Raw genomic sequence first — 72,089 nt, forward strand, 5'->3', positions numbered from 1 at the left:
CTTAGCATGATGATACTCTTGGTTCATGCTTTGTGTAAGACAGATCGTTAATTTGCATCATGTAGTGCTAGGAGCTTAATTTCGGTGGGAAGTCATTATTTGGGATGCTATGAAACAGCGTTCTCGTTAGGCCTTTCTCTTTGATGAAGCTTTTCCAGTTACCCCGTCCTTAAAATCTAAAATTTGAGCTTTTTTTTATTTTTTAAACTTTTCTGAGTATTTTTGTTTACATGGTTCCACATGGTTGTGAAATTAAATATATATATAAGCTTTCAAATCGTGCCCCTAAAGTTACCATCTGAAGTAATGGAAAACAAACAATCTAGTTGGCATCATCATAATTAATTTGCCTGCCCTGATTAAAATATAGCCACCCCCTGTCCCAGTAATAGAAGTAGGGAGGCTACAATTCCTGTTTAAGGGGTCATGAAGGTGTTAAAGTGAACACCTGATGGCAGAGAATGCAGAGTCGCTGCAATTACATACTCTGCACGCTGGGTTGCTGATTCCAATAGCCTGCATTTATTTCAAATACATTTTATAGATATTTACAGAGGACTGGAAGAAAACAGTTTGTTTGTTTTTTGGTGTTCCTGTTAGCGATGAGAAGTACGGTATATTCTCTCCTGCTACAGATGCAGACCTCTCCTCAGTTTTAAGTTTAAGTTTTGAGCAGCAGGTTTCGGGTCAGAAAGGATATCTTTTTATTTAGGAGAGAAAAGATTTCGGCCTGTCTGGCCCGAGTGGGCAGATCCTGCAGTGTGCCACTGTCTGGCCACCATGCCAGATCACGGAGGGTTTGCACTCCCCCGTCAATAGAGCATGGACCAAAAGGCAGGGCAGGGATGCCAGAGCTCTCGTGAATGTGCTGGCCATTGGGATTACAGGCAACTTCTCCCGGTGCCGGTTCGGTTGGTCAGGGCTGCAGACTCCTCACAGTACCTTTTGAGTTCTCATAAAGCGCATCAGCGTATTCCCTCTGAACAGCGCTCTCTCTCTAGCAGTCTCCTGCAGCAATCTCTGGAAAACTCTCAGTGATCCTAGTACATCCCCTACTGGAGAAGATTACGTCTCACTCCATCCTAAGGGTGATGGCTGAGCCAGGGTAATGGATTGGCATCGCTATAAGGTAATAAAGAGGCCTTACAAGGATGTCATCGTGTGTGTGTGTGTGTGTGAGCGCGCATGTGTGTGTGTGCGCGTCTGTGTGTGTGCGCGTGTGTGTGAGACCACTCACTTCTTTGTCGTTGGCTGGGCTGGGGGCTAAGAAACTGCTCAAAGTCCAGCTACGAGTGGCTATGAAGCTTATCCCATTTCATTTTCTATCTGGTAACATAGAGCTTGGCTTATTCTACTAGAGGGAAATCAGGCTATCTTTCACCTTTCAGTGAACTGGAATTGTTTACTTCTTTAGCGCCGCTGCTGTATTTATAGTAGGCCTGTGCCTATGGCGGCAGAAATGTGGGAGTAGCCAGCTAGCTGAAGATTTTCCGCCTCCCAGCGGTGTTGAGTCTCACCCTCTGCACGCCGCTGCTTTTCTCCCTAACCCAGCCTTTCCTCTCATGTCCTGTTGCTTTTCTCCTTCCGGCCTGGATCAGCCCCAGGGACAGAGGTAGGAACTAGGGGTGAGAGAAGGATCGTGGGAGTGGGAGTGGAATCGGATGGGGAGGGGAGGGGAGGAGGAACTGAGAGGGAGATTATTGTGGTGAAGGGAAGAGGAGCTGAGAGAGATCCGTGGGGCTTGAGAAGGGAATCAGCTTGGGGGGTAAAAAGGGGCTGGAGAGCAAAGGGGTGTCATTTTGGAGAAGCTAGGATGGGCTGAGCGGAGAATTATTGAGGGGTAAGGAGAGATGTTGGGATACGTGTGTGCGTACATGCGTGCCAGATTGGATAGGAGGCTACAGAGACGGGGATGCAAGGAGTTGTAAGACTGGAGCAGGACAAGGGGCAATTCTCTCCTCTTTTCGCCCCCCGATTCTGTTCCCCAGATCCTGCAACCTCCCTACCTTTTTACCTTTCCATTCTCCCCAGATCCTGGAACCAAACCCCCAGCCTCTGATTCCCAGATCCTCCCTCCTCTCTCTGTCTCCTCCCCATCCCCCAGTCCTCCCTCTGTCTCACTTTCCTCCCTGCATCCCCTTCCCTGTGCTCCATTCCTGCCCCTCTCTCTGTGGTTCACAATCTCACATTTCTTGCTGTAGGATCTAACCCAGCTGTCTCAGGAAACCATGGGGCTGTGCATTAGATCTTCGGCTCCCTGAGGTCTGGCTTTCCCCGGGGAGGGGGGCAGCATGGGGTGCAACAGCACCAGCAGTGCCTAGGGGGAGCAAAATCCTAAATCCATCACCGGTTACAGGCAGCTTTATAGCATGCTTGCAAGGATTTTGGTTTGGTGAATTCATTCTAGGAGGTCTGTACCTTTAACAAGACAGCCTTTTCAACTGCCCTAAATAATTACAGATGCATCAAACTGGGCCAATTAGACTAAGTACAGAATGCAGCTATTTTCAGTACTGTTCCAAATATAACCAAATCTGGTTCTAAGCAGGCAGTATTTATTCTCTCTGAAGCACATCAAAAACACATTGCAGAAAACTATTCCACCAGTGCAGTAAAGAAGTAACCCTCGCAGTGTTTTGAATTAGAAAGTACCCTAGAACAAGATCACTTACTCAGCCTAACAAGCGCAATGGAAATATTTATGCCAAGATAATCTGAAGTGTATGGCTCTCTCTCTAAAAACACATTGACAAAAGAGCCTTATATCAGAGGCTGGGACAAAGAAGGTGCACTATAAAGAAGAACTTTTCTACAGCTAAATTCAACTAATTATAATTGCTATACAAAAACTAGTTCAGGAGAACAAGACTTTCATTTTTTTTTATTTATAACGAAGAATTGTTATAAAGGGGGTTATGTTAGAAATCAATTTATTTTGACATTTCCCTACCAGTGTTGCACAAAAAAAGCCCCAGATTCCCCAATCGGAAACCCATGTCAGCGTCCATATTAAAGTAGACCCTCTGCTATTGCAATATTACTCTTTCAATCTAAAATCATTTCAGCCTATGAAACTCTTAGGGCCTGATTCTAGTTTTTTTACCCACTCTGTGGTCTATGGGGAAAGGCGTGGATTAATTGGGTCCTCCTTAATCTCTGCTCCTTCCTAGTCTGAGCAGAGACTGTCTTTGCTTTTGGCACTTTGCAGCTGCCTTTTAAGGATGATTTCCACCAGATTCCTGTAAAAGTTGAGGCATGCATCTCTTTGACTAATCTCTTTGTAAAAGTAAAAAAATATATATTATATCTCGCATTACATTACTTGTATCAGGAATTCAGGATTTTTCATCTCTTTAGAAATAAAGTCATGTGCACGTCTGCTTCTATAGGACTTTGGCTCTTCAAACATTCAACAACAAGTCTGCCTATGCCAATGAAGTCAAAATAAAAGATTCTTGTCAAATCAAGTGGGGCACTGAGTCATGCGCATACACACCAAGATCCCCCATTGAGCTTGGTCTTAATTCCTTTACAAGAGGAAAAAGGGCAAGTTTTCCTCCAGTTGTGCCCTAATCTTAATAGAAAGGGGGAAAAAAAAAAAAAAAAGGACTCGGAATTGCATGGGTTAATGTTTCAGTAGTTTTAGGTTTGGAGAGACTGAACTCCACCACATTTGCAGAGGTATGGAGTGCACGGAGAGTATTATAAATCTGCTAGTACAGAAGGCCTTTTTCCTCATTTGTTAGTCAGCGATGTGTGAAAATGTTAATGAAGGGAGCCATAATCTATGAGAATTTCACTATTAAAATGTAGCCCACGTCTGAAGGCTCCTGCTTACGCACAGCCCATTGTACATCAATCCTTCCACTGTGCTACTAATACACGTAATTGCTTCACTTCGTCTAGCCGCCTTCACCCTTGCAGTTCTAAGATTTGCAAGAAGCGTTACTGTAGAAATTATTTTCATTCTATTAACTTCGTATTTTATTGTACATGTTCTTAAAAAGAAAATAAAAGCTGAAAGATTTTAAGGGCAAAATCTGCCTCCGTAGAAAAGAATTATCGAAAGGTAATATGGCAAAAAGCACTGATGTGGCATAATAGTAGCATCCCTTATTGAAATTCTGAATTATGTTTTACATTACAGCTTGCTGGATAAAGCAGTCCATTTTCTTTCACTAAGACAGGTTTTATTGTACCTACTTGTGTAGCCGGCGTACAAATCGCTTTATTGTTTGGGGAGACGGGAGGAGCAAGAAACACACACATTACTTCCCTGCCGTCCAGGCCACGTTTAACATTCCCACAAATGAACTTAAACTGTATTCCACTCAGATTTCAAATGCATTATTAGATCCCTTTGTGTTTGCATCTCAAGTAGAAAGTACTTGAAACTCATTTGCTAGTGCAGAGCTCTAGCAGACGTCTTGGTTTTGGAGAAGAATGGATCCTTCATGAGTTGCACTATCTCTTCACTGGGCCCACAGTCAAGATATGATGCGCTACATGACCTTCGCAGACCATACGCGTCCCTTCCTCAGACACACGGGCTAACGGCTTCATTTTGAAAGTGAATATGTAGATAGGAGAGCAAACTGCAACATCAACTACGGAGTCAAGAACAATCTCACATGTGCAAAATTCATCTCTCTTTTTAGGTGGCAAGGGAAAATGCAACAGAACGAAGAAATACTGTCTAGCAAATAGCCGCTATTACAGCCCTATGAGCTCTAATTTTCATCTAATTTCAAAACAGCATTACAGATATATAGTTACAAAAATCCTTGTGTTTTAGGAGGAATGGTAATGGGCCTACAGTAAAATAGCTCCTTCAATAACATCGTTTTAGTGCTGCTATCACAATGAAATAATGGCTCCTTACTACATTACACCTTTCAAATGACCTTCATTTGAATATAAACTGTCAACTGAAATTCCAAAAGCCACTTTCTCTTTCCAGGAGGCAACAAATTAAGAATGTTTACTGAGCTTGCTTTTTCCTTTAGATTTCTCAATATTACTGGGTGGCTTCCACTTATTTCCTTTTCTGATACAAAGTTCTATCATCCTGTGATTCCTGGAGAAAACGGGAATGTCGGTAAGCTGTGAAACAATTTAAAAAGGACTGACCACAAGAGCAACAAAATAAGATCCACGTTGCACTACTTGAGCTTTCATGACTTGTCTCCCATCATCATGTGAAGAGTAGACGTTTGTGATCTCGAAAGCTCACATAATCTTCCTGTACGTGCCAGTCGAGGTCATTGATAGATGGGATACCACATTTCAGATAATCCATACAGCTACCTATACATCAAGTGAATGTGAGATGAGCTTCAGCTGGAGGTAGGTAGGTATTAAAAAACTGGAAAACAGAAGTTCAATAGAATTTAGCTGCGTGAAGCTTTTCCAACCTTGGGCACATGCACATAATAGTTAGGGGGGGGGGGGGGGAGAGGGAGAGGAATCACTTCCCATGCACTTGGCGTCACAGCAAAAAGTAGTTAAGATAGCTAGGAAGATGATGAATAAAATTGCACATCTTTATTCTAAGCCATTTTCAAGTTTTCAGCATACGTTCTCCGTAAAATCATTTTGACTACTTTTAAAGCTGTTTGTCACACGGTTCTAGTCCTGAAATTATATGTTACCAATGGATAAAGTAGTGTGGCTGACAGGTAGTCAAACTGGATATGTAGAAATAAAAAAAAAAGTCAACATGCAAGTTGTAGGCAATGCCTTTTATTGGACTAACTGAAGCTAGTTACAAATGTACAGTATATTGGTATTTTGACATGTGTTCTTCCTTCACCAAGTCAGTGCAGCTCATTCTGTTCCATTTTGATAGTATGATATCCAGATTAACAGGCCGATACAGTACCCGCATTTGGACGCGCGATTTTGACGCGCTAGCTTTACCCCTTATTCAGTAAGTGGTAATAGCACATCGAAAACGTGGGTCCAACCCCCCCCCCAGACTAATAGCGCCCGCAACATGCAAATGCATGTTGCGGGAGCTATTAGTCATTCCCATGCAATACAGTAAGTAAAATGTGCAGCCAAGCCGCACATTTTACTTTAAGAAATTAGCGCCTACCTTAATTTCTGCCGGCGCCAGGGAAGTGCACAGAATAGTAAAAACTGCTTTTCTGTGCACCCTCCCAAAAGTCCCAAAGAGGTCCCAAAAGTTAAAAAAAAGTTAAAAATTAAAAAAAAAAAAAATTTTAAATGGGCCCGCAGCTCGGGGATTGAAAACCAGACACTCAATTTTGCCGGCGTCCGGTTTCCGAACCCGTGGCTGTCAGCGGGTTTGAGAACAGACGCCAGCAAAATTGAGCGTCGGCTGTCAAACTCGCTGATAGCCGCCGCTCCTGTCCAAAAAGAGGCGCTAGGGACACTAGCGCGTCCCTAGCGCCTCTTTTTACCGAGGGCCCTTATTTAAATAAATTAATTTACTGAATTGAGCGCACAGGAGAGTGGCCTGTGCGCACACCGGGAGAGCAGGCGCTCGCCCATGATTTTTATTGTATCGGCCCGTAAAGTAGCTTCCTTACTCACCAGTGAACTGCAATGTGGCAAAAGATGCCACTAATGACATCACATGTTCACTGGTCAGTAAATCCATCCAGATTGCACATGAAACCATAGATAGCACTTGCCAACATGGATGCTTTGGAATAAAAAATGAGAGAATGCAAATGAAAAAAAGATAATGACTTAATTGAAAATTTCTGTCTGGGCAATTTTTACTGCTCTTTGTGTTAACCTCTGGAAACACAAACCAATCATTCTAGCCAAATTTGTTTGTAATGACTTTACTGGAAGACTCCTCAAACATTGGTGAGCACTGGAAGATGCACAACCATAAAGCCCAATGTGTGCATTAATTAGGGAATGGGCGAATATGTCGGGCGGATTTTAAAAGCTGCCCGGATACCACGCAGATGCCCGCGGTGCGCACATCTCAGAAGTTTTCAAAAAAGGGGCGGGGTGAGGGTGTAGTCTGGGCAGGGCGTGGGCGTTCCAAGACGTGAAGCTGAGACGTGAGGGCAAATACTTATGTGATCTGGCATGCGTCAAGGGCCCCTGCCACGTAACTTTACTTCTGCTATGGATGCCGTGTAAGTTATAAAATAAATAGCAAATCCGCAGGGTTTTAAAGGCTGCGGATAACTGGAGGGAGTGAGGGCTATTAAACTAGGGGAGTTTGGAGGACCTCTGTCTTAACTGGGTGAATTGGGGACAAACTGGTGAAACTGCAAATGGTATTGGCACGCACCCCTTTTTAAAATCCCTAATTTAAGAGCACTCACGTACGCCCACTTAAAATTTGGCACACGTGTGCGCAGCCAGGCTATTGTATAACATGTGCGTATATATGCACGCAAGTTATGAAATAGCCACTTCCCTGGGCACGGGCCAATGAACGTGTGGCTGTGTGTCGGTTTGAAACTGAAAGTCACTGTCATATTAGATGAAACTGATGCCCGAGTTGCCAGTAATAACCAGAAATATTGTACAATTAACCATCTCTGCTAAGGTTCAATGCTATAGTTTTCCTGCAGTAATGGTACAGTGACCCTTGTATTCTGCTACTGCTTTAAGCATGCATAACATCATAATTGATACCAAGAAAGGACCAAAATGCCCATCCAGTCTGCCAGTTGGGATTGGTACACTTTGGTTAGATGTATATATGAATTCCCACAGGCAATCCAATACCAGGTCAGTCTCTCCGTGTCTTTCACCTCAACCCTTTTCCTACCACTGTCCTCCATATCTGTCCCCAGCATGTTCAAAATGTGCTATGGTGATAGCCTTCACTAGTAGGCCAGTTCAGACCTTGCCATCTTCATAACAACATAGTAGATGCTGGCAGAAAAAGACCCACGTGGTCCATCACTCTGCCCAGCAAGCTATTTTTTTTTTCTTTACTTCTTACCGGATCAATACTTTAGCCATCACCCAGGCCCCTCCTTCCATGTCAAAACCCAGTCTCCCGCTGCTCTTTGGATTTAAATCATGATCCTCCATGCAGGTCAGCCTTCTTGGAGGCCTGAGGCAATTATTCCACTACTAGTTAGGGTAGCAATTGCCTGTCCATGCAGACTACCCTAGTGCCTTCTTGGAAGCACAAGGCAGTCATGCCAATGCTCTCTTGGGCATTTTTTTGTTTGTTTATTTCTGGACACTTATGTAACCAATAAGCATCACTCTGCCTGTATTCCATTCCACATCAGGAATGTACATAAATAAATACTAGAATTGATTTTAGGAGTTTAAGAATCCCATTGCAACCATCGCACAGTGTTCAATGGTAGTGTCTACCTCTTAGGGCATCCCAGTTATGGAGGCCAAGATCGCTCTCAGTGCTAGAGAACTTGGTCCCTAGGACACTGGGCTGAAGTCACTAGTGGGAAACTTCATATTGCCACAGCTACTAAAAATGGAGAGAGTCCACTACAGTTAAACCTGACCAATGTAAAACTGGTAAAAAAAAGAAAAGAAAAAGATTTCTAATAATGTGCTCTGGAGCTCTACTTTCTATCTTGTTTGGTACTGCCAAGAACGTGGTGCCATGGTCCTGGTTTTACAACACCGCACTTGGTCCAGGATGCACAGCTAGCAAATTTCAGTGACATCACCCAAACCTCGCAATCAAATACTTGCCAGGTATCACGTGCCCGCCAGTCTTTGCCATGTACTAATCAACCATGCCTGTCCCTGCTGCGGCTGAAAGGTTCTCCGTGGACATTCTGGCATTTTCACTTTAGCCAGGGAATCGTAAGGTGTTAAAGTGCAATCCGGATTGGAGTCTTCTATTCACAATACAAGAAAATCAAATAAAGGTTGTGGTTCCAACTGTCTCCTTTTGTTACAGTATATAGGCTCAGGTTTTTAAGTTTGCTTCACCTGGAGGAACCTTTGCTTATATCAAGCCTGCTTGTCCTGTCGGCTCTAGAGTTTTCATAAACAGGTGCGACGACTGAGCTGCAAAAGGATGAAGAGAAATGAAAGGATTCTGGCACTGCTCATTTATTTTTTTGCTAGATGAAAAAAGGAGTGCATTATTTATTTCTTCCTTCTACTTCATGGCCATTCTTCCCTCCACCCCCAGGACACACCTGCAGATATTTCTCAAATATATCAATTCCTGTGCTTTGTATGGAGCTATACAACTGAGAGGAGTGAGAAAACAGAATCTATTAGGTTAGAATCCAGCTGTTTCTCAAAAGAAAACCCTGGGGAATGGTGTCCTCTATAGTCTGAGTGCTCGCAACCACTAAATGAGATGTTTTGTTTTCATTTAGGAAGGGCATGGTAGAACCCACCTTCCATGAAGATGAGGCTGCAGTTCTCGATGTGTGGTGGCATCCCATCCACAAAGCACCATGTGGCAGTCACAATGCAGAACCGAAAACATAAAAAGAAAAACGTTTCACGCATGTCCTCAATCAATTCAGCGGTCATGTAACGCTCCTGCCCGGCAGAGCTTCCTGAAGCATGATGCATCCTAGAGCCTGGCTGAAACCACCTGCCCTTCCTGTAGCCCTTTGATAGACCATGCAGCCAGCATTGCCCAGCGCCTCAGAAACAGGTCTCCTGCCTGCGGGCCTGGTCCCCTTTATGTTCCTGCCCTGCTGTGTTCCAGTTCTCCTGCCTTGTCATGTGCCAGTCTTCCTCTCCAATCCTGCCTTCCTGCCTCGTCCGTGCCTCCCTGGACTTGGCTCTCATCTTCTGTTGCAGACCTCGCTTTGCCCGCAGCCTGCCATGTGGCAGAGAGCCACCTTGTGGTGCTCCCTCTTCATAGTGGCTCAAACGTCCACTCCGTGCCACATTACAGGTCAGATAAAGAGAGTGAAGGCTTATCCATTCCATAGTATGCCTCCTATTTGTAAACATTTTAAATGATATAGGATGACCACTTTCTCCAGATCAAAAGAAACGGGTGAGTCAGTCCTGTTGTAGTGGCAGTCGTGATGGGTGGGTAAAGGGAGGAGTCAAATCATGCCTCTAAGCTTTCTAGAAGTTTCTCCAAACGAAAAAAACTCCATAACCAGGCCTGACTCCTTCTGAAGTGGAGCCAGGTGGTCACTCTAAAATGATGCTACTTAATATAGCCTGCTGAAGCAGAAAGCGATCCCACTGCTGAGCAGGGTTTGGAAATGGCACACATCTTGACCTTACCATTTTGAGATTCCTCAAGACGGCGTCTGCCATTAAATCAACACTGCCTGTAGCAATTTCAAACCCTTTCATAGGCGACAGTGCTTTCCAATATTCTCTTTTAGGAGATTAATTCTAAGTAAAATGTAGTCTGTAGAATCAAGCTTCTCCCTTGGATCTCTGAAGTTATTTTACAAATAAAACAGCTATTCTCCTGAGGATAAGCCTAAGCAGAATATGATTGCTGGTGCCCTACATGACAGAAAGCAAAAAAAAAAAATAAAAATCAGCAAAGAGCAAATTACATCAATGTACTGTTTTCTGTAACTACAGTACAATCCCAATTATTCAAAGTTCCTTGGGGTACACAAAAATGTTCAGATAATAGGGAGTTTGATTTTTAGCCATTATCTTGGGGCAGCCAGAGTACAGTATTCTAGGTATGATTTTCTGGATGAACAGGTTTCAGATAACTTGTGTTGCACTATGTTTTTTAATTACACATAGTGAGGTTCATTTGTTAAGCTTTGCAACATTTTTAACTTTTCACAGGTGCTCTGATTTTCAAAGCCCGATGTAATCTTACGGTTAATTTCTGTTGAGTGTAGAAGCTTAATAAATTGTGTCAGGTACTATGCCTTAGTCAAACTGGCATCTCATTTCCCGTCACTTTGTTGAGTTCGACTGAAATGCACAGAAAGCAGCTATACCGAGTCAGCCAACCACTGGGGGCCAAAGCAAAAATGTTGTTTCATTTTTATTTTAAATGGGGTTTTATGTTTTATTTGGGTCTTTTCTTTTTTTTTTCTTTTTGTTTTGATGTTTCATTTGCTCTTTAGTGCATACTATTTGGAAATGGCACATATTAAAACATAAGAAAAAATGTATTTTTGTGTTTAATTTTAGAAATGGTACAAAACATTGGCAACATAAGAGCTATCATTGGCCTTTCTTAGTTTTTGAAACAAATGCACATTCCTACCAATCACCAACCTTTTTTGCATTTGTTTTGCTTTCACATATACTAGTTGCAATCCATCTTTCCCATGATGTCCCCCTCTCACCAAGTTACCTTTAAAGACCAGTTCAAAGTCCACTGCTAGAAGTTGAAGACAATCCTCATTATTAGATTTAAAAAAAAAAGGCAGGAGGTGGTAATCTGAAAGTAAGAGCCCCGGGCTACGATGTAGGAGAATTCCTAGCCCTTGAGTTGAAGGCTGCTGTCACAGACACTTTCAGATCAATATTCAAAGGCATTTTATCTGGATAACTGCTCACTTTAGAATATCTCTGGAAATCTGGATACATTATAACTGGATAAGGCATTTTGGGGGCATTCGGCTATCACTAGATGTGGGCAAGAGGACGATTAAAGTTATCCTGGAATATGTTCCCGTGTAACTTTACCCTTAGCTGGGTAAGCAGCGATTCACCTTAAAAAAAAATGCAGTCACGTGATCCTAAGAGCCGATCCCCCATTGCCACCCAACTGCAACAAATGTCTGTCCTGGCAGCGTGCTCCCCCCTCAGAATATTTACAAATCACTGTGGATCCATAGGTCTGCAAAGCCTCCCTCCCTCATAATATAATTATGCCACTTCAGTTACTTAAAAAGCAAAAAATTAAGAAGCCACCTCTGAGATTCACTGGAGATCTTTTAACTAATGCTGGTGCTTTGTTTCACCTAATCACAGGCAGTTATTGCTGAGATTAGGCATCTCAAGTTTTTCCTCCTAGAACAATTAGTTCTCTCATGTCGTGTGCTTTACAACATTTTTCTGAATGCATCAATTGTGACGCTGAGTGTATTTTGCATTTAGTTTTCTCCTGTTCTTTTGGAATATAATATAATTGAAACCAAAGGTACTATATGCAGTTTGCTCATCCTCCCCATCCACCCAACCCTAACTCTTTTGCCCCAGCTGGAATCCCCCCCCCCCCCCCAAGCCTCTTACCCCACTCAGAGGCTTGGCGCAATCACCCAGCTCCTGATGTGTCCAACACTGACCTGACAGCAAATACTCAGAGCAACACCGGATGTGCCAATAGTTAGATGACTGCCTCACGCGTTGTTGATCCACCCTAAGGGGTGGGCAATTTTCAAAAGTGAATTCCCCAGGTAAAGTTGTCCTCACGCTATATACTATTTTGCTTTGTGTGTCTTAATATCCTTGTGATGCAATTGATTATCATTAACTTGTGTGCAAGGTGCCCTCCTAAATCACTGGTTTTGTGACAGTGATCACAAGAGGTTGGCTAGAGTGGATTCTATCTAGTAACTGTATTCAGGCTCCAGAGCATTGCTTAAACATCTAAAAGCAAATAAAAAAAATGTTAATGCATCCTGTAAGTTTATTTATTGGTTACTCAAAAGGGTTTTATATGATAGTTACTGAGCCCACATATACCGGCTGGTATAATAAATCCCTTTATAGTGCAATTAAATGCAAACAAACAAATCATTCTTAATGTGTGAGAGCAAAGAGATAAAAAAAAAAAGAACAAGCTCTAGTGCATGCTGTCCCTGTGATCAGGCCATAGTATGAGAATGCTAGGCCAGTAAGGCCTAGATGTGTTACAGAAATAGGCTCCGGGACAGGGAGGGAACACTGCTACTTCTACTGTGTGTGTGAGTGGAAATGAGTGAGCATTGCACAAGGAGGCACCCCCTGCAGGTAGGTGAGGGTGCACTGAGCAGCCCAGGCATGCCATCTAAGTAAAGGGATGGGAGAGTGAAAATGGCTAGATTAAAAGGAGAGATTTCATTTTTTAATGTACCTTTTACATATTTAACCCACCAGGCAATACAAATTATGATGAAGCAATTTATACAAGAAATGAGAATTCCAAACATTATACATGATTCTGCCATCTTTCCTATAATCATGAGGTTATGACAGGGCATTTCTGGTTCACCTACAATTACATATTTTTAGATGTTGAGTCACGAGGGCATGGGATGAGCAAATAATAGGTATATGCATTTGTTTGATACGAATGGGTAAAATGCAACAAATAAGATCCTTTTCGTTTCATTCATGGACCTCCAAAATGAATGGAGAGTGCCTACGAATTAAACAAAACTTTTACTTTCATTTGTTCATGTTTCCCATTCAAGTCTAGGCCCATTGAAAAGTGCTGCAGTGATACTAGTAAGTATAACAGTCAAGAAATTCCTGAGTGAGGTAGTAGCCAGGACAGAGCCAAGGTGGGAGAAGAGAGCAAGACAGAAGGAAGACCAATCAAGGAGAAGCTGACCTGACGATATACCTTGGGAGTCTTGCTACTACTCAACCTTGCTGCTATGCCCCTTATGCTACACTTACAAGTCATGCTGCCACTTTGCTGCTATGCCCCTTATGCTACACTTACAAGTCATGCTGCCACTTTGCCTAGTTGTCAAGGCTTTGACAATATACTTGGAGGTCAATACTCAAAGCCATTTAGATGGATAAATCACAAGTTATCCTTTTAAATGTTTAGTTTTGAATATTGATCTCTTGAGGTCTTCATGACATTGCCTTTCTGCTATAGCCCTTATGCTACTCCCTGGGGATCTTGCTACCATTTTCCCTTGGCGCTATACTCCTTAGGATACACCTTGGGTATCTTGTTGCCACAGACGTCCCAGCTAAAGGCATTTTAAAGTCTGAAATCTATGGCACAGACAATCAACCGAGGGAATCTAAAGCAAATGCTCAGGCTAAGACTAACCAGGTGCCAATCAGATTGCTCAAAGTCAAAGCTGCATTTCAGACGGGATTTGCCATCCCTGGGAAAGCAGTTATGAAAGGTCCCACGGTGATAAATTTCTCTCACCCTCACAGAGAATAACTGGTCTGTTCTCTTGCTTTAATAACTACCCTATGATAAAGGGATTGATTTTAGTATTTTTTCTGTTTTCCGCATTCCCTCCTTCTGATGTTAAGGTAGTATTGTACCTCATTGCCCTCCACTGACCCATCGCTCCCCAAATGACTCCCAGTTCACACCATAAATAAGAAAATAAATACATAAAAAACAAATCTATATCTAGAAAAAGAGACAGCAAACTCACAGAAAAGATTTTGTCGTGCTCTGATTGTTTCAGAAACCTTTGGGGAAATATGAAGGTTGTTCTTTTCATAAAAAAATAAAATAAAAAAAAAAGGTCTGAGCATTAAGATGCTTTCAGTTTTCATGACAAAAGATATTTTTCTATTTGTGCTTTCACTAAAGGTTTGCCCCTTCATCGCCTGTTTCTTTTTATAGTTATTGAAGGGCTAGCACTGAGCACAGCTAAGCTCTTTCAACCAATTTCAAGACTAAAAGTAACTGAGTGGGGGTGTGTGTGTATATATATATATAGATATATATATATATTTATTTATTTAACATTTTTCTATACCGACCTTCATGGTTAAATACCATATCAGGACGGTTTACATCGAACAGGGGTAAAATAACTAGATAAAGGAAGAAAAACACAAAGTTACATTACAACGAGGACTGTGAACTTGGAAGCTTAGGAAGCTAGAAGAGAAATATAAAGTTAAGTTATATATATAGATATAGATATATATAGAACAGATATATATATATATATATATATATATATATATATATACACACACACACACACACACACACATATCATGTGTACAGAGTGAATTCCTGTGTTCACATTACTGAATCGATTCTGGTAATCCGTTTTTGCAGCTTAGATAAAATCAGTGATCTGGGTATGTGCGCACTTTTTCAGCAGGCCACAGGGTGGCTGGACTGGAACTAACTGAGTTAATACTGGCAGGTTGCTGGTGACCAAGTACTATCCAACAAAACCATGGGAACATAAGTGGCTGGATATTTGTATGCCAGCCTTACTAATGTAGCCACTTTTCTTTAGAACAACCAACCAGTGAGGGCCCTGACTTTTATAGTCTGGGATACTAATACACAGACATAAGAGAAAAAGCACAGCACTGCTTCTATGGCTGAGTCCAAAAGAAAAGCACATCAAGCAGCACTGTCTGAATTTTCAAGAAGGCTTCTCACCCAATAAAAATGTTGCTTGTAGTAATTTTTTCTATGAGTTTGACAGTTGCATGGTTTTGATTGTAAATATTACTGTCCTTATCATAAGGCTTAGGGATAACAGAATGGCGCAGCAGTTGTGACCCTTAAGAGAAGCATGTAGGCAACCTGGTGCAGCAGATACGACCATGTATCCATCATCCTAACCAAGATCGACTATTGCAACTCCCTTCTACTCTGACTCCCTACCAGCTCCATCAAACCTCTACAGATGGTTCAGAACGCCGCCGCCAGAATTCTCACAAACTCCAACAAAAGACAACATATCACCCCCATCCTCCGCAACCTACACTGGCTGCCCATCAAATACAGGACCCTCTTCAAAGTTCTCACAATTATTCACAAAGCAACACCCAACCTCTCTCCCATAATGTTAAGCATACAACTCCGACCACATACTTCATCAAGACCCATTAGAAGTGCATACAAAGGCACACTGTATGCCATAAGGAAGCGCGCATTATCTACAGCAGGTCCCCATCACTGGAATGCACTCCCACCAGATCTAAGACTAGAACCAAGCCACCTGGAGTTTAAAAAAAAGCTAAAACCCTGGCTCTTCATCCAAGCTTTCCCTGACACTTAAAACTGCCTTTGATGTGAGGACAGACTTAAGTTCACCTTCCCATCGGTCAAACGTCCAGTATTCTCTAACTGGTTAGATCTTGTCTTTCACCGGCTATTATGTTCCATATTCATTACACAGCCTTATGTATTCAGGCACTTGTTACAGGTTCACTTTTTCATTCCCTTGTTATATGCACCTTATTCATCCTCACTGGTTATATGCACAGTAATCATTCTCTCTTGCTATATTTAAGTATTTAACATATTCTACTGTTCTATGTACAGCCTCTGGCTATTGTTCAGTTTTATGCACAGCCTTTGACTAAGTTACAGTTTTATGCAAACCGGAGTGATTTGTATTTTCATACAGGACCCTCGGTATACAAAAATTAAAAATAAATAAATAAATGTTGGCAACCTGGCGCAGCAGATACGACCATGGGAGGACCATTTGGTCCTTTTCTGCTGTTATTACTTTGTTACTATGTTATGTATCCCTACCTGAAACAGGCAAAGGGCCACCTCTGAGTACTACAGAACCCTAACCAACTTGTTAAGGTCCCAGATTCAGGATGCTTCCATGGGGGACAACAGTTGCAAGACCCAAGAGAATCACTATATATTCACGCAAACAAAAATCCACTTAATGATTGTGTTGTTGCAAAACCATAAGTTTACTGAAAAAATAGTATAGTAGCTGGTACTAGCAAAATTCCTCTTTCAAAAATACAGGCTCTTCAAATACATAGTCCAGCAAAATGGAAAAATAATGCACAATCCAAGAAAGCAGTACAGCTGTCAGGTATCCCTTTTGTCCTCTCTTGCCTCTAACACATTCCCAGAATTGATTAAGCTCCTCTGTACCTTCAGAAATGGCTCCATTCTCCTTCCGTTGAGATGACACCTTCCAAAGGTTTGCACCCACAATTTCCTTTTCTAAAATTAGCTCTTACCTAGCGCACCTCTAGAGATCCTTCATCATAAAAAGGTTTTACAAAAGGACTGACTATTCCTTCCATTTGGAAAAACATAAGGATAATTGTCTCACTCTCACAAAATAGTGATAAACAGGCCCAGTCTTTCTGTGTCGAAAGAAAAGTGGCCTTTCTACAGGAAAAGAAGAAAAGTTAGAAAACCTTTCCAGAGAGCTGGCCAACACCTTTACTGCCGTTTTCTACTCCTCCAGTATGGCAACTCCCTCAAGTGCCTTGCAAAGACACCTATGTAGTTTTTAGATAGAGATCCAATATTTTGGGAGTGAACCATGACAATCATTCACAAAACAGTCTATTCCCATTGCTGGAAATTTCGATATTAATCTATGATGAAAGCTTATTCAGCCTTACAACTGCACACTCATCAACCCTGAACTGTAGAGAACCAGAGGAAGACATTACAAAAACTGACTTGGATAACAAGCAATATCCTACAGGTAGTCAGGCTTCTATGTATAACAATTGGTGTTGGATATTTCAGCAAGATAACGATCCAAAACATAACTCCAAATTAACCAGGAAGTACTTACAAGAAAGAAAGATGAAGGTTTGGAATGGCCTTCATAGTCTCAAGAAAAGAATATTATTGAAAATCTATTGGGAGATTTCAAACATTCTGAGCAGAAAAGTTCTGTAGGAAGAGTGGGGGAAAAGTCCAAAAGCGAGACTAGGCTGGAAGCTTTCATTTCTTGCAAAGGAGACACAGAAACGTCTGCATGGGTCATATTCATTGTTTTCTTATTTTGATTCTATCTTAAACATTTCAGAAAGATGTTGTGTTTCGCTTTATACTATGTAGAGATTGTGTCAGCTCCCGTTCACTTAGAGATTCATTGAAAAATAAACATTTGACCAGGGGTGTCTAAACTTGTGCACACATCTCTAAACTGAACATATATTTACAGTATGCACAAATATAAACTTAGTTATTTATATGCACACTGGAAGAGAAGCAAGCAAGTCCATTATTGGATTTCAGTTCACTTCATGTTCTCTGCAAAACATGAAGCAATAGCGTAACAGTGTTAATTGGGAAAGATTGCAATAAATGAATAATTCTTTGCATTCGCTTTGTAAGACAAGGTTGCTATGATTTGACATTTTATTTATAACTTGCCTACAGTGCAGATTCACATCCCAAACAACAAGGTAGAAAAGAGATGCCTTCAATGTTTCAATGTCTTCACAATGAATTTTAGACTATAAAATGAAGGATAAACAGCAAACTAAAAGGATAATTTGCAAACAAATGCATGTGGCAGCATATACACGCATATATGGCTGCAAGCAAGCAGATCTACACAAGTATTTTATAACATGTATGTATAACATTCATGTGTTTTTATAAAATACATGTCTTTCTACCCCACAACATACACATATACGTAGGACAATCCGCAAATACACGTACTACATTGAAACCATGTATATCAATGCATTGAATGCACATTTTTTTTTAAATCTATTTTAAAAATATATTTTATGTGCAAAAGTAAAGTAGGTCTTACTTGAATAAGTCCCAAAGTATGCGTGCAAGTCATCCAGTTTCAAAACATGCATGTAACTAAAATGAGCCCGGCTACCAAGTAGTCCGCCAGTTCACCGAAGTTCTTCTTCAGGTATTTCAGCCTGAACTCCCCCCAGACCTCCCACCTAGTCAGTACTACCCAATGAAGACGTTTAATATCACCTACACCAGATAATTATCAAGTGTAAAATTACATACGATGAGAAATGTACGCATGTGTCTATTAATGTACATGTGCAAGTCCTGGTTCCAGGGAAGCCCCTAGGCAGCCCTTTTTTAAGTATATTTATGTGCACACAAATGTGAAAATATGTGTATTTTCGACTTTAGTAAAATATAGAATATGCAAGTAGATGCCACTTACGCACGTACATGCTAATTTTTACACACGGAATATTTTGAAAATTTGCCCCTAATGTTTTAGTTTAGATTTGTTTCTTCATTACCATATGACTGAGTAGATCGTACACTAAAAAAGAACTACTTATGACCACTGGCTCTTTGTGTGCGTGACATTCTTTGAATACAGTACATCCTGTTAATATATACAAGTGGACAAAATAAGCCATCTAATAATAGGATGCTACAAAACACTTTACAAGGTGAATTATTATTGCATTGACTCATGTAAAGTGGATTGTTAAGCACCTGTCAAACAGGTATAAACCATATGAGCCGTATTTACAAAAAAAAAAAAAAAGTACATGGAATATTTAGGAAAATAAAACATGCAGAATTAAAACAGCCTACTTTCTGGAATGTGCATCCATGCATATAGGTGGATCTTTAAAAAAAAAAAAGTACATCTGTCCAGATCTTGGATCCCCTGATATGTCCTGAAAACTTGGTGTGGATAGGATACCAAACACAAAAGTTTTTAAGAGGGAATACAGGGACAGAAAGACACTTTATTTCCTTCATAAAGCACACTAAAAAGAGGGATTTAGAAAGAGTGTCTTTGAAATTGGATTATTTCCAAAGTGCACTGGCGGTCTTGAGGGCACTTCATTCAACAAAAATGTCATTTGTCATAGGGGAAAATATTATAGCATTTTGGTTTGCGCTATCATGCAGCGTGCAATACAACAGGGATCAACATTTTACTAATATATGGCTGTCAGGCTTAAACACTGATTTATTGAGCTACCAGTACAGCAGCCCACAGCACAGACTTGAGTTTGACTAAATGTTAGGTTTTAAGTTATTAAATAGCTCAGTTAAGAACCACCTTTACGCTCAATTCGTTGACTATAAAGCTCCTGAGAAAAGACTTTATTAAAAAAAATTGAGCGACTGTGTTAAAATGCTAAACTGTAGAACAATTAAATGACCTTTTAAATTATTACATTTACACATTTGCAAGACATTCAATTTCCTGTGCACTACACTGGAATTCACTCTGCCTTTAAAATAAAATTCCTGCAGACTAAAAACAATCCAATGATGAGTCATCCTCTTGATATAAACAAGGAACACGTGTTGGCCATAGTCACTCAATGCTGCAGAAAAGTCATCTCCTCAGAGTTTAAAGGGGTGCATAGCATATCTACCAGATTCCTTCTGTCCAAGTGTAGTGCTCAGCAAGGTGAAAGGAAACAGAAGTGCAATATTTCCCAAAGCCTTTCCTGGGGAATCTATAGCCAGTCAGTTTTTCAGGATATCCACAATGAATTCTCATGAGAAATTTGCATACACTGAGCTTCCAGTGTATGCACACTTATCTCATGTATTCACTGGAAGCTCAGTCTAAGAAGTAAGATAGGAGAGTTGGAATGTATGGCAGTGAATAATGATATAGACATAATTTGCATCTGAGAGACCTGGTGGAAGGAAGATAACTAATGGGAGAGTGCTATGTCAGGGTTTAAATTATATCGCAATAATAGGGAGGATCAATGTTAGGGTGTGGCACTGTATATCTGGAAGGACATAGGGTCCAACAGGATAAAGATCATACAAGAGACTAAATGCACAGTAGAATCTATATGAGTAGAAATCCCATGTGTGTTGGGTAAGAGTATAGTGATAGGAATATACTGCCATCCATCTGGCCAAAACAATGAGATGGACAATGAAATGCTAAGAGAAATTAGGAAAGTTGACAAATTTGGCAGTGCAGTAATAATGGGAGATTTCAATTACCCCAATACTGACTGGGTAAATGTAACATCAGGATATGCTAGAGACTTAAAGTTCCTGGATGGAATAAATGCTTCATGGAGCAATTGGTTCAAGAACAGATGAGAGAGGGAGCTATTTTAGATCTAATTCTTAATATAATGCAGGATTTGGTGAAAGAGGTAACGATAGTGGGGCCACTTGGCAATAATGATCATAACATGATCAAATTTGAACTAATAACTGGAAGGGGGACAATATGTAAATCTACAGCTCTAACACTAAACTTTCAAAAAGGAAACTTTGATAAAATGAGGAAAATAGAAAAAAAACTGAAAGGTTCAGTTGCACAGGTTAAAAGTATACAACAGACTTAAACATTGTTTAAAAATATAATCGTAGGAGCTCAGTCCAGATGTATTTCACGCATTAAGAAAGGTGGAATGAAGGCAAATGATTACCAGCATGGTTAAAAGGTGAGGAGAAAGAGGCTATTTTAGCCAAAAAAAATCCTTCAAAAATTGGAAGACAGATCTATCTGAAGAAAACAGGAAAAAGCATAAGCAGTGTCAATTTAAGTGTAAAACATTGATAAGACAGGCTAGGAGAGAATTTGAAATGAAGTTCGCCGTAGAGGCAAAATCTCATAAAAACTTTAAAAAATATATGCAAAGCAAGAAACCTGTGAGGGAGTCGGTTTGACCATTAGGTGACCAAGGGGTTAAAGGTGCTCTTAGGGAAGATAAGGCCATTGCAGAAAGACTAAATTAATTCTTTGCTTCCATGTTTACTAATGATGATGTTGGGGAGATACCAGTTCTGGAGATGGTTTTCAAGGATGATGAGTCAGATGAACTGAACCAAATCATGAGAACCTGGAAGATGTGGTAGGACAGACTGACAAACTAAAGAGTAACAAATCACCTGGACCGGATGGTATGCATCCTAGGGTTCTGAAGGAACTCAAAAATGAAATTTCTGATCTATTAGTTAACGTTTGTAACCTACATTAAAGAATGGAGTGTGTCCACTTTAACCCCAATATTTAAAAAGGGCTCCAGGGGTGATCCAAGAAACTAAAGACCGGTTAGCCTGACTTCAGTCCTTGGAAAAATAGTGGAAACTTTTCTAAAGATCAAAATCACAGAGCATATAGAAAGACATGGTTTAATGAACACAGTCAGCATGGATTTACCCAGGGAAAGTCTTGCCTCACAAATCTTAATTTTTTGAAGGGGTTAATAAACATGTGCATAAAGGTGAACTGGTAGATGTAGTGTATTTAGATTTTCAGAAGGCATTTGACAAAGTCCCTTATGAGAGGCTTCTAAGAAAACTAAAATATCATGGGATAGGAGGGATGTCCTTTTGTGGGTTACAAACTGGTTAAAGGTCAGGAAACAGAGAGGGATTTAATGGTCAATTTTCTCAGTGGAAAAGGGTAAACAGTGGAGTGCCTCAGGGATCTGTATTGGACCGGTGCTTTTCAATATATTTATACATGTTCTGGAAAGGGATACGACGAGTGAAGTAATCAAATTTGCAGATGATACAAAATTGTTCAGAGTAGTTAAATCACATGCGGATTGTGATAAATTGCAGGAAGACCTTATTTAATAGCTTTTATATACCGACGAACGTTGGGAACATCTCGTCTGTGAGACTGGAATGTTGGGCATCGAAATGGCAGATGAAATTTAATGTGGATAAGTGCAAGGTGATGCATACAGGGAAAAATAACCCATGCTATAGTTACACAATGTTAGGTTCCATATTGGGAGCTACCACCCAAGAAAGAGATCTAAGTGTCATAGTGGATAACACATTGAAATCGTCGGTTCAGTGTGCTGCGGCAGCCAAAAAAGCAAACAAAATGTTGGAATTATTAGAAAGGGAATGGTGAATAAAACGGAAAATGTCATAATGCCTCTGTATCGCTCCATGGTGAGACCGCACCTTGGGGTAGATTTTAAGACATGCGCGCGCTACCCAGCACGCACACATGGACATGCGATTTTATAACATGCGCGTGCCGAGCCCGCGCTGAGCTGTGCTGCCTTCCCCCGTTCCCTACCCCTCCACCTTCCCTTCCCTAACTCCCACACCCCGAGCCCTAAGCTAAGCCCCCTCAAAAAAATTGGCCTACCCTGTTGCACCTACCTTGGGCAGGCACAAGTTGCGCATGATCCCCCGGCACAGCGGCAAATGTCGCTGTACCGGGAGCCTCTGACCCCACCCCGGACCACCCCACCCTCATCCCACACCCTCCCTGCCCCTTTTTGCAAGCCCCAGGACTTACACACGTCCCGGGGCTTTAAGCGCGTTTCTGGGCCTTTTGAAAATAGTCCCGGCGCACGTAGAGCTTTGAAATTCCGGCCCCTTGAGTATTGTGTACAATTCTGATTGTCGCATCTCAAAAAAGATATAGTTGCGATGGAAAAGGTACAGAGAAGGGCGACCAAAATGATAAAGAGGATGGAACGGCTCCCCTATGAGGAAAGGCTGAAGAGGTTAGGGCTGTTCAGCTTGGAGAAGAGACGGCTGAGGGGGGATATGATAGAGGTGTTTAAGATCATGAGAGGTCTAGAACGGGTAAATGTGAATTGGTTATTTACTCTTTCAGGGGGGGCATGCCATGAAGTTAGTGAGTAGCACATTTAAAAAAAAATCAGAGACAATTCCTTTTCATTCAACACACAATTAAGCTCTGGAATTTGTTGCTGGAAGATGTGGTTAGGGCAGTTAGTGTAGCTGGGTTTAAAAAAGGTTTGGACAAGTTCCTGGAGAAGCCCATATAGACTGCTATTAATTTAGGGAATAGCCACTGCTGTTACTGGCATTAGTTGCAGATGCTGGGCTTGATGGCCCCTTGGTCTGACCCAGTATGACAAATACTTATGAGGTGTTCCCAGGGGAGGGTGGAGAATGAAACAATGCTACTAGTTTTAATTATACAAAAAGTATGCATGTGGTTTTGTGTCAAAAAATTACATGCAGAGAAGCAGGTCCTAATCTCTATGTAACTTTTCCTTAAGCAAAAGGTAAAGCAAAACTTCTAGCATAATTTTGCTTTGATTATTAGTACAAATCATTGTGGGTAAAAGTAGGAAGACATAATAGACATTCAAATATTTGACAGGCTTCAGTTATATATGGGAAGGTAACATTTTTTTTCATAAAGCAGGCCATTCAAGGACAACGTGTCATGATCTAAAGTTACATGAAGGATGATTCAGAGAAAAAGTGAGAGAATAATTCTTTCCTGAGAGTGTGGTAGTGCATTCTCAGCCAAAACCATGACAGAATTTAGACAGGCTTAGGCCACACGCAGAGCACAGTGGGAAGGGCAGGTGGGGGAACGTGAAATAAAGGAGGGGACTTGCATGTTTGCTCAATCATAAGAAGCTTTGGAAGGCTGAAAAGGGGAGAACGCAAGCCCCTGCACGTGGCAGGAGATACCTACAGCCATGAGAGAGTAGGCAGGTCTTCAGGCCACCTCTTGACTTTAGGTCAAAGACATGTGCCTCATTTTGGAGAAGCTTTTGGAATTGTATAAATTACTGTGTATTTTGTAACTACTGTTTTATGTTTGTATGATTATAATCCGCACTGAACAAAACCCTTTTGGAAGAGGTGGAATATAAGATTTTTAAAGAGTGTTGATACGGCTGCATCCAGTTTCCAAGGCTGGGGGGTGACCTGCATAGAACCAACCATGGCTACAACCCTAACAGTAGTGGTACGACTGCGTCAGGCTTCCACAAAGACAGGAGGTAACTTGTGCAGAGTGCCCATAATTATAACCCTAACATCAATGAGCATGGGGTGGCCATGAGCCTTGTAAGAACCCAGGAGCAAGATGACAAGTCACGGAGCAGCCTATTGGCAGAAGTGATAGAGGCCAGAACTGTAACATAATTTAAACACATTTGAGACAGATGTAGAGGGCAGCAGTGGGAATAGGGTTGAAAGATAAGGTAAAAGACATGCAAGGAGCTATTTGTTTATATTTATTTATTTATTAAAATATTTTTCTATGTTGTATTATCTAAAATTCTAAGCTTACAAAAAATAACAAAATAAAACAAATACATCAACACACAAAAATTCTACCTACATTACAAATGAACATCTAAAATCACCAACATTTCTGCATTTGACCAATACAAAGGTGACTCATTCTGCTAGTTCCACTTGAAATAAATAAATAAATAGATAAATTTAGGAAAATACTCTTCCAAATAACAATCAACACAAAAACAAAAATTCATTAGATATATAACAAATCCTAAAATATCTGCATTCTGCCCATGATCTGTGCTGTTCTCTACTAGGAACACATGGATCCTTTAGCTTCACTCAATACATCCGTTTTTTTCCTGGTCATGTTATAAATTGGTATATGTGCTTTGTACATTTATTCTCCTTTATCTCCCTTTTTTTGTATAGCACTATGGTTTGCTGCTCCTCTATAGAAGATCATAATTATACCAATAATAAGTTATACAAATGCAAAAGCAGGGGATGTGCTTACTATAACACAGTAGACTAGAACAACATATATACACTTTTTATAGAATGGGAGTAAATGGTCTTGTCACAGCAAAAGAATGCAGTGAAATGATCACTTTCTTAATAGAAAATACTACCCTTTCATTTAGTAAGTACTCTCTCTGAAAGTTACAGATTGGTTTCATTTTATTTTAAGCAATAATTTAATGTAAAGCTGACGTGACAGATGGGGCGGCTTGTCACTAGATTTGTTATAGTTTGCCACTAGGGGGCGCACAAGAGAGTATCCTAGAAACCAGACAGGAAGTGTGCTCACAGTGAAAAAAAAAAAAGCCTCATGGGAGATAGTCTGCAAGTATTTGGGGTTGACCAGAAGTGAGCTCATCATGGAGAAGGGCCTTCTGGGAGTTGAGGTTCTCAGGCAATTTGAGCTCAGGACCTAATTAGAGATAACTGGACACCTGAAGCCAACTGGGGAAGCTTCAGCTAGAGTAAAAGGCCAAATAGCTTATGCAGAGGAAGAAGGAAGCAAAGAAGACTCAGATGTCAGGAAAGAGGCAGCCCTGGAGGGCACTAGGAGCCCATGGGTTAACCACATGGTAGGATCAACCATAAATGCCAGTTCTGTGGGTGCATAGAGTGCTTGAGTATGCCTAATGTTGAGCAAACTCCTTCCTGTGTCTGGGAAAGAGTAATTTGTGTTACGTTTAGCACAAACACACAGCACTAATCATCTTGAAAAGTTAGCTCCAATGCACTGAGCTGTTGGGAGGCTGGCAAGGAACAGGTTGAAGTACAGGGGCTAAGTTCTGCAGTATGAACAGTCAGAAAAGCTTGCAGCTGTTGGTTTTAAGCCATGAATGAAGCCTATAGCCATCAGGTAAAGGTCCTGACTGGATGCAAGTTGTGGAGTAAGCATTTGTGACTAAAAATAAAGCACATTAAAAGAAACCAATATATGCACACCTTTCCTCGCCTCTGAAAAAGGAAGAGATACTGAGTTCCTTCCCCAAAGAGCTGACTCACGGAGACCATCCTGTGACACCAGACTGCAAAAATACCACAAAATAGACAACAACCTATACACTTCCTCTCCCCACCCCACCCCCAAAAAATGTACTAAAAACATGAAGGGCATCTTCATGTTTAAGACAGATCTGAAAGTCCCAGCAATCATTTTTTTTCATCTCTTGCTACCTCCCAAATAATGAAACATATTAGAGAGAAAATATCCGATCCCACTGCTATAACAATCCTGGCTGCTGGGATGCCTCTCCACCAGCAGATACCCTCTCTAAGCCACGTTTTCTCTCGCTCTAGCCACCTCCTTGATGGCTCCATGATGTGGCGAGGTCAGCCCTATTTAACCCTGCCTCTCCCACTAGCCGGTGCCTCATCATTGAGTGGCCTTGGCTTCTTTGCTCTGGCCATCCAAGCACCTCGTCATTGCCTTGCCTCTCCTTCGGTTGCCTAGGCTTCTTCCTAGTTCTTGTGTTGTCTTGCCTCATCTACATTCTGGATTTTTGTTCCTTGTCTGATGTTCTCTATTACCTGTGGGTTTCCTGGTAGCCCTTTTGCCAGTGTGTGTTTAGGTCTCCCAATGGTTTAGCTTCTTATGCATTCCCTGTCTTGCCTTTAACCCTGTTTAGACCCTTCTGTGGGCTACCCCCTTCTATGTGTTCCTACTCCCTGCCTAGTCTAGTTCCCCTGTTCCAGTTTGCCCTGCCTTGCCTCCAGTTCCTGCCTCCACCCCTGCCCATTTCAGTTAACCTTCCTCAGACTCATCTTGTTGCCTGACCCCGACTCTGCTTGATCTCTGCCTCTCCTGACCTTGTCTGAATGCTGCCAGCCATGACCCCGGCCACCCTGCACCATACCCGGGAAGTCCTGCCGGCCACCAGAACTTGTGAGCCCAACCCAAGAGGGAGGTAACTGGACAGGCAGAAGACCTTGCCTAGATTTAGGTACCTAAGGGCCTTATTCACTAAGAATTTCCCGTAGACACAGAATGGGAAAAAAGCCTTAGAGTTAGGTGCCTAATGCTGACAACCACTGCTAGTAGCCTAATTTTTTTACCCCACTCTAATTCCACCTCTATAGTTACCCACTTTTTAGATTGCTAAATTTGGGTTCCTAGGGGAAAACAGGCTCCTAAATTTGAGTGCTCAGCCTAATGATCTGAGGGGCTGATTTAGAGACCGAGCTCCCTAATCTCTTTCAAAACTGACTCCAAATTCTAAAACCTTTTAAGGAAACCAAAGCCAGGAGGCCTGAATTTCCTAGTGGTTAGAGCAGGGGGCTGCGAGCCAGGGAAGGCAGGGCTCCAGTTCCCATGCTGTTAACTTGTGACCCCTGGGGCAAGTCACTGCCACTCCTCCATTGCCTCAGGGACAAAGCTTAGGTTGTAAGCGCCTCTGGGGGCAGGGAAATACCTGCAGCACCTGAACGTAATCCACCTCGAAGTGGCTGAAAGGTGGAATATAAATTTAAATAAAATACTACACAGTGCGCATCTGCGGAAATATTCCAACAGTCACGGGGAAAAAGAGAGTTATTTCCTTTCAACACAGTACTCGGAGGACTTGTTAGACGTGCGGTGTTCAGATGCAAGCCTCACCTTACAGAACCTACTGCAAGAGGACACATTGGTGCTTCAGAAACAAGGAGGAATTATAAATACTACTACATGAAATTACTCAGGGAGAGTGAGGAAGATGAAGGAAGCAAAAAAAAATACCCTAACAGTATAGGCTTTTATTTTTCATGAGCTGCATTCGATAGTTCTATTAATTACTCTCAAGTCCCTCTTTCATCCTTTCACTTATTTATGCCCTTCTAACGCTGCCTGCAACCCCAAGTGACTGAATTACTAAATTGGTCGAGAGAGAGGACAAGCATTACTGTAACCTCCTCTTGGCTATGTCTGAGGCCTCTTGTTTCCGGTGGGTCTTGCCTTGCCTATTGAAATACTGGAAAAGCCCACACTGGCAGGTCCTGACCAGTCGCTCTGGAGCAATTGCAAATCTTGCTGCTCGGTTTTTGGAATTTGTTCGTGCTGCACCTCTGAACCCTCCCTCGGGAGAGGCTCGCTTTGGAGCAGTATCGCAAGAGTCACCTCACACTGGAATGGGGTTCGGTTGGTTTCTGCAGGGTGTTCATTGTTCACCACGTACAGTCTAGTTTTCAGGATAATCACAATGCATGTGCATAAGATATTCGTATACAATAAAGGCAATTCGGGCATGCATATTCATTATGGATATTATAAAAATCCAATTTCTGGATTCAGCCCCATTATAGTCAACATGGACTACATAATATTGTAGATGAGGGCAGATAAATGCCAACTGGTCCATCCAGTCTGCCTAGTATTTCTGGTTCACACTGCTAAGTACTGTATATATCCCAGCTGCAGAAGGTCCAGCACTTGTCCTATCCAAGTCAATTTTTGTTGTCTGACTCTTGGGGAGTACACATAGAAATTCCCATACTTAATCCAGCTCTAGCCTCCTTTCTCTAATGTCAATATTATGTGATAATTTATATCTCTTGCTAAGCTCATTGCTCCTAAAGCTCCAGGAGAATCACAAAGGATGTGTGTAAAGAAATTTTAACAGTCTAACCTTTTCAACCGATATAGGGCAAGTATTAGATCAGTAGAGCTGGAACCTTTGCATACATTTTCTCTGCAAATGAATTGATTTTTGCAAGCAAAACTGGAAATCCCATATAAACTGGACACACCCTAAGCAGCAAGCCACTAGCATGGCTGAATGGCATAAAAAGCTGTACTGTTAATGATCTATTTCTGGGTTCTTGCAAGAAAGAGGGATTACCCCAAACCGAAAGCTTGCCAGCACTGCATATACCTACTTTCCTCTCCCTATCCCCAAGGACTGCTGTAAAAGCATCTGTTTAGGCTATCTTTGTCTGTTTGTATCATTTACAGATAATGTCATTAAAGGATGCGATTCGAACCTCCTGGCTGTGATTAGCATTAGGCAGAAATGCACTTGCTCAATTTATACTGGAATTCATTAAAATCCATTTTGCACTCATAAAAATGAACTGATAATACTTACTCACATAAAACATTCAGCACGGGTTACATAAATATACTGTTTACAATGAGATCCTGATATAATTTGATACTTCCTCATAATTATGCTGGAAAGTAAATGCATTTTAAATGAGATGTATTTTATATGATATCAAATTAAATTAAGCCAAACACCAGACTTTTATAGTTATTAACTCATTTTTAAAATGTTTACCCCCTCCCCCCACACACACACGCATATATACACAAACACAGAAACATACACTTACTCCCCTCAAAAAATGTATTTTTAGTTACCATAATTTGGAAAAAAGGAGAAAAAGAACTTGTTAAGAAGAAGCAAATCAGCAGCAAGAAAAGAAATTTAATATAAGGACTGCCTGTAATTATGTGGGTGGATGAAATTCATATCAGCATAACTTTCAAACAAATTTAAATTGGTTGCTGTATTTCTAAGCCTAGTGCTTAGGCTTCAGACCAAACCAAATAGAGCCAGTACAGAAGGCAACTACTAAAATGATCAATGGTCTTCATAAGAAGGAATAATAAATGTTCAGGAGGGCAGGACTCTTCCAGTAGAAAGGATGCTCTAGAACAAAGGGTCATGGAACGAGTGTGAAAGGGGGGTGTAGACTCAGGAGTAATCAAAGGAAACATTTCTATACAGAGAAGGTGGTAGATGGATGAAACGGACTCTTTGTCGAGTTGGGGGAGACAAGGTGTTGGGGCAAAACCTGCTGCAGGCGGTGACTGCTCGGTTCAGGGCCAGTGTGCCGAGTACGGAGCCACAGAAATGGCTGAGAGAAAGCCAGTCCCAGACTGCTGATAGCGTGGCACATAACCCTGTCCATAAGGATCCCGACTGGTCCTCAGCTGATCCACAAGGTATGCTGCAACACCAAGATAGTGTTCCCCACATTTCAACAGCTCAGTGGTTAAGTGACTACTATCATGGAAAACTGATGAGCTCCGAAATCCTACTGTTATGTTACGTGATGTGAAAAGTACTGAAGTTCTGTTTTAACAGTGTATTAGTTGTGACTCACATTATCGTCCATGGAAAGGGCTTACACTGTGGAAACTCACCTGGACTGGATAAACAGGCTGGATTTAAGCTTTGCAACCTTCATTGAAGGTATCTGTTTATTCATACCTACTGTATATTATAGGTCAGGGAATGCATATTAGCACCTTGTTCATTAATAAACCAGCACTGAGCCATCATCCTCAGTGTGGCGAGTGCCCCGTAGGCGCTTCCAACCTGACACAAAGGGCCGTGTCTGAATTCAAGAGAGCATGGGACAAGCACGGAGGATCTCTGAGGGAGTGGAAGGGACTCTAATGCTGAGCAGGCAGACTGGATGGGCCACATGATTTTTATCTGCCGGCGTGTTCTATGTTTAATGCATTACAAGAGATGGCATACTGACCAAAAATTATGATTTTAAGTGTTTTTTGGGGGTTTTTTTTTTAACTCTTCAGAGTATTAAGAGAATAAAAATAAATCCACAACCGTGGCATTCAGGATCTATCATGGCAACAGGGTCCCAAAGTATTTGAGAGTTTAGTAGCCCGTACGTACACCTCCAGCTGCGTCGGCTACGGGTACCATGGTGGCACATTTCAGGCACCAAGGACTGCACTAAAGCATCCAAGGGAGTGTTGATGCTATCATGTCTTCAGGGCAGCCGGGGGAAAGAAGGAGAAAGCAGCAAAATAAATACTTTGGTATCCTGCCACCAGGCCAGGAATGAAAGGGACCAGCAGCAAAACCTGAGACATGTCTCTGACGCTGCACGTTCTGTAATCTGTACCTTTACTCGTTACTATTTTGTAATTTTTTTCCCCGGTCATTTCCAACCCTTTTACTTTAATTATTCTGTTTTGCATATTGCTTTGGCAATGCATGTAAAATAAGACTTATGCAAAAAAAAAAAAAAAAAACCAACAACCTGTCATGCCAATAAAGTTCTCGGTCTTGCTATCTACAGTGAACAGTGGAATAGTATGGACTTGAACACTCCTGACTTCTGGATGTCTATGTTTAAAATTCTGCTCGGAAAATGCCAAAATCATTTGCATTTCTCTTTTCTTTTTTCCTCCCCTCCTTCCTCCAAGCCGTCAACGTTAATGCAAAGTATCAGAACAGCAGCACAAGAGCTCTCTGATTTATAAGATGTCATCTTTTTTTTTTTTTTTCCTTTGCTAGGACTTCCAAGTGAGGCTGATCATTTACTGTAAAGGCACTGCTGGCTCTGCCTCATCTACCCACTATCAACATGAAATATGCAAATCAGAGCCTTTCTCACAACTGACACTAACTCTAATGACTCCCAAGGTGAGAATGTTCTCATAAAAACAGCTATAAAAGGCTTCTTATTTTATTGCCATTGAAAGATATTTTTTCATTATTATTATTATTATTTTTAGCAGGCATTCCTTCCGCTGATCATATAACTGGCTGTGTTTTTAATAAATCCTTTTCCTCACCCACCCCCAGAATGAAAGAAATCTTAATGCAACCTGTTTCTCTGGTTTCGATTCCCTGTGAGATGAGGCTCAAGTGACCTCTGTATTTATGCCCCAGAGGAGAGAACGGGGAGGGATCTTATCAGGCAACATCCAAATACTTCAAAAGCCTGAAATCAAGCACAAGAAACGAAACCTTTTTTTTTTTTCAGAGGTAAGAAATGATCTGAAGCTCCAGGGGAGCTTGGATGCAGGAGCAACGTCGGACGATATTCTGTCCTGGAAAAGGGCGGAGGGTGCATCCTGGAGGCGGGGAGAGCAAGAGCAGCAAAAGAATTCAAGAAAGCCAGGGACAGGAAACAGAGGATTTCCTACTTGCAAAGAAGTTGGGGGTATGAAATCGGGCTGCCTGCTATCATATTCTCTGCTTATATTTCTCTCCTCGCTGGTCGCCATGCATTTGCCTCCCATAAATTACACTCTGAATTTAAAAAAATAAATAAATTCCTGTGCGCTGAATAAGATTTCCAAAATCACTTTGATCCAGTCTCTTCAGTTTGGAAAATTAATACTGTACATGGGAATCTGGACACATTTTCTTAACTGGCTTTCAGGATTCACATTATCATCAGAAGCCTGCATGCCATTGTGTACATTTAAAAAAAAAAATCCTCCTACATTGCCTGATGCATAAAATACATTTAAATATATATTATAGTATATATAGTAAAGCTATAGTAACCTAGCACCCAGCTTTACCATCCAAACACTGCTCTTGCTTCCTCTGATGCTTGCACTCTACAGTACTCTGGTACACAGTCCAAGGTTCCTCTGGCAGGTTCACTCTGCAATATTGGCCCACCATCCAATGGCTGGATTGTTGGCTTGAAAATACTCTTTTCCTCTGATTGCACCACAAATAGCTCTGCCCTGCTCAGAAGCTGCTTCTGTTATTTTTTCTGCCCGGTGACTGTCCTAGTGTCTTTCTGGCAGCTTTAACTTGTTCAGCCGCTTCTCCCGGCAATTGCCTACATGCTAGTAAAATACCTCACCTCAGGCACACACACAGAACCGACCTTCACCAAAGTACTGAAAGACCACACATTATAAATATGGAGATAGAAACTGGAATGGAAAACCAAAAAAAAGCCACTCTGCATGCAGGGCAAACCTGGAGAAATGGAAAGAGAAATATAGCACCTAATGCAATAATGCACAGAAATTAATCTGCACAAAGTTATACCTGCATTATGGAACATATAACAACCCTATCTATGAAAAGGCAACACTACAAATATTAAATCAGGTCCTAAACACTAATACACCTCCTATTAGGAAAACAGAACAAGCCAAGCTGCTATAGATCCCCACACAGAAATAATTGTAAAACTATATTAATAAATGTTTCAAAACAGCTGATGAACAGAATAACATCCAACAAAACTAGTAAAAATTATTAAAAATTGTCCAAATATCAATAAAATATTTCAAAACAGCAGACACATCACATAATACTCAATAATTAAAATGGCAGTCAATCAAGAAAAATAAACTTAAAATACCACCTTTACTTACCCTCTCCAGCAAATCTCCTACTCCTTTCCTTTGAAAGCACATACCAGGAGCAGGGAGCTCCAATTGCCCCATCTGAAATCAGCATAGCTGAGTGCCACTTTTAATTTAAATGCAGTTTGCCGCGCTCACTGGGGGAAGGAGGAGACTCCACGGAGCAACCGGCCTCTGCATGCTTGCTTTGGGGAATCCTTACTCTATCGCGGTTCCTGGCAGGGCTGGCCTCATTTCTTTGTGGCTCTCCGCATTTCAGCACTTCCAGCCCATGGCTTTTTTTTTTTTTAAGCTTTAATGTAACAAGTTTTATTTGAAATCTACAGGAAAATTATCAAAATTTGGATTTTAAAGTGAACAGAACACTGCCACTCCTCCCAGCCCAATGCCCCCCTTCTTCCTGCCCCACCGGCCAATCAGAGGCTTCCTCCTTCCACTGGCAGGGAGGAGGCTTCCGACTGGCCCGCGGGGGCAAGAAGAATTGAGGAGGCTTCCGATTGGCCCGCAGGGGCAGGAAGAAGGGAGAAGGTTTCCCATTGGCCAGCGGGGACAGGAAGAAGGGAGGTTTCCCATTGGCCTGCGGGGACAGGAAGAAGGTTTCCCATTGGCCTGCGGGGACAGGAAGAAGGTAAAAAGCAAGTTTGCTTACCGTAAACGATGTTTCCGTAGATAGCAGGATGAATTAGCCATGCTGTTATGAGACCTGTCCGTCAGGCACAGGAGGCGGAGCTTCCCAAGTGAGGTCAGAGCTTTGCTCTGAGGCTGCGCGTGTGTTCCCGCGCTGGATCAACGACTCTCCTCAGTCTGTGAAATAGCAAGCGTGAGCACAAAGTTCGACTGACAGGGAGGAGGGTGGGTCAGCATGGCTAATTCATCCTGCTATCTACGGAAACATCGTTTACGGTAAGCAAACTTGCTTTTTCCCGTCGATAGCAGGCTGAATTAGCCCTGCTGTTATGAGAGTTCAAAGCTAGCATCACGGTAGTAGTTTGTATGATTTGTCGTGATGCCTAAGTGTGTCAATCGAACTCAGTATTTTCTCTTGATAGTGTTTGTAAAACTGTCTGGCCCAGTCTAGTGTCTGTTGTATACTGGTGATCTAGGCAGTAATGAGCCGCAAAGGTGTGAAGAGAAGCCCACGTTGCTGACTTGCAAATGTCTAAAAGTGGCACATTGGCGAGGTAGGCAACAGAGGTTGCTAATGCTCTTGTTTGATGTGCCTTTGGTCGAGAGGGTAGAGAGATTTGTCGTTTGGTATGGCAGAATTGAATGCACTGTGCAATCCAACTAGCTATAGTACGTTTAGCTACTGGTTTCCCAGGCATATTCGGGTTGAATGACAAGAATAGTTGAGATGGTCTGTTTGGAGATTGAGTTTTTAATGTGTATAGTGCTAGTGCACGTTTACAATCTAGAGTATGCAGTTGTTTTTCTTTGTCTGAGTTGTGTGGTTCTGGAAAGAAAATTGGAAGTTCAATGGATTGATTGAGATGGAAAGAGGTTACCACTTTTGGTAGAAATGATGGATGTGGTCGTAATAGCACCTTGTTCGGCAAGAATTGCAAATATGGTGAATAATGTACCAAGGCTTGTAGTTCACTCACTCGTCTTGCTGATGTGATGGCAACTAAGAACACAACTTTCCATGTAAGGTATTTCATATGAGCCGAGTATAAAGGCTCAAATGGATATTGCGTGAGCTGGTCCAGAACAATGTTTAGGTCCCACGGGATTGGTGGCTTTGAGATTGGGGGACGCAAATTCGTGAGTCCCTTGAGAAATCTAGAAATGATAGGGTGCATGGAAATGGATTGGTCTTTATATAATCTATGTCTCGCCGCAATGGCACTGAGGTGTACTCGCACTGAAGAAGTGGCTAGGCCTGAGGTATGTAGAGTGTGAAGATAGTCTAACAGTCGTGCTGGAGGACAGGATAAGGGGTCCACGGACTCCGACATGCACCAACGAAGATATCTCTGCCATTTGGAATAATAGTTTTTCCTTGTGGATAGTCGGCGTGATGCAAGGATGACGTCTTGAACCATGACGGAGATACCCTGTTCCTCTAGGAGGATCCGCTCAGTCTCCATGCTGTGAGGTGTAGAGATTGATGGAGTGGGTGAAGTAATGTACCCTCTTCTTGTGAAAGAAGATCGACTCGGAGTGGAAGTCGAATATGTGGTTGTACCGACAGGTGTAGAAGGTAAGGATACCAATGTTGGCGAGGCCATGCAGGTGCTATAAGAATTAATTGTGCTGAATCCAGTATGCATTTTTGCAGCGTACGTGTGATCAGCGGAATCGGTGGAAAGGCATATAGGAGTTCTTGTGTCCATGGGAGGAGAAAAGCGTCTTGCGCTTGTCGTAACGGACTCGGCCAAATTGAACAAAAGTTCTCTACTTTGCGATTGTGTTCGGTCGCAAAGAGGTCTATGGAGGGTGTTCCCCATGTCTGGAAGATGTAGTTTGCTACCTCTTGGTGAAGTTCCCATTCGTGTGGATGGAAAATGCGGCTGAGTCTGTCCGCTTGTGTATTGGCTATTCCTGGAATGTAAGTGGCTTGTAGGTGGATTGAGTGTTTGCACGCCCATTCCCATGTCCAAATTGCTTCTCTGCATAGTGGCCAGGAACCCGTGCCGCCTTGTTTGTTTATGTAGAACATTGCTACTTGGTTGTCGGTGTAGATCATAAGTCTGTGACCCCGTATATACGGGAGAAAAGCCCGTAATGCATAACGAATCGCCCGGAGTTCCAGGAGATTGATTGGCAAGGTCTGTTCTGTTAACGACCACAGACCTTGTGTTTGAAACTTGTTTAGATGGGCACCCCAGCCTTTCTTTGACGCATCTGTAGTGAGAACCGCATTGTGTGGAAGGATCATGAAAGGTGCTCCTTTCCTTAAGGTGTGTCGTTGGAGCCACCACTGAAGTTGATTGATTATCGCTGTGTTCATTTGGATCTTCCAAGACAATGGTTGTGAGTGCTGTTTCCACTGACGGCGAAGGTGCCATTGTATTTGACGCATCTGTAGACGGGTATTTGCCACGGCATGTATAGCCGCTGCCATGTGCCCTAATGCTACAAGGACTTGTCGAGCTGTTGGTCGCTGTATGCGTTGTAATGTACGGAATATTTGTGTCATTGTAGTTCGTCGTTCTGGTGTTAGAAAGACTTTGTGCCTGATCGTATCTAGGAGAACTCCTAGAAATTGTAAGGTTTGGGTTGCTTGAAAATGCGACTTTTGGTAGTTGATGAGAAGTCCCAGGTTTTGGAGACAGTGAATGGTTTGTGAGAGATTGTGATGTAAGGACGTCGGGTCTGATGCTGTCAGCAACCAGTCGTCGAGGTATGGAAAGATTATGATTCCTTGTTGGCGGAGGTGAGCCACTACCACTGCCATGCATTTGGTAAAGACTCTCGGTGCTGTGGACAGTCCGAAAGGTAGTACCTTGTATTGATAGTGGTTGTTCAGGACCTGAAACGACAGGTATTTCCATGACAAGGGGTGCATTGGAATATGAGTATAAGCGTCCTTGAGGTCGATACTGCACATCCATGCATTGCGTTGGATCAAAGGTAAGATGGATTTGAGGGATATCATTTTGAATTTTTCCGTTATTATAAATTTGTTGAGCTGACGGAGGTCGAGGATTGGACGTAGGTCTCCTGATTTCTTTGGAATGAGGAAGTAAGGGGAGTAAAATCCATCGTCCCAGGAGGTCTTCGGTAGAAGTTGAATTGCTTGTTGCTGTAGCAATTTGTTTAATTCTTGGCGAATTTCTATTGCGTTTGTTTGATATATTCTGGACGAAGGATGTGGAAGGGGTGGTTTTTGATGGAATGGAATTTTGTATCCCTGTCGTATGATAGTTAGGACCCATTGGTCCGTCGTGATGGCAGCCCACTGTTGATAATACATAGATATCCTTCCTGCTTGTTGTTGTTGTGGTAGTGGCTGAGGCAGTGTTAAAAAGACTGCGAGGGTTTGTTGGAGGTAGTTTGTTGTTGTTGGTTCTGCTGTGGGCGTTGAGATCGTCCACGGCCTCTCCTTAGTTGACTCTGTGACGAAGCTGGTCTACTGTATGGTTGGTAGGATTGATAAAGAGGTGTGCGATATGATGGGTATTGCCTGTACGGTCTCCTTTGGAAGGGTTGACGTCGGTATGGAGTGAATCCCCTTCTTGTTGTCTGATATGAGGGTTGAGTTGTTAATGATTGTACTGCTGCGGATTGTTCTTTTAACTGTGCAACAGTCTCTTGAAGTTTCTCTCCAAAAAGGTTATCACCTTTGCACGGAAGATTAGCAAGTTTGGTATGAACGTCTTCTCTTATGGAGCTCGACTTCAGCCAGGCTAATCGTCTCGCTGCTATGGCACTAGCGGAGACTCGAGAAGTAGTATCGAATCCTTCATAAGTGGTGCGGAGGAGGTGTCGGATACCTTCCTCCATATCCTGGACTGGGGAGAAATCTGTGAGTTCTGGATTTGCCTTTATCTTTTGTACACAATCATATAAATATTGTGTTAGATAAAATTGGTGGTGGTATATGCGTGCCCCCAACATAGATCCCTGGTAGGCTCTTTTTGCGAAGTCGTCCAGAGTTCTCATATCTTTAACTGGTGGAGTTGAGGAATGCAGCTTATTCTTTCTGGCTTTTCCCATCGCTGACTCTACTACCAAAGAGGTGTGTGGCAGCTGTGTGTTAGAGTAGTGCGTGGTCTTTTGTAGTTTGTATTTGATATCAATCTTACGGGACACCGCCGGGATTGTAAACGGGGTGTCCCATGATTTTTCTAGCAAACTATGCAAAACTGTGTGTGGGGGTAATGCCGTTGGTTCGTGTGGTGTATCAAATATTTTTAATAGGTCAAGAGTTTCTGCTCTTGGATCTGGTATTTTTTGTATCGTAATATTTAACGCTTTCCCCATTTTTTCTAAAAATTTTGGGTACGTCAAATCTTCTGGTGGGGAGTATGGTTCGTTTTGATCGACGTCCGGATCTGATGGATAACCCGTAGAGGAATCCGGAGTAGGGTTGTTGAATTGGGTTCCCTGTCCGTGGTCAGGCGATAGCGAGACATCGACGGGTTGGTTATAATGAGGTGTTATAGGGGAGATAGCTGGAGAGTATTGTGTCGTTGGGTCTATGGGTGACCGAGTTAATTCTTCAGATCTGATTGATCTAGGAGAAGTGACAGTCGAGTGTATTGGTGAATGGTTGTCTTCAGTTTCCGGTGAAGTAGACATATCAAATTTTCTTGTCATATTTTCATAGAAACCTGCTAAAGCATACGATAATGATTTGAAGGCCTCTTTTGTATTTGGAGACATGCCTCTTTTTTCTTTTTGTGAGGCATGGGTTGTTGAAATTTTTGCTTTCAAAATTTCTGATGCAGGTTGAGGTGTAAGTTGTTTATGGATACGAGTTTCTGTTGGCAGAGATTTTTTCTTTCGTAATGGTTCCTGCAGTGGATTAATATCATCCCGGTTTCTGGAGGTATAGGAAAAATCAGAGTGATCCCTATCCGAGAGAGAGGAGGAAGTCGCATGAGAGTAGACATCTCCTTTATCTAACTCAGAGTGGAAATAGTCAATTTCCTTTGTCGATTGTGGTGGAGTAATCTTACGTTGGGAAGATGGTGAATCTGGACGCGTAGTATGCGTCGTGTTCCGGCTTGGTACATGAGTGGTATGAGATGCGTATCGTTTTCTTTTATACACAGAGTCCTTCTGTGGTTCTGTAGTGTTTTGCGCCGTGGGCGTCGCTTCGCTCCGCGTCGTGTGCGCCGTTCCGGCCCGCGCCGAGTGCGCCGTTTCGTTCCGCGCTGTATGCGTCGGTCCGCTCCGCGCCGGGTGCGCCGCGCCGGTCCGCGCCGTGTGCGCCGCGCCGGTCCGCGCCGTGTCGGTCCGCGCCGTGTGCGCCGCGCCGCTCCGCGCCGTGTGCGCCGCGCCGGTCCGTTTAATATGGGTCGCGTCGCTTCGTTCCGCGTGCGTCGCGTCTTCTGTAGGAGCGAGGAGGTGCGTTATTACCGGCGCCGTAGGAGGCGTAGTTTTTGGCGCCGAAGTTTTGGCGCGCTTTTGTTTATGGAGAACGGGTCCCCGTTCCGATATGTTTTTTAGATGACAGGACTCGTCCGAGTCTTTGTCTTGTGAAGATTTTCCTTTGTGGGAGTGTTCAGAGGTTTTAGTAGGTGGACTCTTTATTGAGGGCCTACGTTCCTCTTGCCACTTGCGTTTTTTGGGCCTGTCCGAGCCCGTGTCCGTAGACAGTGCTTTTTGGCCAGATGGGGACGTGATTACAGAGCTCACCTGTGAGGGTGATCGCAGGGAGTCCATACGTTCGGCTCGGATTCTTCGGGCTCTTGGCGACATCCGTCCACATGAAGTGCAGGTGGTGATATCGTGGTTCGGGCCCAAACAGCGGTAACATTTGTCGTGGGTGTCTGTTATAGACATCACCTTCCCGCAGCCGCAGGGTTTAAACCCCGATGGTCGGGTTTTTTGTTGTTTTTCAGCCATCTTTTATTATATTTCTGAGGAGGTCTAGGAGCTCCGCGTGCGTCTCCCGCGCGCGGAAAAACAGACTGAGGAGAGTCGTTGATCCAGCGCGGGAACACACGCGCAGCCTCAGAGCAAAGCTCTGACCTCACTTGGGAAGCTCCGCCTCCTGTGCCTGACGGACAGGTCTCATAACAGCAGGGCTAATTCAGCCTGCTATCGACGGGAAAGGGAAGTATTACTGGGGCTGTGGGAACTGCAACACACCAGCTGGTTTTATTAAATGTTTTTCCTCCCTTGGGTGCCTGCTGATGCTGCCTGCTTTTTATTGGTTGCAGTGTCTTGCAAACAAATTTGGGTGGGCCTGAATGGAAAGTGGGTGGGCCACTGGGCCATGCTGTGTGTGTGTGCTTTTTATGCATGGTTTCCTTCTGTACACCACCACAATCACTGGAATGTGTGGCTAAAGAAAGAAAGTTAAGTGGAAGCAGACTCCTCTTTGGCCTGGATGTTTGGTGGCTTCAAAATCTGGCACCTTAGGCAGTGCAGTTGCCTGCGCCTATACCCGGGCCTGATTACAAACGTAAAGCCCGCTGGAAGAATCCTGATCCAGGTCTGGAGCTGATTTTCCCTCACTGTGCAGTATTCAAAAGGGACTTGGTTCTGGGAGTGCACAGACACTACCTATCCAGCTAACCTTTAAGATAGTCAGGTATATTCATTAATTAGGTTTTCCAGACAGGCTTGTCGCAACTTAGCTGGAGATGTTGCAGATCATAGGTTCGGCATAATGGTAGCATCGATAGATGAATGTGCAGGAAACTAACAATACTGTAAGGCCTCCTTGAATTAGGCTACAGAGGTAGAAGTAATTTGAACTGATTCAATTACATCACGGCTGGGTCGGTCTTGTAGGCTGTGAGAACAGTAAATACCAGTGCTGAAGCAGTTGAGTCGGTCTGGACGGCTGTGCGCTTAAAAGCATTGAAGAGCATGGCTGGGTTAATCTGGCAGGCTGTGAGAACGGTAAACGCAAGCAGGAAAGCAGCTGGATTGGTCTGGCAGGCTGTGCACATAAAGCGTTGAAAATAATGGTGGTCTGGCAGGCTATGTGCTCTCCGCCTCAGCCGGGTCGGTCTGACAGCTCGATGGCAGCCATGCAGGCTGCAAGAGGGCGATTTAGGTTGACCGATTAATTAACTAAATATGCATTGTAAGCCGAACCTTAGCTAGTTAGTTAGGTTGCATTCTGATGTGATTGCACCTTTGGTTGATAAATAAAGCTGTGGCCTGAATTTTCCACAAAGAGACTCTGCCTGCAGCCTCTTACTGCATGCTTTGTTTTATGGGGGGGGGAGGTAGTAGGCAAACAGGGGCATACTGGTCTGAGACCTACAGTGCCCACGTTATGATGATGGTTTCCATCCTGTTGAATAAAAGATTGCGTTGTACTGTAGATTTTTAAGGCCAGTGCTAAAAGACACAATCTCTTTAGTTTACAGGACTGCTTTTTTGTGAGGTCCTACCTCTGTTACCAGTGGGAGGGAAATTAAATACAGTCAAATAAGAAATCCAATAACAATTAACCATCATAAAATCATTGAGTCATTCCAACTGCAACTCTTACAATACAGCTTTTCTTCTCTTTTTACATGGCCAGTGAGTGGTCTTCAACAACATCTCCCTCAACGCATAAAGGTGTCTTATAATGGCTTGCATAATTAAGCACACTCTGGCATTTCCTCAGGCTGAATAGCATACAATCCCCATTGGTTTCTCCCCTATAAAAACCCCATGAAAACCAGAACAAAAACCTGCACTTCTCCATCAGGGGCAAATTTTTAAACTCCTTTGAAAAGACAAGGTATGAAACAAGAAGAAAATGTACTAATTCCGTGAGCCTCGCGTTCCACTGCACCAGCTGCCTTTCAGATCCAAGGACGTGATTCATAAAAACACTTATCTCTGCGACTGTGTATAAAATTGGCTCATCTGTTCCATTAGATGAGGGGTGCATTGTTTGTTAGATTGATAAAAGAAAGAAAAAAAAAAACCACCTGTGAGAAAATGCTTTTGAGCATACAGGCAAAAATGTTCTTGTTTTGCATACAATAATGAGGCACTCTTGCCTGCCGGTTATTCTTCAGTACCTACTCCACATTTGGAAGCCTATGTACCAATGGGTTTTTCCCCCCAATTTTGGGTCTATGGGGAAGCACGACCCTTTTGTTTCCAAAGGTGAGGTGATCTATACTTAGGTTTAACATGAGTACGTGAACACTCCTTTAAAACTGATATGGTTTCTCTGGGAGTTAAGTGGTTATTTTTAGATTTTAGTTTTTTAAAGTTATGTCTATTTCATTGTATGTTGTTTTTCATTTTATGATGGTTTTATATATTAATTTGTTTGTATTTTAGTGGTGTTCTAAATTATGAACCTTATGTTGTGGACCTCTTTTATTGTATTTTGGCAGTATATAAATGTATTAAATAGTAAAATATGGGGACAATGCTTAGTAGATAGGCCCCATGAGGCCGGAACAGAAAGCCACACCGACTCCAGCCTTTTCAAATGCACTTTCACTTTATTCACATTAACAGCACTTCAACAATAAGAATAACTGCTTACCTGTGCAGAACATTTCCCCTTCCTTTAGGTCTGATCAGGTTAGATTTACAGGAGCTGCCTCTTCTGGAGAGGCGGGGGGGCCTCCTGAACCCAGCTGGGCTTACAGTCTTATCCTGTCCCAGACGGCTCCAGCCTCCACAGTCTCTCTTGCTCCTCAGGGTCCTGCCCACAGAGCTCTCTCCCTTTGTGGGATTTAATGTGGACCTGGCATCGAGCCTGGTCCTGCATACACAAAAGGGGGAAAACAGGGTCACTCCATCACAACCCCTTAATCAAGAAAAGATAAAATGGCAGTCCATCAAGGAGAGATACTGAAGTATTTGCAGAACTCTGCACTAAGGGTTTGGGGCAAGGACTGATATTTCACTGTTTTCTACCTCCTATCTCTGGTGTTATTTGCTGGGTAATACTATGAAGCCTTAAATCAGAGATCAGTCTCCTCTTTTTCTCAGCAGTTGCATTATGATTGCTTCACTTCCAGCAGACTCTCTGTGATGGTGTTGCAGACCTCAAATTGGGATCCATTGGCATAGAAAATATGCTTTGTGTGCACAAAACACACTTTCTTTGTATACAATTCTGATTACAGGTCCTGTTTCCAGAACTCCAGCTTCTGCCCATAGACTAACAACCCTGCAAACTTTACTCCACCTCAGACTAGCAGTTAAGTTTTCAATGCTAAGAAAACACAAGTTAAGCTAGCACTTTTGTGGTGGTGGTGGTGGTGATGGTGGGGGATGGGGGTTGTGATTGAGCTAATGCCATCATTAGCATGGGATTTGCATGAGAGGACACTAACCTGCACGCACATTGTTGAGTGCAAATTTCCTTGCTGCATAGCAGTAACATTTGCACACAATTGCAGCTTAGACTATGCCCCCCCTCCTGAGTTTATTACATTGGCCCTAGAGAGAGTGCCCACTCAGTCAGAATGAAGTTGGTTGCCACCTAGTGACTGGAGCTAATATTTACGTCAGGTTGAATATGTAAGTCTGCCAGTTTCTCCAGGAGTAGCCAGATGGGTTTTGCATAAGAACATATGATTTGCCGTACTGGGTCAAACAAAGGGTTCATCAAGTCCAGTATCCTGTTTCCAACAGTGGCCAGTCCAAGTCACAAGTACCTGGCAAATCCCCAAACAGTAACGAGATTCCATGCAGTGATGAGTAGTGGCTATTTCTTGTCTACTTGGCTAATACTTTATGGACTTCTCCAAACCTTTTTTCCACCCATCTATGCTAACTGCCTTAATCATATCAATGAAACCAGCTATGCGCATTTCTTATCGCCTTCCTTTCTCACCTGTTGCAACACACACACACGTTCTACATAAAATCAGTTACTCTGAATATGGCTGCATTCAGTTTTCCTAACCTCTGTTTTATGAGCTTAAAGAAATGCACCCCAGCGGCCTTTGCATCCAGAATATCTGTGTCTCGTGCCTATAGTGTCTCCCAACATAAACAAATCATGTCCTTTGCCTTGCTAACTGCGATCAAGCCATATACAATTATAAAAATTTCAATGTCAGCACAAGCTGTTCTCTCCGAGAGCAATCCCTTCTTCCATACGCTCTTTTATATGACATACTTAAAATCCTGGTGCCCATTTTACTTTCTCAATGCTACACCACCCAAGGGAAAAATAGATTTTTCCCATCAAAAGAGTAAATGAGATGCTATTTTGCAAAGATAAACATATTCCTTTAGCCCGGCTCTGAAAGTGCAATGCCCTGAACAGCCTAGAGTCAATATGTTGGAATAAAAACTATTCCATCTTGAAACCCGAGTTACAATTTTATATGAGAAGGAATCGGAGCGCTGTGTTTCAAAGCTGTCATTAACAACCTAATTAGCTAATATGGGGGGGGGAAAAAAAATCAACAATGAGAACGTTACAGGGCCAATTTTCACAAATGGCCCAGATAGTTCTGGGCACCATAGATGTATATTTTCACCAGTTTTCTCTAAAATAAAGCACTCGTACATGTATCCTAAACATACCACTTAAGTAAGCGACTTTTGGTTTTGATAACATGTTGTACGTGCCTAGGGAATAACAGAAAAGACTAAAAGTTACATAAAACAAAAACACAAACAGGCACAGAAGATTGTAAGACCCTGCTCTGAAAGGCTTACAGGTGGAAGAGAGATAAGTGTGGAAGGGACAGAGTTGAGAACGAAAGTGATTGTGGCGATTTGCAGCCTACGACAGAGAGAAGAACCAAAACTAGCAGGGTTCAATATTATATATGTACCACCTCATGCTGTGTATTTTACCTTCAAAAAGCAAGTGGTGCACACGGTGCCCAGGAAAATCTACCCTCTGGGACAATCAGAGCCATCCCCACCGGTCCTCACGACAAAAGCAATAAAGCCCAAATCAGAACTAAACCTGCGAGAATAATGCACAGACACGACAGAGGTCAACTGGTCTGCTGCTAGGGCCACACCTGCTCCCCCTGGCACGTGAAATGAAACCGGATTCTGAAATTACAGTATGGAACAGACACCCATTACTTAGGATGGCTTGGGTCCTCTGTGTTTCCATGGCAAACTGGCAGCGTTTTACTTCTGGAAGAATGGCGTGATGAGTGGCAGAGGGGTGGACATGCCAGAGGGTCCTTTGGGTTCCGCAGTAGCAGGTGTTTTGTGGCTCTTGTCCTGCTGTCGTCGTCGACGTCTTCTGATCTGGATAAGCTCCTGACAGAGGTGAGGCAGCTCTTCATTAGCTCGGGGTGCAAATGCCATGTAATTACTCTTTCCTTGCAAGGTAAATATTGACCCATTTAACTGTATGGTACAATAAGTTCGATTTCATGGGAGGATAACTGCACTGTTCTCTCCAGTCACTAAAACTGCAGGGGTGCAGCAACTAATGGCAGAGCCTCCGGAGCTCAGCTAGTTGCTGACTCTACCAGATTTAGGGTATATTTTGATAAAAATGTTTTTGGAAAAGCAGAGCCCCCCACATCCCTCGATTGCTTTGCTGGTCTCTCACGTCCTACTTCCCCTGGAGATTCTGGGGTGTAAATGTAGGAACTCGGCCAGATACCCACAGGTTGCTTGGTGCTCAGCACTGCTAGACCTTTTCCTAAACCCATGGGAGCTGCAGCCAAATTGAAGGTGTATAATACAAGATGACGTACTGTTCTGTAGGGGTAAAGTCTGTTTGGGGTTTTTTTTTAGCTATAAATTACTAGGCTGGCTCTAATCATGATCAGAAAATCCTCTGTTCGCTCTTCTCTGATTAGTTTACTGGAGAAATCTTTTTAAAAGGGTCCTTTCCCATCCCTATTGGCGCCACACCTTCAGTAGGGATTAAAAACAGACTTCCCACGGGGCCTATCTATTTTCAGCAAGAAATTTGCTTCAGGCTGCCAGAATTATTTGGCTTACAAATACAATTGATTGATAAAAGCTATATATGGATCTTGTTTTCTTTGTTAATATGGATTCAAGACACCTTACAAAGGGCACGTCACCTAAAAGAAACAGGAAATGGTAATCTGTCCTGAACAGTTTCTTGGGGTAGGAGAACTCAGAACTTAGCCAAAAAAAAAAAAAAATCAATTTCACATAAGGATTTTATTAGGTGATAGAACTTGTATCTTGATTTTTTCACTGAACAGCAATATTTTTCAAACACAAGCCTAGACTTTAAGAGAAATGTCAGGCTATTTAAGGTAATTTATATCAACACTTTTGTTTTCATTCACTTTGAATATCATCTGCATTTGTATAATCAAAAGGAAAGAAGGTCAGAGAGTGAGGGGACATGCAGCTTCACAGGATTGTACACTCTCTGACAGTAAATGAAAACAAAGAGCAAAAGCAAAACGAGAAAAAGCAGAGAGGCAAGAAGAAATAGGATAAGTTAAAAAAAATTCACCGACTACATCTAAAACAGGTTCTAGCATTGTGGACTCCGGTGCAGAGCCATTCGGTTTGGATCCCCTGCATGTCAAGGTCAAGTCATGGCTTAGGTGTGCCCAGACCTACAGGGGTCAGGGACACAACTGCTGCTATTGTGGCACCTCTGCCAACCAACGAGAGAATACAGAAAGCACACCTTGGAAGAGATGTCTCTCCAGCCCTCAGGTAAGTGAGGGTACCCTGTGTCAGAAAGGCATGCTGACTGAGAATGGGTGGAGAGAATATCAGACAATTCCCTGGGGAGAAAGTGGGGTAAAAAATAGATACAAACAAAAACAAAATCATCACTAATAGACCAGTGATGCTCAATCTGGTCTCCCAGAGCCTCCCCAGTCGCAATTTTAGGCTATCCATCATGAATACACATAAGATACATGTACACATATTACAGCCAATGCATGCAAATGTTATCTTATGTTAGTACTTGTATACCGCCCTCCTCAAACCAAACAGCTTAAAAAATAATCAGTTCATAAAAATACAATAAAATATAATACATCCATTATCTAAAATCACACCAATTAAATACAATGTTTGAAACACAATCATTGTTCAGTACATAATTGTAAAATAATATTCATTAGAAATATTTTGAAATGATGACTGGCTTGGTGGAAGGCCCTGAGAACCAGTCTAAGCACCACTGGAACAGACCACTGAAAGCTGCAGTTCAAAGCTACCCGCATGCCCACTGGCTACGATGACGCTCCTTCACAGGAATTAGCTCATGGCTGTTTATGAAATCATAAAGAAAGCAACCATCCACAATGTCCAAAGACAGAATAGTAAAAGGTCATACCTAAGAGAGTCGGACTTTTCTGGACTTGGAGCTTCAGCAGCAAAGTGCTTAACCATAGAGGGTAAAGGAGAGTGCAATACATACCCAAGCTTTGATTTGATTTCAGCATACTGAAAAAAATTCTTTTATACGGAGTTTTAAGAATACAGTTGAAGGTCTGGAGTCCTTTATCCAAGAGTTCTAACCTGCTTATTATGGAGGTAATTTTCAAAGGAGTTGCTCGTGTATAAGGAGAAATTACTACTTACCTGATAATTTCCTTTTCTTTAGTACAGACAGGTAAATCCAAAACCAATGGGTTATGCACCTCTACCAGCAGATGGAGACAGAGAAAAGCTGACATGAAGGTATATATACACCTGCAGTGACATCAGCCCGCCAGTATTTTCTGCAAAAGCCAACTGTGGACAAACTAACAAAACTTGATTATTAACAGATAACCATTCCAGCACTGAGCTCAGACAAAGAGTGTAATAACACTAGTCTAGGGACTGATTGACACTTACCAGTACTCCCTGGAACATGCAGCCACATGGGAGAACCATAGCACAACCATTCGGCAGCCAAGGGTGGGAAGGTGGATTCACCTGTCTGTACTAAAGAAAAGGAAATTATCAGGTAAGTAGTAATTTCTCCTTTCTTAGTGTTCAGACAGGTAAATCCAGAATTAGTGGGATGTACCAAAGCTACTTGCAAACAGGGCGGGAGGCTGACCGCGGTCCAGTCAAAAGCACACATGCGAAGGCTGTGTGCTCCCGGGCCTGCACATCCAGGCGATAATGCCTGGAAAAAGTATGTAAGGAGAACCAGGTCGCAGCTCAGCAAATGTCAATGGGAGACAAAAATCTAACCTCTGCCCATGACACTGCCTGAGCCCTAACCTGACTAGGCAACAGCTGCTTAGCATCCACATACGCAGCTGGACCACCTCCTTAATCCAGTGAGCTATTGTAGCCTCTTGACATCCAAGGGTCGTAACAGGCGATATTCCTCTGTATCTCTTTCCCTGTCCAGAAACGACAGGGAAATGGATTGATTCAAGTGAAAACTTGAGATCACTTTTGGCAAAACGGAAGGAACAGTACGCATCTGTATCGCCCCCGGAGTCACTCGTAGGAACGGCTCCTAACAAGACAAGGCCTGCAATTCGGATTCCCTACACGCTGAACAAACTGCCACAAGAAACACCATTTTCAAAGTCAATAACCTCAAGGAAGGGTTACGCATCAGTTGAAAAGTAGGGCCTGCTAAAAAAAAAAATCCGAAACTAGATTAAGACTCCACAAGGGCACCGGTAACCGCAAGGGAGGCCTAAGATGCTTCACTCCTTTCAAGAAATGGGCCAAATCTGGATGAGCCATCAAGGTTCCCCCATTCACCTGACCTCAGAAACAGGCAAGAGCCGCCACCTGTACCTTTAAGGAATTAAGGGCCAACCTTTTACTCAATCCATCCTGCAAAAATTCCAAAATGAGCGGGATCTTAACCGAACAAGGAAGAACTCCTCGATCCTCACACTAAGCCTCACTCGCCAAACCCACACATAGGCTAAGGAAGTGGAGAACTTTCTCGCCCACAGCAAGCTGGCAATCACTGCAGTAGAATATCTACGATTCAGCAAAGGAGCCCTCTCAAGAGCCATACCGTAAGGCAAAATCAAGTCAGATCTTTGTGAAGAACATGCACCTGCCATAGCAGATCCCTGTGTGCAGGAAGCCAGAGGGAGAGAGTCCACCAGGAGCCTTTACAGATCTGCAAACCACAGACTTCTGGGCCAATCTGGTGCCACCAGAAACACCCTGTAACCCTCGATCTTCTGAATCATTCTGCCCAACATGGGCCATGGGGGAAAAAGCATACAGCAGCTTGCCCTCCGGCCACTCCTGCATGAGGGCATTGATGCCCAAGGACTTTGGATCTCTTCTGAGACTGAAGAATCAAGGAACCTTCGCATTGTGAGAAGTCACCAACATATCCAGAAATGGAAGGCCCCAGTGATCCACTATTAGCTGAAAAACCTTGTTTGACAATTCCAATTCTCCTGGATTCAGACTCTGCTGAGAGAGTCTGATCTTACATTGTCTTTTCCTGCAGTGTGCGAGGCTGAGATCTCCTGAAAATGCACTTCCTCCCTGCCCATTGACGTAAGCCTTGTTGGACCGCTCGACCCTAGAATCGGTTGCCAAACTGCAAGCATGCCAGCCGGACAGCAAGGGCTTCCAGCTGATTGATGCTCCAGAGAGACTCTTCTGTACTCCAGTGCCCTTGTGGTGTCCAGAGGATGGAACTTTCCTATCCCCCTACCTAACCTGTTTATTTTATTTTATTTATTTATTAGATTTTTGTATACCGGCATTCATAGGAAAATATCATGTCGGTTTACAGAGTTATGCAAATAAGTTAAAATATTTGCGAATCAAAATTAACAGTCTAAAATATATAAATACATCGTTTCAACTCATTATAAAACCCATTAAAATACAGCTAAGGGAAAGTGTCATGTTTTAAAAATGAAGTGAATTTGCTTTATTTTTCTGATCCTTAAGAATTCAATGTATATTGAATACGAATATGAATAGTTTGATTTGTAAACTTAAATTCATAAATAAAGAATTAAAAAAAAAAAAATACAGCTAAGAACTAATAGTAAGAAATAGTCATAAACATAAAATCTAAAATTAACTTAATATATAAAAGATAGTTATACTATTGAAAGGCTTGGGTAAACAGCCAGGTTTTAATTCCTTTTTTAAAGGCTTTAATGTCAGATTCCATCCTTAGCTGTGAAAGTAGTGTATTCCATATGTTCGGCCCTGCAATTGACAATGCTATTTCACGTGCTGTGTTCAAGTGAGCGGTTTTCAATGAAGGTACTGGAAGGAGACCGGTGTTGGCTGATCGCGTTGATCGGGATGGTGTGTGAAAATGTAGTGCTGCGTTAAGTCACTCAACCTTCTCCCCTTTTCCCTCTCCTCCCCGACCCCTAACTCCTACCTAGTTATCCCCATTTTTTTTTTTTGTTTGTTTTAATACTTACTGCTCCTTTGGAGCAGAAGTAACTTCTGCGCACCGGTCAGCTACCGGCACACGCTTCCCCGGGACAGTGTCTAATGGTGCTGTCCCGGCTGGCCCCCGTCCCCCTGGCCTGCCCATACCCTGCCCTTTTTTTGATCTGCTGGCACTTCTGCATGTACCGGCAGACACTCACATGGCTGGGCCGTTTCTAAAATGTGCTCGGAACATATATGGCCCAGCCACACGCGCATCTGCCGGATTTTAGACGCACCGGCATTTGAAAATTTGGGCATAAGTGCACAACGGCCTGCACAAGCACAAACTGACGGAAACCGAAGAGGGCAATCTTTGGCGCACAAAAACATCACCGCAGTCTACCACGTGGAGAACAAGAAGAGCCTGAGAGCAGGGCCTAGCCAAAAAGGTTGCTCAATCCACCAGGCTGCCCATGTCCCTTTACCGTCTGATCACACGCCAAGCACAGAGACAGAAGAGGAGAGGAATCCCTACTTAACTTCCCTTCTCTATTTTATTTATTTATTTATTTTTAATTACCCTTTGCCTGAGCTCAGCCCGACCCGGTTGAGTACAAGGTCAGTCACCAGCTGCGGGGGGAGAGGGCATATATACCTTCACCGCCACACTCGGCTTCCAGCACCCGCTTGCCTTTTTATTTATTTATTTACAGAAGTCCATGCCAGTTGAAAAACCATCTACGGGACCAAGAAAATCACCTTGGGAATTCTCAACTGAGGGAGGGACCAAAAGTTATCAGCACAGGAGAGCAGGGCGAATAATCCTCTTCTCCTTTGAAAAATTCCTTATTTTTTAAAGCGATCCCCAGTAGGGAGATGCACATCTATCATCTGCTGGAGATGGAGAATACTGGAGAATACTGGCGGGCTGATGACACTGCAGGGGTATATATATATATATATATATATACCATGATGTTAGCTTTGCTCCATCTCCATCTGCTTGTAGAGGTGCATAACCCACTGGTTTTGGATTCACCTGTCTGAACGCTAAGAAAGTAGCACATATCATAGCAATTTTCAACAGTCCATTTGCGCGCATAAAATATTTTGTTAATTCAGCCCTATGGAGTAAATTTTCAAAGGAGTTGCCAGTGTAAAAGTAGAAATTTTCAAAAGTCCACTACTAATACATTATTCCTTCCAAGTTCAGCTGTTTCTCTCCTGACCTTGCAAAGAATGTACCCCCAGCCACTTACAGCTGCCCTAAATGAAGTGACAGAAGACCAAAAACCTTGACCTCCTCATAGACCCAACTCGTGGAACGAAGATGACATAGTTCACAAAAAAAATTCAAAGTCTCAAGGATCCCATGGAAATAGACTGTTATGCCCAACACTGAGAATGGCTGCCTGAGTTTCTTTCAGCTGTATTTCTGTTCATTTGCAGCAACTCATGCACGTGGTAAAACATCTCTCACTTAAATGAAAAAAAAAAATCAAAGTAAACCCTTTATTGTTAGCGGTTTAATAAACATGAAAAATTGTAATTTATGGTACAGTCTGATCTAAAAAAAACTAGGGGTAAAAAAAAATATCCTTTGTTACTTTTAAAAGGAACAGCGTATTTAATTTTCATGGCATTTCTGTGTTTCAGATCTAATTAGAGTTCTTATCAGGTACTAGCTTGAAAACCGACAGTGGCTACACACCAGCAGCACTTAAGGCTCTGCCTGGCAAGTGCTCCGCAGTCATTCTGGATTTCCCTAAACGTTGTCCGGTGATGCTGTGGAGCTCTCAGCCACCAGAAGAGGAACGTGATCGTGCTGGTTAATGAAACGTTGATGAGTGCGCCTGCAGCTTCCCAGAAAAATGAGGAGGTGAGATGGATTGGGAGGCTCGTAGGGTCATCTAGACTCAAAGTTTAGAATGAGCTATGCTTGAAAGATTCCTAAATATATGCATACTTTTTTTCTGTACACGGTCTTACTGTGATGCACATGGTGCCTATAACTTTAATGTAAAAAAACAAACTCGCAGAATTCTTCATTTGATAAAGAACTGCTATGATTACGGCTGGAGAGTTACATGACCAAATGCAGAAATCTGTGGTTCAGATAAGTCAAAGCAGGTAAACATGGCCAGCAGCAAGGACAATATGTAAAACTTGTGACTGTCCATTTCATGATGGGACTGAAGTACCACATCAGAGGGAGTTCAATATTCACAGTCGTTAAACCGCATCATAAGTCGTGAGTTATCCAGCTAAATGCTGACCTTTGAATATCACGTGGGGCCCAGAGAAGCCCAGCCAGGCAGGCCCATGCCCTGGGTTAAGTTGTGGAAGGGCGGGGGAGAGCAAGTCCTAGCCCGCAGGAGGACTAGTTTTTAATAGTTTAATTTTTTGTTTCGGTTTGGCAAATGAACCTAACCAAAAAAACCCCAAAAAAACCCCACCCCTCCCCCAAAATGAAAAAAACAAAACAAAAACAAAACAAATTGAAAATGTTGGGCCTGATTATTCCTATCAGCTAAATTAAACTCAAGTTTTGAAAAGCAAAAGGAAAAAACTTTATTTTTATTTTGGCGGCAGCGGGATTTGAAAAAGAAAAATCTGAGGACAGTGAGGACAGCAAGAGGAAAAAGCAGCTCGGACAGAAAAGGACCGGGGGGGGGGGGGGGACCCTGTGAGACAGCTGCATGGGAAGTTTTACCGAGCTCTAGAAGAGCTGATCCACCACGGCCCCACTGGGTGATGTCACCAACTAACTTGGCCGATTTCACCCTGTTTGTCGGAGAATCCATTGCTTAATAAATACTTGAGAAAGGAGCAGAATAGGTACCACAAGCCCATAATAATAATAAGGGCCTGGCTCTTCAGAATGGCTTATGACATCACATAATATACTGAAGCAGAAATCGTTTGGTTATGATTAGATTATGTTTTATGCCTGACAAACTGTGTTTTGTGTTTTAATTTTTAATGCTTTTATCTTATGAATGTTTTATTACTGTAAACCGCCATGATGATACTTGGAAGGACAGTATCTATACATGTTTGTAAATAAAGTTAGTTCACTTTACTTTTTTTTGCCTGTTTTCGCTGTAGCATGGGAATGTTGATTTTCGCTAGAGTTTTGCCGGGGGAGGGAGGTTCTCCCCCCTTCTGCTGTAAAAAAAAGAAATTGCAATAAAGTGGAAACGAATCCTCCGTGCTTGTCAAATGGATGCTTTGCGCCAGTAACTTGTCCCACAACAAAAGGGAAAGTTAATGAGTCTACGCTGAGTCCTTTTGCTTTTTTTTTTTTTTTTTTTTTAAGAGAACAAGTGGTTTATGACAAAGAACAAAGTTTCTTTTTTTTTTTTTTTATGAGGCTATTCTTGGTGTTCCCTCACCAAGCCCATTAAGTGTAGTTATCTCTTGCAAAACACTGGCACACAGGTACCATTTCCACAGACAGGTTCATTTAAGAGAATTTATAGACTAATTGTGCAGCTGTTGCCTTCAGAGTCAGTTTTAAGAGATTACTACACGAGCACTGTCATAATTTAGTCATGTTTTCATCTTACAACTGTACTATAATTACTGCTGTTAACAGCCAACGGTAAACAAAAGCAGATCTGACACTTTTGAACAGTACACTAAGCAAGAATCAAAGCACTGGCTAGCAGAGTAACCTTTCATTTATGGCAAGTGCGATAGATGATCGACAGAAGAATGGGATACCTCCCTGTTGAGAAAAAAGCATGCCAGCTGGTTTACAGGAAATTGCAAGGAGAAGGTTCTGTTGATGGCAAGGACCCAAAATCCATCTGTCTTTAGAAATATGCAGAGTAAAACCAGGCGGCCATGGGCCATGTGGTGTATTATTCTCCCCCAATCCTGGGGCAGTTTATTTTGATCAGCAGGATTTACTCCCTGGAACAGGGGTAGGCAACTCCAGTTCCTGAAGTGCCACAAGCAGGTCTGATTTTCAGGATATCCACAATGAATATGCATGAGATATAGCTGCATGCACTGCCTCCACTGTATGAAAATATATCTCATGCATATTCATTGTGGATGTACTGAAAACTAAACCTTTCTGTGGCCCTAGAAGGACATGCATGCGCCCACTTCAAATCTGGCACACGTGCAAATGGCCAGACTATTTTATAACATCTGCACATCTGCAATTGTATGTTATAAAATGACCACGTCCCTAGGTGTGGGGCGACACGTGCACGCAAATGTGCGCTCTCACGCCGGTATGAAAGCTACCATCCCTGTTGTGTTCGTGAACCACAGAATTTCATCAACAGGAGGACCAGTTTGCCAAACAAATAGAAACATTCACACATTAGAGTCTGCCAACAGCACAACAGTTTTAATATTTTTTTTTCACTTAAGAAAATTATTTCAATTAGCAAAGTGCAAATAAACATTAATTATAATCATTAATCCATAGCAATCTGACATCATTATCATCATCTCAGAATAGTCACAAAAAATGCCAGATAGATTTGCATCTTTTGCTTTAAAGAAGAGTGTGTTTAAATAGAATTTTGTTTTAGCACTGATTCCAAACACCACAATATATTTTTGGAACTGGCACAAGAAACAGCCGATATTTACAACAAAGGATTTGCCTCTGTCGTGCCTGTGAATCAAAAAGTGCAGTTCTTCAATACTTTGGTGTGAATTTTCAAAGGAGTTACATGCATAAAAATAGCATATATAGACACATACGTAGCTTATACTCACATACATGCTATTTTATAAACATCAGAATACACTCAGATTTTCAGTTTCATGCACACATTTACCTACATAAAACAGGAAGAGTCTAGGGATGTTCTAGGGTGGGGCCATGAGGAACATAAATGTATTTTATTTATTTAGATATTTTATGTACTGTCGCAACGGTTTACAAAAGTAACATTCATAGCTATGTATCACATAAAGACGGGTTACAGAGGTGATATTCATCGACAGGCATCAACTGAAATGTTCCATTACATATTAACTAAAGATCTAGGACAGAAAGCGAGAGGTGCAGAACATATAATAATAATAATACAGTCATGCTGGGTCAAACCAAGCTCCACTGAGCCCAGAATTCGGTCTCTGACAGTGCCCATTCTGGCTGGCAAATACCCATCAGATCCCCAATACTTATCTACAGTATAAGTTGCTCTTTTCTAAAAGATTTATGAGAACACATTAGGTAACTTATTTATGCAGTTTAGCACCTGCTAATTATCTAGCATAACTGATATCAGACTCATCTGTTGTCTGCTACTGGTTGACTGGGAGCTCTGGGGGAACTGCTGGGAAGATAGGGTGAAGAACTAGGAGGGTCTCAAGATGGAGAAGAACTGGGTGAACTGGAGATGACATCAGTAAACTGGTTATTTCAATTATGTATGCATGTTTTAAAATATACCAACTTTGCATAAATCAGGACTTTATGCAAGCAAGTTATTTTTTTCATGTGTAAAATATACATGTTTATGTTTATAAAATTGTAGGAAAGATATGCTTTTTCAATGTATTACAGGTATTCACGTGTAACCAAACATACATGCACATGTTAGAGATAGACATTTTATAATCTGTATTTATGATTCTCAGGATGTTACTAAACTGGTCTGGTTGTATCAGAGGTCTGTATGAGTTTTAGTTATTTATTGCTACTCCATCAGGCTAGTAGTTTTTATGTTATCATAGGTCTGTATGCATTTTAGTTAATTTTATTGTAATTTTATCAGGCAAGTAGTTTTTATGTAATGGTACATTTTGTGTTATGTTTTTATGCATTTATGTTATTTTGGTTTTGTTTTATTATGCATATTTTATTATGTACATCATCTAGTATATTCTTATGCAATTACAAAATTTTAATAAAGATATTTGCACATCCCCTAATTATTAATGTGCATGTCGGCTTTTAAAATCATCTCTAAATGTGTGTGTGTGTACCATTGCACAGTAGAACACAAGGCCGTTTTATCCATAGTCAAATGGAGCACTTGCCCAGGACCCAGCTTGATCCCAAAGAAAAATTAAAAAAAGAAGAGAAGGTAAAATAAGATAGCTAACTAACAAGGATCGGCTGAGTCCATGGATTGTAAACTGCGCAAAAGTGTTATGTGGTGAGGAGTGGGGAGGGGCCCATCCTGGTGAAGTTTGTCCAAGTCCTCGAAGAGGCTTAAAACGACCCTGGTAGAATGCAAGTGTGACAATAAGTCAATGCAAAAGAATCAGTATAACCACAAGTTGTTAACTATAAACATTCTAAAATCTATCCAAATGTGTTTAGATAAATAAATTAAAAAAAAAAAAAAAAATATATATATATATATACACACACATTTATATGAAGGAGGTGGGTACCTATTCCTCTTACAAATTAAGGGCCTCGTTTACTAAGTATTTTTCCCATAGACACAGGATGGAAGAAAAGCTTTAGTAAATCAGGCTCAGAGTTTGCTGATCTCGGGTTTTCTGCCCTGAGGTTCTCTTGTTTTTATTTAATAAACTGAATATTTTTGGAAAGTGCCACGTTAACGGCGCTAGGAGACTGAAATGTTCTAATTATACAGCACTTGCAGTGGCACTCAGGTCTCCTTTACACAGGCCTACCAACATGCCTCATATTCTTTTTAAAAGCCTTGTTATGTTGGGCCCTGTGGTTCAGGCAATAGCGACGATGTCGACTCAGGTTTCGTTATGCTGCCTATCAGGGCAGGCTGGGCGGGGAGTGCAGAGGTAACACACTTCCAGGGAGGGAGAGAAGATGGCTGCTGTGACTGTAGCAGCCCCTACTGGCCACACAGAGAATTGCATTGCAGGAATATCGGACATCCAACCCTCAAAGCCAACAAGGGCTCCTGTCTAGGCAATGCAATATAGGATGTTTTATAAAGTTGGAAAGATGAAGAGAGGGGAAATATCACATCAAAGAGTGAGAATGCAACTTATAGTTGGGGCCCTTTGTTTTCAGCTTTTACTTTTCTGGTAATTTCAATGTTATTACAAAAAAAAAAAAAATCAGTGGAAAAATGACTGTTAAAGCACACAGGAGAAAAACTAGTGGGAAAATCATTTTTGCCCTGCTTTACCTTTTTAGTCATAATACTGAAATGGCAAGGAAAAATAAACTAAAACAAAAGGTTCCTTAATCCTTATGGTCCATCTGCTGAAATGACAAATCTTGCCACTAATTCCAAATCGGATTTTTCTTTTTAATGAAGTGGACACCTGTCTACTGCTCATTTCACATAACCCTCCAAATGGCTCTCCGAAGGTAATGACCAGTTTTCACTATTCACCCTGAGCCAGGTTTGAACCTGTGACCTAGTGAAAGGCTCTGTGTTTCTCTACCAATACCTTTTTTCTTTACGATCTCTTTTCAGTTTAATTCTTGACCTCAAACAGAGCAATCCTTATATTACAACACTGAGCTTGCCAGTTCTTTGTCAGTACCTCAGCCTTTCCCATCCACTCCCGTTTATAATTTCCCATGAGAACTAGGCTTCTGTTACATCTGTCTTTTTGTGTGCAGTCCGTCAGCAGTTTGAATTTTTTTTTTTTTTGCTTTGCAAACTTATCAGCGCCGTCTTTCAGGCGCGACGTTTCATGGGTTCCTGAAAAGTGCTGAAAGGAAAATGTTTTAAAAAAAAATTGGGAAAGGCAATTTTCTAAAGTTCTTAACCTGGGTAAAAGACTGGCGGAAAAATGAGCAACACTTTTTCCGTCTGAAAGTGCACATGCGCGTTATGGAATAATGGGCGCTTTCAGGCACTTTCAGAAGAGGCGTTCCTGGGACCATGCTTAGGTTGGGGAGGGAGGAAGGAGGAACTGATGCCTCGGTGGCATTTTTCAAATCTATGCATGGTATTTTCCGTCTCAAAAGCATCCCCGGGGGAGGGGGAGCAGGTGCCAATGCCTGAGGGTGCTTTGCACCCATGCCTGCTTTGAAGGTGAAAGTTCACACTTGCCTGCCCTTGGAGAACTGGCACAAAAACAGCGGGCAAGGAGCACCCGTAGAATCTGCCCGCAGCACGTTAAACGCCAGCTCCTCAAAAAGAATAATAATTTGTTCTGGGAAGGAAGAAAAAAATAGTTATCGTCTCGCATCACAGGTGCAGATTAAAAAAAAACAAAAAAAAAAAACTTTTTTGAAGGGACTTATTTAAGATTCATTATCTAACGCTGCGCCAGCCGCTAAGAACTTTTGCAGCGAGCAAAGGAACATCTCCACTTCAGAACAGAAAGGAGAAAAAGATAATGCCAGCAAACGTTTAAGGGCATTAAAAAAAAAAAAAAAGCCCCACTTTATGAACATCTCATTGACTCCTACTGATAAGTTAATGAGACTTGAGGAAGAGAAAGCAGTGATATGTGAGGATTTGTTTTTCCTCCACACGCTTTGCCATTTCCTGGTATTCATCAACTTGTCTCACCCGGTCATGGGAGGTCACTGCTCATTTATACACCACTGGGCAGACAGCTGCAAAATAGGACGGTCAGGCTTACAATAAAAAAATTTAAAAAAAAAATCTCAAAGCTGGCGTTTTCCAGTTTAACACTGGAATAGACCCAGAGAAAGCTCTTTCTAAGCCGCTGTGAGAGAAGTCTCCTCAGTCTTTAATATTTTTTTCTACGTGTGCTTTTCAGACTGAAAGTTTGTGCTCCTCTGAGTAATGCTCCCCAGGTCATCCCGCCCAAGAGACATCCAGAAAATATTTTGCTGGAGACATTAGACTCCAACATCCTACCTAAGACAGGAGCTAATGGAAAACAGCATCACATACCAGAAGAATAAATGTCAGAGCCTCCATTGTTTTACATGGAAAGGGTTACCTGCTTTTGTGGTGATCCAAAATATTCCAAAAAAAAACAAAACAAAAAACAATGCTCGGGAGGGAAAAGCTGCCGGTTTTCCTAATAGTCCTGGAGGCTTTTGTGCTTTCTGCTTTTCTCTCCCTCCGTCAGTCTGGATCAATTCTAAATTTCTGCTTATGGCAGTTACAGGCATAACAAAGGAAGACCGCTGAATGTTACTATGTCACTTTTTCCCTACTATTCAAGAAATTAAAATGCAGAGGAACCAGGCCAGTGATTCAGTGGCCGTGCTGCATGCAGCCATGTGCGGAAGATCAGGATTCGAGTCCCATGCCCGGTTCTGTTCCTTGGGATGCTGTAGGGCAGGGGGGGTTCTAAACTCAGTCCTCAGGACAAACCCAGCCAGTCAGGTTTTCAGAAACCTTACATAATATGCATGGGATAGATATACATACAATAGAGGCGGTGCATGCAAAATCTCTCTCATGTACATTGATTGGGGGTTATCCTGAAAACCAGACCACTGCTACATTTACAGCCTCTGGAGGGGAGGCAATCTCCACCATTACACAACGGTGACACCTAGTGGCCAGACTCAGCTCAGCCGCTGCCATTTTGTTGTACAGCAGAATTTCAAAATGGCATCGACCTTGGGTGGCCAGCACCACTGTCTACAACTGCAGAGGTGGGGCAGTAGCGATTTCCTGCCCCGTAAAGACAGCATAGTATGAGAAGCTGGGGGGGGGGGGATGACGACTTCGGAGAGGTGAAGAAAGTTTGAGGGGGGGAGGGGTTTGGCAGGGATGGGGTTTATTTTAAAAAAAAGAAATGAAACCATATAACATTTCAATCATTTTCCTTCTATTTCATTTTCAAAATAAAATTAAATGAAAATTGCATCCCTATTAGAGGGGTAATTTTAAAATGCCCATTTCTACAGGTAAAACAGTGTTCTACCCGTGGAAATGGCTTTGAAAATGATTCTCCTTATGTCTAAATATATCAAGCACACTGTAAGGGCAAAGATTGCAAAGACATTCCTTTCCTGTATCAAAGGCTGGGGAATAATCGGCTATTTTTAGGATGCTGGAAATAGTAATGCATCCGTGGTCCTAGGTCCAGCAAGCAATGGGGGTGCTGCAGAGGCAGAATTCACAGCCCCTGGGTAGAGAAAGTGCCCAGGTGACACACGGTGGCCAGGCTCGGGGTCTCTGATTCCTGAGAAAGCTGCGGTTTGTGGCACCGCACCCTCCGGCCCAGCTCCTGCTGCTGCAGTGTTCACTTGGGAGGGGGTTATAAAAATGGGGGGAGGGAAATTCCCAGGTTGTTGTGAATGGAAGGCCATAGTGCCAGATCCCAGCCCTACTGCCAGCTGAGCTGGAAGCCCGAATGAGAAGGCGACTGATAGGCCCTGTAAAATATTATACACACACATACCAGCCCCTCCTATTCAGTCAGGCCTTTGTTTTCAACTTTTGGTTCCCATAAATATAGTGAATGCAGTTTGCTTGGCCAGGAGTAATCTCTTTTTGCTTGAATTATTCTCTCATTGTTTTCCCCCTCACTCTCTGTTTTCTCTCTCCCCAGTGCCTCCGGCAATAGTGACTGATGGCAAAGAGAAGGCAGTCCTTATCTAAACCACAGCTCTTCTAATGACAGCATTGATCCTCTGCTCTACAAAATGCTGAATTAACACTTATGAAGGGACTGTTGGAAAGAAGCAGGTCCTGCAAGACATGTCTCTTATGGTATCAGAGATGTAATCTAGTGCTGATAATCATGCTACAGGAAAGAGCAGACTAGTCTGCTCCAGACAATGCAAGACATTTTTTATGCGATAAGATGCATCTCATTCCATGTTTTAGCTCACAGAACTTTTACAAATTTCACACTATACATACTTGGGTCACAGGAATATGTATGGAAATTTAAAATGCAGTGTCAGTGTTTTCATGTAACATTTTGGTACATGGAGTCTGCATTTTCCAACTTGCTAAATATATGGAAATTAATTAGAGACACCTACAGGCTCTACAGTGCTCTGTCAAAATATTTGTAGTAGGTGTAGGCCTCTGGAGGCGGCAAATGGATAAATATTTTAGTCGGTGTTGCATGAGAGTAACGTTTACCACATTTACCTGATTTAAGAGCTAAGGCAGTGGTAACTACTAGGTGCTATGAACCACGGTGTAGTGCATCATCTGCACATAGCCAGGACAAGGTAGAAGCAATTCAATCAAGGGTGCCAAAAAGGAGCATGGCCTGCACAATAAACAATGCATAGAGACCAAAGGAGCTAAAGATGCACTCTCTAGAAACAAAAAAATAAAAGAAAGCTATGATACAAACATTCTGATATTTAGCAGGCTTCAATAAATTAATAGAAGGTTGCATTTTCCCTAGACTGAAAAGATCAAGGACAAGGCATCAATCATAAGAAGCTGAAGGGAAGAAGCTTGAAAGGAACGGGAGAAAATGTTTTTCCAACGGGAGGGGGGTGGACTTCCAGTGGAGGTGACAGGAACCACCAAAATAGGAGAAGAATTCAAGCAGACTTGGGACAGACCAAAAAGGGGCCTTCTTAGTGGGATGAGGGAGGAAGATGAGACACGCACACATCGGCAGAGTAGGCAGGCGACACGTCCTCAACTGCTGCCATCGTCCATGTTTCTCTGTGCAGGGAGGATAATTTTCAAACTGTGTGGGTGGCGACAAATATGTGCATGTTACAAAATATGTGCATCAGAGCCCCCCCCAAACATAATCACATATATATGCTTAGGGGCGAATACATGCAGTGCATTTAATGCCTGTACTTTTCCTACCTATTATTTTTTTATAACTCTTTTCCTACCTATTTTAAAAATATACGTGTGCACATGTTATGCATGAATATAAGGTAGGATTTAAGCGTGTTAAGATGGTTTCTTTTAAAACACGCACATGTAAGTGAAATTACCAGATTTTTCAATTACTCCACCAGTTTTCATAGTCCTCCTCCAGGTCACCCTCCTGGTTCTTCAGCCCAATTCACCCAGTCCTCCCACGTTTAATATCACTTATGCAAAACAATGAAAATGGTACAGCAGTGGTTGGGTTTCCCCGACCTTCTCAAAGGTATCGGCTGCATCTTCCATCACTAAAAGCTTTTTGCCATGTGCAATTATTTATTTATTTTTTTAAATTCTTTTTAAAATTCTTTTTATACTACATACTCACAAAGAAGTGGTTTACAGAGATAAAATGCATACATAATCATAAAATATATCACATAACATTCCTATATTGGACTCTGTCTGGCTAGCGTTTCAGGAACCTCAGAATTAAGCAACGCCACTCTTAGATGCTGGTTTTAAAAAACAAAGGTCCGATTTCAAGATTGGGTGTCTTTGGAGCTGCTATTCCTTTTCTGTGGAACAAATTGGGCCTGACTTTTAAACATACGCAAGTGGGGTACATTTGTGCGCCCTTCCTGGCATGCACAAACGTATGCCCGATTTTATAACATGCGTGCGCAGCTGCACGCATGTTATAAAATCCGGGGTCGGCGTGTGCAAGGGGGTGCACACTAGTGCACCTTGCGCGTGAAGAGCCCTAGGGGAGCCCCGATGGCTTTCCCCATTCCCTCCGAGGCCGCTCCAAAATCGGAGCAGACTCAGAGGGAACTTTCCTTCGGCTCCCCCCCCCCACCTTCCCCTCGCTTCCCCTATCTAACCCGCCCCCCAGCCCTAACTAAATCCCCCCTACCTTTATTTTGTAAGTTACGCCTAAATTGCGCGCACCGGCCAGATGTCGGCGCGCAATCCCCCAGCACGGCCACTGTGCTGGAGGCCTCAGTCCCGCCCCTGCCCCGCCCCCACCCCACCCCTTTCACAAAGCCCTGGGGCTTTGCGCGCGTTGCCGGGCCTATGCAAAATAGGCCTGGCAACGCGCGTAACCCTTTTAAAATCCACCCCATTACCATTACAACTCAAAGATAAAACCAATGGCTAGATTTTAAAAGCCCTGCGCGCGTAAATCCTGCCGGATTTATGTGCGCAGGACACGCGTAAGTCCCGGGGCTTCGTAAAAGGGGCGGGAGGGGGCGTGTCCGGGGGGCGTGTCGGCAGGTCGGGGATGTGTCTGGGGTGGGTCCGAGGGCGTGGCGACGGTTCGGGGGCGGGCCGAGAGGGCGGTCCCGAGTCCCCCGGCACTGCGGCCTGTGCTGCGGGATGCCGAGGCGGCAGGCGTAACTTGCACAACAAAGGTAGGGGGGGGGATTTAGGTAGGGCTGGAGGGTGGGTTAGATAGGGGAAGGTGGGGGGACGCGGAGGGAATGGAGGCAGGCTGCGCGGCTCGGCGCGCACAGGCTGCCGATTTTCCGCAGCCTTGCGCGCGCCGACCCCGGATTTTATAAGATACGCGCGTAGCCGGTTGCGCGAACAAAAGTACGAGCAGGTACTTTTTAAAGATCCACCTCAATTTGTTGTGGTTTTAGAAAGAATAACAATGATGAAGATATGCAAATACCTTTGTGCAGGTGTAGAATTGTATCACCAACAAAGCAAATATATATTGTGAAGGGATGTCAGCAAGCCGGGAGTATTTTGCAGTCTTGCTCTTATCAAAGTGTTACCGCTGATGAAAATAAGAGTAGAATAACATACACTATTTTTTTTTTAGAAGTTTTTTTAGATGCACTTTAAAAACGTACATCACAACCCAGCATATCCTGCAATCCTAGAATGTAAGTCTTACTCAAGTCAATAATAACTATCTAACATAAGAACATGAGAAAATGCCATACTGGGTCAGACCAAGGGTCCATCAAGCCCAGTATCCTGGGCTTGACCCCAATATACAGTCTATAACTGTAATAAACCCTGATACCAACTGATGTTTTGGCACCGTTCATCAGGTGGAATATGGAAAACAAACTTATCTTGCATCGTGCTTTTGTGTCGGTCGGACCTGACACAAATTTGACTTGAGTAAGCTGTACATTCTAGAATTGCCAAATATGCTGGTTTGTGACATACGTTTATAAAATGCATCTAAAAAAAAAATCTTAAAAAAAACAGTGTATGTTATTCTTCTTAACTGCGAGATGAATGATTGAGAGGACCGGATTATCTACTCTTATTTTCATCAGCCGTAACACTTTGATAGGATAAAGGCTCCCAGCTTGCTGACATCCATTCACACTATGTATTTTCACTTTGTTGGTGATACAATTCTACACCTACACAAAGGTATCTGCATATCTCTATCATTGTTATTGGTTACTAACTGAGATATTGATGGCTCTCAATTTATTATGGTTTAAGAAAGGCCTAAAGTCCTGTTTGATGTTGACTTTTGGTTGTATGGATCGGTATAGTATTTGAGGTAAGGCAATAAAAATAAATAATCAACAATAATAGAACAGATAATTATGTATTTTATGTAATTGTTATATTTTTGTTGTGCATTGCTTTGGGTGATTTTTTTCTGGAAAGTGAGTGATAAATGTCAATAAATGAAATGAAGTAATTAGGAGGTATAAAATTATGCAAGATGTCAAATATACGTGCGTGCCATTTAAAATAGCAACTTACGTGCATAAATGTTGGCCCTGCCTCAGAAAGCCCCTAGGCCACTCCCTTTTCACACGTGTATATGTGCGCATGAAAGCAAAACTATGCACGCATGTTTGAGGTTTATTAAAAAAGCATGCACGCGAAGAGATACTCTTACACGTGCATATGCAAATCTTTACACGTATAAGTCTTTGAAAATTTCACCTTTATATGTACACAGATTTGCCAAACCCAAAAACTGGAAAATCTGAACGCACGTGCATAAAAACAGAACTTTCATGCTGCATCCAAAGCACATAGAAGTGAAAGTGACCATTATTAATAATTCTGCTCAGTAGTAATTTTTAAACAATGCGCTGCCAAGAATGATTCTGGTTCACCCCAGTCATCCAAACCAGCGGTACTGGTTCAGGACTTAGGAGTATGCTCCCAGGGTTTACAGTGGATACAAAATATGAAAAGCAGGGGTGGAAACATTTAAAAATAAATACAATTTTTAGAAGCTGGGGGGGAGGGAAATGTTTTCTCCTTATAATTTTTTTTCTTGCTTTATTTTACTCTCCCCGAACTTCCCCTCCCCTCAGCTGCTTTTCCTCTCTCCAGCCTCCTTTCTCACTCCCATTTCCCTCCTCTGAGCCCTGGACCTGCACCAGGCACTGAAATTTAGATGACCCAACACCACGGCTTTTATCACCCTGATCTCATTCGGTTTAGATTGAAATGTTCATATTGTATTGTTTTCTATTTAATTGAATTTAAAAACTTATTGATTGCCATGCCAATATTGTTCAAAGCATCGTACAACATAATTAAAAAACACACATATTACAAAAAACAGCAATGTTGCAAAATAAACAGATAATCAATTTAAAAAAAAATGCTTGATATTCACATCTATGTAACGTTTTGAGCTCTGTGGAAAGGCTGTTAAAATTGAATTAAATAAATAAATTAAACCAGCTTTCAAAATCTAAGGATAAAATATCCAGTACCAATGAGAATACTTTATTTTGAGGGTACAGATATGCACTTGGTAGACAGGGCTGATAAAAATTTCAAGGAGGAAAAAATATTGACCATGTTTGATTAAATCCTTTTTTCTAGTTTAACTAGTCCTGTTCCTTGCAAACCGTGAACTACTAAGTGGGGAGAGAAACAGTCTACTTTCTAAAGGAAGACACTGGTCTACCACTAAAAGGACAGATAAAACCTCACCCGGAACAAAGCTTCAAAGAGGAAATAGCACCAGGCAAAAGGAGTTAATGAGATTTTTACATTCAGTACAGATAGCACGATACTCTCAGCCCTCTAGTGTCAGGGGAAATCCTGCAGCCTCCAATTTAAACACGTAAGGAAGAACATCCATATCAGGATACAACATAGCCAAGCACTTGATAATAGCTCAAGGCCTTTGCTGGGCTTGGCTCTGCAATTACACTTCTGTTCTAAGCCGTGGTTTGATACTTCTTGACAAGCAAAGCCAAACCACTTTTTCTACCATCTTCCTACACAAACCTAACAAGATTTTCCCCCGGGTAGCACAAAGTGCTCTACCTTAACCCACTGAGAAACACAGACAACAGGAAAGGAGAAGCCCTGCAGTTGGAAATGGATTTATCGAAGTTCTCCACGGCCACTATGAAACAGAAAATGAGAAAAAGCGTCGACTCCAAGATAACTAGTATTGATATCTTAAGGCCATCAGCATCAATTAGGAATATCACCGCAACACACACATACACAGAAATGACCATAAAGAAGTATTTTATTGAGGATGTAATTTTTCATCTCCGAATGATATTTTCCAAATAAAGTCTCAATAATAGGCCAAAAAATGATAGCTCCCTTTCCAGACATGAATGAAGGTTGCTAACGCAGGTTAACGCTCAAGATGTTCCCCTGTGCCCAAAAGGATCAACTTTTTAGATGAAATATTGATACAACTTCTAGTCACATGGGGTGTCGTTTGAGCATATAAAGCATGCGGCTGGACAGAGATTTCCATCTTTATTGGCTGTAGCCGAACAGTGCCCTGCAAAATGGCGCACAGACGCAGAAGCAGATAGGACAAAGGGGAAACACTGTATCACCATTTTTTCCTCAGCCTGAAGGCAATTTTGTAAACACATTTCCCCAAGAAATATCTATCGGTAAATATTAAGCATGTTGAAAACAAAAGCCAAAAATTGCTAAAAATTTAAAATTAGCACATCTATTGGCAGGAGGTATGACCTAATGGACAAAGCCCTCACCTACGGGTCAGAAACTCCCAGGTTATGTTCTTACTCTGTATCACCTTGGAGATGTCATGTGATCTCCCTGAATTTAGCTTGGTAATATCGCTGTAAACCTGGAATGCATTCTGAGGTCCTGCTTGAGTATGCAATGTTATAGACAGAGTGGACCCTTGACAACAGGCCACACCCAGTGACTGGGAATTCCTTTTCACTTCCTTAAATGCTTCAGTGCAGTTTGTTTTTTTTTTGCCTATAAAACTGTTATGAATCTGTTGCAAGGGGTTAGCAATCTGTTAATATTTAGGAGAGTTATGGGTGGATCCTTGGGCCGGTGGCAGATGACCACGCCCCCAGGGGAAGATCCCGAGAGGGACCACCGTCAGGCTCAGAGTTAGGAGTCAGACACACACTGGTTCTTTTATTAAACAGTATATGGAACCACCAGAGGTGGCAGTAGTGAGCTGGAAGAGCCCGGCTGGGCTGTAGTCCCTCAGATACTGGAACAGCAATCCCTGGAAGCTGAGCTGTAGAGAAACTGAGCTATAGTGAGTAGGCAGGGTATGCAGAGTTCAGGAACAGAACCTTGATGGTAACACTCACACAATGTCTCATAGAAGCCCTGGAGCTGGAATGAAGTAGGCCCTCGAGGAGCGAGTACCTGATTCCAGGGAAAGCTCTGAGAGTGCGATGGTAACTTACAGATGTAGTAGGCAGCGATGACTTCCAGGCAGAAGTGAATTCCGAAGAAGTCCGGGAACAAGGGCCCTTGAGGAGCGGGTACCCCTGGTTAGTCCGAGGAGGCAGAGTAGCGTAGATAGAATGAATCCTCATCCTTGCTAACTCGAGTTGTTAGCAATTCAGAGACCTTTAAATATCTGAAGCGGATGACATCATCTCAGGGGGACGCCCCTGATGTTCGCGCCACTTCTGGTACTTGAGGCGGGGCCGCACCGCGCGCATGCCCCTAGACATCAGGTCAACATGGTGGTTTGCAGCGTCTGGCCTGTCCGGAGATGCTGGCCGAGGACAGCCGAAGAACGCCGCGGCAGCCAGCCTTCCATCAATCCCGGAGGATGTCGCCCAATGCGGTAAGGTGTCTTCTGTCTTTAAATATTTTATTTATTTTGTTTATATTCTGCTTTTAATGGTATTTGGGAATAATTAAAAAAAATAATTATGGGGTATTCTTTTCAATAGCTGTTTTGAATATTTATTCTTTTTATGATTATGTTTTTACTATTATGATTGTTTTATATATCTTGATTTTATTGTTTGATGTTTAATGAGGAATAGTGAGGTTTCTGTTTTTCCATTGTTGCACTGCATACCGAGTCTGTCTTGTTACGGTTTACAATTCAGTTTTTGTCTGCATGTTTCTAGTTATACTTTGTCTCTTTATTTTGTATTTGGTAAGGGTCTTTCTGTGCCCTGAATGTGTGACTGAGGTGAGGTATTTTGCTAGAATGTAGTTTCAGCTTGGCTTGTTCTGTTTTCCTAATATCGGGTGTATTGGTGTTTTAGGGCCTGGTGTAATATTTGAAGTGTTGCCTTTTCATAGGTAGGGTTATTACTGTTTGAGTGCTGGCAGTTAGTGCTCTTTTCATATGGGAGATTTACTATATTGTAATTAAGTTTACTTAAAGCTTTCTCAGGGCTGACATGCTTTACTATAGTCCCAGTACCATATGACTGTAGGTGTCTTTTTTTGCAGAGTTTTCCAGTGGTACAACAATAACGCATGTAAATAATATACCGTACATGTTTTAAGTGATATTTTTATCTTAGAACACTGAATATTTTTTTCATGTAAAATCTGTTACTGTAAATGCATATTTTTTTAAATTATTGGTGGGCAGGGTGGGACCAGGAGGGTGTGCAAGGCTGTAAGGTTCGCTTATGACACCTAATACCCTCGCATCACCCACACACTCTGTGTCCCAGTAAAGCGCGTGGCGGCAGCTAGCCGGTGCGCTCAACTTACTGCTGATCTGGAGAGCAGGTAAGTAAAAATAAAAATAGCCAGAGGGGTTTTTGTGGTCAGGGAGGATAGGGGGAAAAAGTAGACAGGGTAGGTAGGGGTTTTAGACAGTCCCCTCCTTTATTGGAGTGGACTGGGAGGGAACTGGGGAAAGGCCCAGTCCGTTGCCACGCGCTTGCCCTAAAAGCTCTCCCCTTGCGCTCACGAGTCAGCACTTGCGCGCACACGCACGTGCCGATATAAAATAGAGCGTGCATTTGCGTGTGGGTACCTGATTTTATAACATGCGCGGGTCGGCGCACACATATTATAAAATTGGCGGGTCCATTTGCGCATGCCAGGAACAGCGTGTACATGGACGCCCTCGCGCAGGTATGAAAATTCACCTTTTAATGATTGGGTACTTGCGACTTGGTTAGCCACTATTGGACACAGGACACTGGGCTTGATTCTGACCCAGTATTCCATATCTTAAGTAATGTAAGGGGAGTTCCCGTCCATTATAATAGCTATTTCCCTGTCCCCAGAAGGCTTACAATCTAAGGGCCTGATTTACTAAGGCTTTTTTTTTCCATTCTGTGTCCATGGGAAAACAGCTTTGTAATTCAGGCCCCGAGTTTTCACCTGATGTAATAGAAGGTGATGTGACTTGCCCGAGGTCATGAGACGCATCAGTGGGAGCTGAACCCTGGCTTCCCTAGCTCACAGCCCGCTGCTCTAACCACTAGGACACTCCTTCACTGGTAAACTCAGGCCTCAAGGCCTTGGTTTGCTCTTATCTCTATTGGTGAAGCATATATAGAAAAACTGTTCTAAAAATAAAATACAGTGTTACGCTATAATACAGTGTGGTACCCTGCGACAAAATAATCAGTAATGTACGGCCATGCTGTGCTGTAGCTGTGTCCTCTCGTCAGTTATTTTAGTTACACTTAGCATTCATGGCCATACCCACCATCTTTTTTTTGTTTTTATTTCGCTTTGAGGCAAGACTGTAAATTCCTTCTGCATGAGACCACTCTCTCTAAAAAGTGAACAAACAAATATTTATATCGAACAAACCAAGACAACGAGCAGTCATAAAAAGACATATGAATCCTCCACCGTCCAATCGTTTCGCTTTTTTGGCTCGCTGTCATCCGCATTTTAGTCTTTGGCTACCCTTTCTCTAGCAGATGGCTGGCATTTTAGAACCGAGACCTCCTAAGTATTCACCAGCCTTCCCTCAGATGTCTGTCTCTTGGCAGAGATCGAAACTAGCTTGGCAAAATGTTTGTAGGGTCAATGTGAAAAAATAAAAAAAAACCCTGATGCAAATTTCCTCTGTTTTTTCCCTGTGTTGTTGACATGAATGGATGCTTTAATGGGCTGATTCCAGTTAAATCTTTCCCTTTGCAGCTGGTATTTCTTTGACAGGTTTTCAATAGCTCTTCATTTCTGAGCAACTTTGCTATGCTTTTCAACTTCAGCTCTCCCTTTTCTTAAGAGGTTTACTTCCTCTCTTTCATTCCTGCCATTTTTCTGACTGTTTTTTTTTTTAAAGATTTAACAGCCTTCACTTCAATCACATTTTCTGTCTTGGCATACTAAGTCTTTCCAGGATACGCCTTGAGAAGATACCCTCTCTTTACCTCCCATATCTGCTGACGTAGGGCTACCAATGAAAAACATTATCCAAAAAAATGCATCTGTCACAAGGGTGGCATGAGAGTCTCTTTGTAGGTCTGTCTATATTATTGCTCTGTAAACAACAGATGACTTTGAGGCAAGTTGGAAAATGGACACTTACAGAGTAACACAATGGTGCATCTCCCCTTCCTCCAAATGGACCAATATGCTTCAAAATTACAATTGCCAGACAACTTAGTGTGGATCCAGCATGCTGAATTTTATCAAAATCTGTTCATTAGTTTTGGCATTCTTACATATGCATGGATGGTGAACTTAGCATTGACAATTGCACAAGTGCTGAGAAACTTGCTTAAAAGGTTGGTTTATACATCTGGCCCTCAGTCAAATATACTGTCCTATAGGTTTTATGTGCACTGGTCTCAAAAGTAGCATTGTAGACCAAGTGATTGTGGCCAAATTCCAGAATCTCTTATACAATGCAACTTGCATATGTTCCTCCTTTAAAATGAAATCAGATGCAGTGTCAATTACCAAAATGATAAAGGGGATGGAACAGCTCCCCTATGAAGAAAGGCTATAGAGGTTAGGGCTGTTCAGTCTGGAGAAGAGATGACTGAGGAGGGATATGATAGAGGTGTTTTAAAATCATGAGAGGTCTAGAACGGGTAAATATGAATCGGTTATTTACTCTTTCAGATAACAGAAGGACGAGGGGGCTCTCCATGAAGTTAGCAAATAGCACATTTAAAACTAATTGGAGCCTCCTTGCTTGTTTATGTAAAAAATATGGTGACCTGATTGTTCTTATGGATTATTGTTTTCCCCTTCAGAAAGCGTTCGCACATTAGTGCATTGAGAATTGCTCAGAGTTCCAAAAGGTTGATTTGGTAATTGGATTCTTGGGCTGATCATTATTCCTGAGACTGGTAATGAAGCAAGTGCACTCCCCAGTCTCAGGTGGAAGAATCAGTGGTAAGAATCAGTTGGGGAGGTAGTGGCATCAGGGGCGTCCTCCCTTAATACCTTCGGTAGTAGTCACCAGCACAAGTCTTGCTTCATGATGTCCACAGGTAGAGAGTGGAGTGGCTGGAATTGTGGTGGTTCTTCTATTGGAACCCTATCCCGAGGATATAACACCTCCTGGACGTATGGTTCTCTATGCTTTCTGGCTGAGAGTTCCGATAAGCCTGAGTAGACTTCCAGGTCGCTCTGGGAAGACCCTGTAGAAATTAAAGATGGAGGTCTCTCTGGTGAGGACCATGGCTCCTGCGAACACGTCTGCAAGACTGGTTGCACATCTACACCGTAGGTTTATTCCAGCTGCTTACATTTGTGTGATGGTTCACAGGATGAAGATGTTTCACTGGGTGACACTTGTGAGAGAAAGTAGTGGGATTAAGCTGTTTTGGAGCTGGCTTTCCCATTTGTTTAGCATGTTTTACTGTTGTCTTGAGAGGTGGTTCATGCCTACTACTACCGTGATTTGGCTCAGGTCATCTGAATTGTCACCCTTTAAACAGTCTCCAGTACAGGTATCTCCACAACATCCTCTTCAGTAAACACCAAAGCAAAGCATTTGTTTAGTCTTTCCACAATGGCCTTATCTTCCCTAAGTGCCCCTTTAATCCCTTGATCATCTAATGGTCTAACCGACTCCCTCACAGGTTTTCTGCTTCTGATATATTTAAAACGTTTTTATTAAGGATTTTTGCCTCTACAGCAAACTTCTTTTCAAATTCTGTCTTAGCCTGGCTTACATTTAACTTTTCAGTGCTTATGCTTTATCTTATTTTCTTCTGAAATATTCTTCTTCCAATTTTTGAATGAAGATCTTTGGGCTAAAACAGACTTTCACCTCACTTTTTAACCATTCTGGCAATTGTTTGGCCTTCCTTCCACTTTTGTTAATGCATGGAATACATCTAGACTAGCAATGTCCACACCTGTT

At 42.3% G+C, this 72,089-nt stretch overlaps 1 long non-coding RNA gene across 1 annotated transcript; it reads left to right on the top strand.

Moving 5' to 3' along the window:
- The first annotated feature begins 25,434 nt into the window (after positions 1 to 25,434).
- LOC115076586 lies at positions 25,435 to 31,925 on the top strand. Its single transcript, XR_003852803.1, has 3 exons — positions 25,435 to 25,560; positions 31,231 to 31,359; positions 31,703 to 31,925. It is a non-coding gene; the product is annotated as an uncharacterized LOC115076586 (long non-coding RNA).
- Positions 31,926 to 72,089: the final 40,164 nt, after the last annotated feature.

This window comes from Rhinatrema bivittatum, chromosome 15 (assembly GCF_901001135.1).
Source record: "Rhinatrema bivittatum chromosome 15, aRhiBiv1.1, whole genome shotgun sequence".
In the NCBI taxonomy this organism is placed as follows: domain Eukaryota; kingdom Metazoa; phylum Chordata; class Amphibia; order Gymnophiona; family Rhinatrematidae; genus Rhinatrema; species Rhinatrema bivittatum.